The sequence below is a fragment of the Pan paniscus genome, chromosome 4, assembly GCF_029289425.2.
Source record: "Pan paniscus chromosome 4, NHGRI_mPanPan1-v2.0_pri, whole genome shotgun sequence".
Lineage (NCBI taxonomy): Eukaryota > Metazoa > Chordata > Mammalia > Primates > Hominidae > Pan > Pan paniscus.
In genome coordinates, this window is record NC_073253.2 from 122,417,611 (window position 1) to 122,489,699 (window position 72,089).

The 72,089-nt window shown below is 39.6% G+C and overlaps 2 pseudogenes; both read right to left on the bottom strand.

The window, feature by feature from the left end:
* Nucleotides 1-21,949: 21,949 nt before the first annotated feature.
* On the bottom strand, nucleotides 21,950-27,987 carry LOC100967733 (small ribosomal subunit protein uS5m-like; annotated as a pseudogene).
* Nucleotides 27,988-54,409: 26,422 nt separating this feature from the next.
* Nucleotides 54,410-63,903, bottom strand: LOC100979095 (RNA-binding protein 15-like; annotated as a pseudogene).
* Between the last annotated feature and the right edge of the window lie 8,186 nt (nucleotides 63,904-72,089).

Genomic DNA, 72,089 nt, shown 5'->3' on the forward strand with positions numbered 1-72,089 from the left:
TGTCCCTAAGAATTGTGGCTCTGCAGAAACCTTGAATCCTCAGAGCCTACAGGGGTGGCCCACCCCTCCCTGGTCACACTAGCACTTGCCCCCATCTCCTCTCCTGGCTGTTAGATCCACAACTTGGGTTAAATCCAAGCATAATCTGGCTGGAGATATATGAGACCTAATAAGGGAGAAAAGAGATTATACCCTGAAGGAGCTGCAAATATTGCCTGTCCTGTACCAGCAGGATTCACAGGAATATCACTGGGATTGGATTCTGTGGGGCCTTCATTAAGGGAACCAGGCAAAGGATTGTTTAAACCAGAATTCATTGACTGGGGGGATCTTTCTCAGGACATGAAATATAACACGCTGGCAAGGATCCTAGGAGATGGGGCGGAATTGCTGCTGGGGTGACTCCTAGAAATCGGCAGGAAGCAATGGCCCACGAGAAGAAAAGTGAAAATAGCAGAGTTTTTCCGACAGCTAGTAGAGGAAGAAATAAAAAGCCTTAGGAAAATGGGCCAGATGGAATGAATATATTATGTGAGACCATAAGACCTACTGGAGAATTATGTTCCATGGGAAGGTCTAGAGGGCACACCACTCACCATGGCAATCAGGAATGTGCCAGTGAGATGGCACCAGCTTTGCTAAGCCCAGTGGAGAGCCTCCACGGCAGGTCAGGGTAGATGGTAGGGCAGGTGGGTCCCAGGGCAGGGCTCATTAACAATCATGGTAATAATCCCTTCTCCGACCTCAAGAGAGGTCAGATGTTGGTATCTAACTGCCTGAAGCTGGGAGGTCATAATAACTATAATGATTAGCAAGGTTAGAGGTGCAGTCAAGGGGGCTTGACATGCATTCGGTTGTGAAGACAGTTAATAAAGCAGGGTATCTTTAGGGACAGAATAGACAGGCAGCCAATAAAGGCGCTGCTGAACGTCTTTAATCAGAAGATAAGAATAGAACAGCAGGAGCATGAAGGTGATTCTCCAATAAAAAAGTTCTTCCTCTGTTCTTGGATCTTAGCCAGTTTTCAAAACTAGAGCTCACTGACTGAAGAGTGGCTGGACCCCCAGGAAGAAGGACCTTGCAATACTGCAGCCAGAATATGCTGCGATGTCTCTTCTAATCCTTCTTCAAAAAGACCCATGGCCATTTACTTGGGTGACTGTACACTGGGGAAAGAGGAATACTTAGACATTTTGAGGTCTATGTATATAAGGTGTAAATTGACACCCGGAGCTCCAAAGCATCATTGTAGCCCCCTTTGTTAGAGTGGAGGCAAGTGAGACAGAAAATATAGTCCTGTTTAATGTCTGGCTTCCAGCTGGCTTATGGGTCTGCAGTCATGCCCAGTGGTTATTTCTCTGGTGTCTGAGTACATTACCAGAACTGATATACTTACCAGTGGAGTAACTCCCACATCGGATCCTTGGCTATGGGATAAGCACTATCATGGTGGGAAAGGTTAAGTAGAAGCCTTTAAAACTCCCACTCCTCCATGGCCAAGAGTGTAAATCAAAACTAATTTCACATCCTGGGGAAGGGTGGAGATTAGTACCACCACTAAAGACCTAAATACTGCAGGGGTGATACTCTCAATCATCTCTATTTAATTCACCAATCTGGGTCCTACTCAACCTGGATGGATCCTGCAGAAAGACTGCAGACTAGCACAGATTCAATCAAATAGTAGCCCCAGTTGCTGCTGTTATTTTGGTCATGTTTTTATGACTGGAGGAGATTAATAAATCCTCAGCTACATGGTATATGGCCATTGACTTGGTGAAATATTTTCTATTGCAACCAGAAAAGGGGATCAGAAATAGTTCAGATTGTGGGATGGACATTATTTATCTAGAGTTTTGCCCCAAGGCTATGTTACGTCTCCTACTCTTTACCATAGTATAATCTGAAGACATCCGGACCACCTGACCATTCTGCAGATTGTTACATTGATCTTATATTGATGACATCATGTTGATTTGGCAGGACAAGCAATAGGTTGCTAGTATGTTGGAAGCCTTTGTTAAGAACATATTTTTCAGAGATAGGAAAATAAACCTTATGAAGATTCAGGTACCTACAATTTAAGTAAAGTTTTTTGGAAGTCTGATGGTCAGGGGTATGCCAGGATATCCCCTCTAAAGTAAAAGACAAGTGATTGCATTGTATATCCTCTACAATAAAGAAAGAAATATAGCAACCAAATGGGTTCCAGAGGCAGCACATTTCATAGGACTCCTGCTCTGGCCCATGTATTGGGCTAGGGGATCCAAGCTGCTTGTATCACAGCTCTACTGCTAGGGCCGTATGATATAGCCGCTGGAGTTGGAGGTGTTGGTAGTAGGAAAAGATTCAGCATGGGATTTATGGCAAGACCCAGAGGGAGAATCACGAAGAAGGGCCCTGGAATTCTGTAGCAAGGCTATGCCATCTCAGTAGAAAATTACACAGTTATTTTGAGAATGGTTCTGGCTTCTATGGTTTGAATGTATCTCAAAGTTTACGCATTAGAAACCTAGTCCCCAGTGCAACAGCATTGAGAGGTGGGTCCTTTATGAGGTGATGGTCATGAGGGCTATGCCCTCATAATGTCATTATATCAGGAGTGGGTTTACTTTGCAGGAGTGGGTTTTTACAAAAGGATGAGTTCAGCACCTTTCGCTCTTTTGCACAAGTCTTTGCTCTTTTGCCCTTCCACTTTCCACCATGGGATGCAGCAAGAAGGTCCTTGCCAGGTTGTAGTCCTCTCAACCTTGGACTTCCCAGCCTTCCAAACTGTAAGAAATAAATCTCTGTTCTTTATAAATTACCCAGTCTCAGATATTCTGTTATAGCAGCATGAAATGAACTAAGACATTGGCATATTACAGTGTCCTGATTGAAATAGGATACTTGACTACATGGTACCAAGTGACCATGTATTATGAAGTCACGGGGAACCAGCAACAATGCCTCTTAAGATGGAAATTGTGCACCTAAGATTCAACCCATGCAGAACTAAAATGGCATGAATCAGCTGTATGAGCAGGTGGTCCAGATCTGCTGTCACCTATCATAATTGCACCAGCATCCCTGTCCCAGCTCACATTTATGGTCGTATGAGAGGATCTTATATATTTCATCTCAAAGAGGATGAAAAGCCTTAAACTTGATTTACAGATGGGCTGGCTCAATAAATTAGTGCAAGCCAAAAAAAAAAAAAAAAAAAAAAAAAAAAAAGACAGTTCCTGCATTATATCCAGTCAAAAGGGTGGCTTTGAAAGACAGTAATGAATGGAGATCCTCCTAATGGGTGAAGCTGTAAGTGGTGCATCCGGTCATTCACTACATGTGGAAGAAGAGTGGCCACAGCTGGTCAGGGGCAAAAAAGACAAACAACTGGGAGATTAGAGACAAAGAAGCCTGGGGTAGAGGCATGTGGATGGACATATGGGATGGGCCTCAAGTGTGAAGACTTTTATATCACACATTAATGCACACCAGAAAGCACTCACCACAGAAAAGTCCTGAAAACCAAATAGACAAAATTACTCAACCAATTAATGCCATCGTTGGCCATCATGAAAGTGGCTCAATGGGCACATGAGTGGAATGACTATGGTGGCAGAGAAATAGGCCGCACATGGGCCCAAAAGTAGGGCTTCCAGTTACCAAGACTTACCTAGCCACTACATTGTTTGAATGCCCAATCTGTCAGAACATAGATGAATGCTGAACAACCGACATGACACCATTCCTCAAGGAGACCGCTAGTTGGGGCAAGTTTGCTACACTGGACCCCTTCTATCCTGGAGCTATCAGTGGTTTGTCTTCTCAGGATCAGATATTTATTCTACCTGTTCCTGGTATGAGTTTGCTTTTCCTTCCCTCAGGGTCTTAGCCAGCAACACTATCCAGGGGCTTCTACAATGCTTGATCCACAGGCATGGAATTCTACACAACATAGCATCTGTCCTTTACCTTCACAGTAAAGGAATTGAAGGATTGGGCATATGACACTGGGATCCAATGGAAATATCAGAAATTGCACCATATAGAAGGAATTGCTTTTGTAGAGCTTAGAAACTGAAGGGCCACATGAAGTGCTGCTTTGGAGGCAAAATTTTCCAAGGAAGAAATGCCATAGTTCCAGAAGTATTACATGCACCAAATTAGATAGCTTTATATGAGGCCATGTCCCCAGTAGCAAGAATACATGGATCCTGAAACCAAGGTGTATTAGTCTGTTCTCATACTGCTGTGAAGACATACCCAAGACTGGGTAATTTATAAAGAAAAAGAGGTTTAGTGGACTCACAGTTCCACGTGGCTGGGGAGGCCTCACAATCATGATGGAAGGTGAAGGAGGAGCAAAGGCATGACTTACATGGTGGCAGGCAAGAGTGTGTGTGCAGGAGAACTGCCCTTTATAAAACTGTCAGATCTCTTGAGACTTATTAACTATCATGGGAATAGCATGGGAAAAACCCACCCCCATGATTTAATTACCTCCCAATGGGCCCCTCTCATGACACGTGGAGATTATGGGAGCTACAATTCAAGATGAGATTTGGATGGGAACACAGCCAAACCATATCATTCTGCCTCTGGCCCCTCCCAAATCTCATCTCCTGACTTTTCAAAACACAATCATGCCCTTCCAAAGTCTCCCAAAGTATTAGCTAATTCTAGCATTAACTCAAAAGTCCAAGTCCAAAGTCTCATCAGAGACAAGGCAAATCTCTTCCGCTTATGAGACTGTAAAATCAAAAAGCAAGTTAATTACTTCCTGGATACAATGGGGGTACAGGCATTGGGTAAATACACCCTTTCCAAATGAATAAATTGGCCAAAACAAAGAGGTTACAGGCCTCATGCAAATCTGAAATCCAATAGAGCAGTCATTAAACCTTAAAGTTCCAAAATGATCTCCTTTGACTCCATTTCTCACATCCAGGTCACGCTGATGCAAGAGGTCGGCTCCCATGGCCTTGGGCAGCTCTGCCCCTGTGGTTTTGCAGGGTATAGCCTCCCTTCTGGCTGCTTTCATGGCTGGCGTTGAGTGTCTGTGGCTTTTCCAGGTGCACAGTGTAAGCTGTCAGTGGATCTACCATTCTGGGGTCTGGAGGATGGTGGCTGGTTTCTTATAGCTCCACTAGGCAGTGATCCAGTGGGGACTCTGTGTAGGGGCTCCAACCCCACATTTCCCTTCCGCACTGCCCTAGCAGAAGTTCTCCATGAGGAATCTGCCCCTGCAGCAAACTTCTGCCCAGACATCCAGGCATTTCCATATATGATCTGAAATCTAGGCAGAGGTTCCCAAACCTCATTTCTTGTCTTCTATGCACCCACAGGACCAATACCATGTGAAAGCTACCAAGGCTTGGAGCTTGCATCCTCTGGAACAATGGCCTAAGCTATACCTTGGCCCCTTTAAGTCACAGCTGAAGCAGCTGGGATGCAGGGTACCAAGTCCTGAAGCTACACACAGTAGTAGGGACCTGCAGCTGGCCCAGGAAACCATTTTTCCCTCCTAGGCCTTGGGGCCTGTGATGGAGGGACTGCTGTGAAGGTTTCTGACATGTCCTAGAGATATTTTCCCCCATTGTCTTGGTGATTAACATTTGGCTCCTTGTTACTTATGCAAATTTCTGCAGCTGGCTTGAATTTCTCTCCAGAAAATGGGGTTTTCTTTTCTATAGCATCGTCAGTCTCCAAATTTTTCAAATTTTTATGCTCTGGTTCCTCTTGAATGCTTTGCCACCAGAAATTTCTTCTGCCAGACACCCTAAATCATCTCTCTGGAGTTCAAAGTTCCTCAGATCTCTAGAGCAGTGGCAAAATGCTGCCAGTTTCTTTGCATAGCAAGAATGACCTTAACTCCAGTTCCCAAAAAGTTCCTCATCTCCATCTGAGACCACCTCAGCCTGGACTTTATTGTCTATATCATATCAAGATTTTGGTCAAAGCTAAGCCATTCAACAAGTCTCTAGGAGGTTCCAAACTTCCCCACATCTTCTTGCCTTCTGAACTGTCCAAGCCCAGAAGTTTCAAATGTTCCCACGTTTTCCTATCTTCTTCTGAGCCCTTCAAACTGTTCCAATCTCTGCCTGTTACTCAGTTCCAAAGTCATGTCCACATTTTCAGGTATCCTTATAGTAGCACCTGGTACCTATTTACTGTATTAGTCTATTCTCATACTGTTATGAAGAAATACCATAGACTGGGTAATTTATAAAGAAAAGAGGTTTAATGGACTCATAGTTCCATATGGCTGGGGAGGCCTCACAATCATGGTGGAAGGTGAAGAAGGAGCAAAGGCATGCCTTATATGGCAGCAGGCAACAGCGCATGTGCAGCGGAACTGCCCTTTAGAAAACCATCAGATCTCACAGACTTATTTGCTATCATGAGAACAGCATGGGAAAAACCCACCTCCATGATTGAATTACCTCCCATGGGGTCCTTCCCACAACACCCACACCATGTGGGGATTATGGAAGGTACAATTCAAGATAAGATTTGAGTGGGGACACAGCCAAACCATATCACAAGGAGTTGAAGCAGGAATGTTCCCAGTTACCATCACACTCAGTACTCGCCTTGGGAAACATTGCTTTTCATCCCTACAACTCTGGGTTTTGCAAGGTTAGAGGTTCTGGTCCACAAAGGGGGCATACTCTTGCCAGGGGACACAGCTGGGATCCCATTGAACTACAAGCTATCATTGTTCTTGGCCCTTTGGACTCTCTGTGTTTAGAAACCAGGAGACAAAGCAGAAGTCACTATTTTGGCAGGGGTAATTGTCCCTAATCAGATGGAGGTAGGGCTACTTTTTTTTTTTTTTTTTTTTTTGAGATGGAGTCTCATTCTGTCTCCCAGGCTGGAGTGCAGTGGCGCGATCTCGGCTCACTGCAAGCTCCGCCTCCCGGGTTTTATGCCATTCTCCTGCCTCAGCCTCCCGAGTAGCTGGGACTACAGGCATGCACCACGTACGCCCGGCTAATTTTTTTTGTATTTTAGTAGAGACGAGGTTTCACCGTGTTAGCCAGGATGGTCTCGAACTCCTGACCTTGTGATCCGACTGCCTCGGCCTCCCAAAGTGCTGGGATTACAGGTATGAGCCACCACACCCGGCCTAGGGCTACTTTTATATGTGGGGGAGGGAGGAAAACATGTGGAACCCAGACTATATACTTAGACACCTCTTGGTACTTCCTTACCCAATTATAAATGTAAACAAATATGTGCAGCTGCTCTGGCCTGAGAAGAGTATTACTACCAGCGGCTCAGAGCCCTCAGGAATAAACATTTGGGTCCTACATTCAGATAAGCCACCTAGACCTACAGAGGTGATAGCTGAGAGTGAGGGGAAGTTAGAATGAGAGTGGAGAAGGGACATGGTGATTACTAGTTGTAGCCCCAAGGACAAATGCAGCAATGACAGGGGTAGTTCTCCCCATTAACCTCCTTCTTCTAAGTTTCCCCTCAGGGAAAGAGGTTCATGAACCATGGAGGGCTGCTCCAATATAGGGAATTGTCACAGTATCATTCTTATTTTTCATTGTTTGTTTTCACAGAGTTTTATTTCCATCTTATAGTTGCTAGCAGTTTTCTACATTTTTTTCAGAGCTTTTGCATATAATTCAGCTATTTTTACCTGCCTTAAAACTTTTAAGCCACTGATTAAGCATATAAATGTTCAGAAGCATATATAATTATCAAAAATAATGTAGCTTATTAAATCCAAAAAAGGTGACTTGTTTAACCTTACACATTATAGAAATTATAAGCCTAATTTAAAAATGATTAAGTAAATAATCAGAAACTAATACCATTTTAAAAAATAGTCACTACCTGTCTTATGCTGTCAGTATCGACACATAAATAGTGGGTGTAATTTTCAGGTGGTTGCTGTGTGCTTTCTTATTCTTCAATTAGCATGAAACTCACACCCAGATGAAACTGGATAGAATTTGTTATATATAGTTTACAATTTATGTTTGTACAGCTTCTTAAAAACTATTTTTCCATCGTCTCAGCCCAAAATCTCCTTAAACCGATAGGCAACTTCAGCAAAGTCTCAGGATACAAAATCAATGTGCAAAAATCACAAGCATTCTTATACACCAATAACAGGCAAACAGAGAGCCAAATCATGAGTGAACTCCCATTCACAATTGCTTCAAAGAGAATAAAATACCTAGGAATCCAACTTACAAGGGACGTGAAGGACCTCTTCAAGGAGAACTACAAACCACTGCTCAAGGAAATAAAAGAGGATACAAAGAAATGGAAGAACATTTCATGCTCATGGGTAGGAAGAATCAATATTGTGAAAATGGCCATACTGCCCAAGGTAATTTATAGATTCAATGCCATCCCCATCAAGCTACCAATGACTTTCTTCACAGAATTAGAAAAAACTACTTTAAAGTTCATATGGAACCAAAAAAGAGCCCGCATCGCCAAGTCAATCCTAAGCCAAAAGAACAAAGCTGGAGGCATCATGCTACCTGACTTCAAACTATACTACAAGCCTACAGTGACCAAAACAGCATAGTACTGGCACCAAAACAGAGACATAGATCAATGGAACAGAACAGAACCCTCAGAAATAATGCCACATATCTACAACTATCTGATCTTTGACAACCCTGACAAAAACAAGAAATGGGGAAAGGATTCCCTATTTAATAAATGGTGCTGGGAAAACTGGCTAGCCATATGTAGAAAGCTGAAACTGGATCCCTTCCTTACACCTTATACAAAAATTAATTCAAGATGGATTAAAGACTTACATGTTAGACCTAAAACCATAAAAACTCTAGAAGAAAACCTAGGCATTACCATTCAGGATATAGGCATGGGCAAGGACTTCATGTCTAAAACACCAAAAGCAATGGCAACAAAAGCCAAAATTGACAAATGGGATCTAATTAAACTAAAGAGCTTCTGCACAGCAAAAGAAACTACCATCAGAGTGAACAGGCAACCTACAGAACGGGAGAAAATTTTTGCAATCTACTCATCTGACAAAGGGCTAATATCCAGAATCTACAATGAATTCAAACAAATTTACAAGAAAAAAACAAACAACCCCTTCAAAAAGTGGGCAAAGGATATGAACAGACACTTCTCAAAAGAAGACATTTATGCAGCCAAAAAACACATGAAAAAATGCTCATCATCACTGGCCATCAGAGAAATGCAAATCAAAACCACAATGAGATACCATCTCACACCAGTTAGAATGGCGATCATTAAAAAATCAGGAAACAACAGGTGCTGGAAAGGATGTGGAGAAATAGGAACACTTTTACACTGTTGGTGGGACTGTAAACTAGTTCAACCATGGTGGAAGTTGGTGTGGCGATTCCTCAGGGATCTAGAACTAGAAATACCATTTGACCCAGCCATCCCATTACTGGGTATATACCCAAAGGACTATAAATCATGCTGCTATAAAGACACATGCACACGTATGTTTATAGCGGCACTATTCACAATAGCAAAGACTTGGAACCAACCCAAATGTCCAACAATGATAGACTGGATTAAGCAAATGTGGCACATATACACCATGGAATACTATGCAGCCATAAAAAAGGATGAGTTCATGTCCTTTGTAGGGACATGGATGAAGCTGGAAACCATTCTCAGCAAACTATTGCAAGGACAAAAAACCAAACACCACATGTTCTCACTCATAGGTGGGAAGTGAACAATGAGAACACATGGACACAGAAAGGGGAACATCACACACCAGGGCCTGTTGTGGGGTGGGGGGAGGGGGGAGGGATTGCATTAGGAGATATACCTAATGTTAAATGACCAGTTAATGGGTGCAGCACACCAACATGGCACATGTATACATATGTAACAAACCTGCACATTGTGCACATGTACCCTACAACTTAAAGTATAATAATAAAAAAACCCTGTTTTTCCTTATATCATTTGAGATGCACTGAAAACTCTGAGTTAATTAAGACAGGTGTCATTTTTTTCCCTGCCAAAAATTGAAGCTCAAAGACACTTGGTGATTTGTTTTAATCACACACTATGAATGTTAAGTAGTTTTGGCTTATGAACCCTGCATCATCTGACTCCAAATTTTGTTCTTCTCCTAATGCTTTAAGTGGCCTCCCCTTCAAAGTAACAACCATGAAGATCTTCAGGAAAAACACATAATGAAGTCATGACAAGAAGGGTCAGTTTTTTAATTTACAAGTTTCAGTGATTATCCATACCATTCAGAAAACTGTACCAACGCCCTTGACGTTTTTCCAGGGTAAGCAGCTTGCATTAGATGTTCCACTATGTTGAGGTTTCCTATTATTAAAAATTATCTTTAATTATCTAAAAGGTAAACAAATGCAATGGAGAATATGAAAAGAAGCAAATAACATTAACTTTCAACTCAACATTCCAAATGAAATGATTTTCCACTCACCTTTGGGCTCATATTTTATGATATGCAGCAGACCAGTGTTCAGCTTCATGCTGTTTTTCTGAAGCTCCTTTATTTATTTTTCATTAATCTGTCTCCCTTGTGTGCCTGGTGCTCAGTAATCTGCTCATCTCTAGCATGATCTATACTATAATCCATTGCTTCTCCCTCTATGCATTTTAATGAAATAATTTTTGCCTCCTTTACATAACTGCTGTCCTGATTTCATACTGCAACATAACCATTTATTGTCACATCATTGAAAGCAAATCTTTAAAGGAATACCTCAAAACAGAATAGATCACAGAATTTTTATTTATTCCTTTTTTTTTTTTTTTTAAAGGGCTTTGTAAACTCAGCAGTGTTTTCATCATTTAATTTTAAGTAGGTGCTCAGGTTTGGACATAGATATTCCCTGGACAGCAATCCAAGTGGGAAACACATTAGTAGTCAGAATCCTTTGTCCCCTTCATGCTCCATCACTTGGCTGGGTGTTATGAACCCCTACCCTGCCTTTGCCCTGGCTATCCCGGGATGGTTTGTGTAGCCGAAGAACTATAGAAGAACCATGAACGATGCACGAAGTGCTTGCTTGTTGTTGCTGTTTTGTTTCCGTGTTCCTGCTAGCTTTGTCTTGCTCCTCTGGTTCCTGGCCATTGGCATGGACTTGGACCTACTCCTCTGCACTGCCCACCAGTATCTGCACATTCCAGGCCTGTGTTTGCCTGCTTGGCTTCTGACCCTTTCTCCCTGTGTGAGATCTGATTGACTGCCTTGCTCTGACCCTGGCATCCTGGATAATGTCCTCCTCTTGGCTGTTCTCAGATTACCGCTCGTTGTGGACTTCTGCTTCCACCTTTGCCACAGCTTGCACCCATTGTTGGTCTTTTCCTTCATTTTCAATCTTGCATTAGACTTTTGGGTCCTTCATTCATTCAACAACCAACTATTAAGTGCCTCATGTATGTAGTTGATACAAAGATAAATAAGACATAGGCTCTGCCCTTATAGAATTTACTGACTAGAAGATAAATAGACCCCCAAAAGGGATGGATCCGAATTTTGAGGGACCTGTGGCTTGTACAAATTTGGGGCCCTCATTAAGAAAAAAATTGCAATATTATATATATTTAGCTAAGAGCCTTGGAAGGGGTCTATGCAAGTGAAGACCCTAAATCTTCATTAGTTTCACAGTGAATTCACCTGTGTGCACAAACAAATTTTAAAAGGAAATAACAGGTAGAATGGAGATAGTTCTGGGGTAGAAATATGCAGGGATTATTATGAGGACACCCAGGAAAGGCAACTAACCCACTTTGGGTGTGAGCAATGGTTTCCTGGAGGAGGTTTCCCCTGATCATTTCTAAAGCCTGAGTGCTATTAAACTAGATGAAAAAGAGGGGAAAGGAGGAGGTGGGCAGAGTGTTCCAAGCAGAGCACCCAGCGTGTAAATGAAGACCACAACAGTAAGTCCTGGGTACTGCCAGCAGCTCCATTTTCCTGGAGCATAAAGGACATAACAGAATGGAATGGTGAGACTGGATACAAAAAGTTGGGATTAAGGCACTGAGAGTCTTTGTGGCACAGTAAGGATCTTGAATGTTACCTGTTGCTTAAATGTTCATCTCAGATAAAGCACCCTGGCAGGAAAATATGCAAGTATGGCAATCAGTTCAGAGATGTGGCAGTTGTTTAGGCAAGAGGTGACAGAGTTATGAACTAAAGACATAATCTTAGGAGTAAAGAGAAGAGATGAATCAAGAAATATGTAGATTAAATGTCAGGTTGATGAAGAGTAGAGAGGATCCTCTAGGCTTTCTAGCTTGGGTGAAAGAGTGGATGGTAGAAACATTAGATGAAAAATGGGGCAGGGAAGGAAGATGGTTTGAGAGAAGACCACGTATTTAAGCAACTCAATGGAAGTGCGTTTTTTAGGAAAGTGGTATCTGAGTCAAGCTGGGGGAGAAATCTGGGTGAGAGGTGCACATTAAAGAAGAATCAGCACAAAAGTAGTAGTTGAAAACCAGGAAAGGAGTAAGCTAACTCAGGGAGGTGTAGAGAGAAAGGAGTGCAGGAACCAAGATGGGAATCTGGAAAAGCAGCTTGGGAAGGCATCAGAGCAAACCAGAGGGAGGCATGAGGAAGCCAGGGGAGTACAGTGTCACAGCCCTCAAAAGAGTAAAAGGATTCAACATGCCAAATGCTACAGCCTTGCAATTAAATGACTGAAGAATGTTCATTGGGTTTGTCAATAGGATTTAATTGGAGATGAGGATGAGGGTACTTGGAGAGCACTGATGGGAATAGACCAGGTGTCAATAGGTTGAGGATTATATGGGAGGTGAGGAAGTGGTGACAATGACTATGGGATGCTGTAAGGAAATTTTTGGGTGAGAAAGGTTTGAAAGCTATTGGGCTTGAGTGATCGGAATCTAAGAGATCATTTCATTTCATTTCTTTTTCTTTTTTTAAAGGTGAGAGATGCTTGAGCATTGTAATAGGCTGAGTGTTCAAATGTTCAGAAGGTAAGATGGGAGGTGGGCTGGACCCAGGTCCTATTAACTATGACATTGGCTGCCTGTTGTCCCTGGGAACTTGAACTCCTGATCCTTTTGCTCCCTCTAGAAGATTAAATTTACCCCTTTCTACGACGACTAGTACAGATCTGGCTGGTTGATCTTAATAATCTTTAATGTTTTCTGTCTACTCTGAGGTTCGCTGATTGATTTATTGATGGCCCAAAGAAACATAAGTGCATTTTTTGGTCTAGCATAGTATATTGAGTCAGGCTGCCATGGAATAAGAACAGAGGAAAGAATGAAATATGGTGGAAAGGAATTATCCTTACCCTGTGACATCCCTCTCCATTCTGTAATGAGCATTTCCTTGCTGACTTGCCCTGGTAGAGAGCTATTTGCTTCAAAGGGAATAGCATTATTTTTGGGTAGAAAAAGATCAGGTAATGGTAAGTTTGTTATTATTTCTGGAAGCCTGTGATTTAGGACATTATTAAAACTGCCGGTAGCCATTCTAGAGGTAAGGGAGATCAAAAGCTATGTCCCAGAGGCCATCTCAAAACTGTGAAACTCAGTTCCCTGCTTGCTAGCATCTGAGAGTAGAGAAATTAGGCTCTGACAATAAATATAAAAATGGCTTATAAACCAGAACAGGCTCTACAAATGTCAGTTATTTCCACCCTTTCTGAAAGACTATTTGCAGAAATATTTGCCTGAAGACCCCGTAGTACACAAAATGAAGGAAGAGTAATTCAAAGGCAATTGTATTCCTCTTTAAAGCATATGTTTTACTGCAGCATGGGAAACTAAACCTCATTTTCTGCTTAATGCCCACTTGACAGACTTAGTGGAATAAAAAGTCACCCACCATCTCTCATGTACTGCATAAGTGTGTGCTGAAGCAGGCTTGTTATTGAGTAACCACAACACAAAATGAAAAGCACTTTGTCACCATGCCTCCTCAACTGCTGTGTGAATGCTAAACCTCCAATAAAACCTGTGAGCACTAAGCACAATTAGTATTAGTGTTAGAAAGACTTTCACCCATTTGGGGGAGAAAATATGCACTACATAGTTACAATCAGGAGAATGACTAGCCATGTGCAAACAAAAAGCAAAAACGGTAGGATTCATAGTGGGTAACATTCACCATTAGTGCTCAGGGATACACTGAAATGAAAACAGGCACATTAAAAGAAAAAAAGAAGCAGCAAAACAGAAACATCGTCTGTATGATCTGACAAGAGAAAACCTTTCCCTCCCACCAGACCCAATCACACATATCTTACTTATTGATACTTGAATATATATGAAGATGACTTTATTTCTCTAGTTCAAGGCTTTGCTCCTGGTTAAAACACAAATTCCTGGGAAAGTAATATTGTTTGAATCTGTGTCCCCACCAAATTTCACATTGAATGATGGATTTCTCATGAGTGGTATCCTGTTGGTACTGTCCTCATGATCGTGATAGAGTTCTCACAAGATCTGATTGTTTATAAGTGTATAGCACCTTCTCTCTCTCTCTCTCTCTCTCTGTCTCTCTGTCTCGTTGCTCCAGCCACGTGACATGCCTTCTCCCCCTTCACCTTCTGCCATGATTATGTTTCCTAAGGCCTCCCCAGAAGCTGGGTAGATGCCGGCATCATGCTTCCTGTACACCCTATGGAACCAAAAGCCAATTAAACCTTTTTCTTTATAAATTACCCAGTCTCTCTCTCTCTCTCTCTCTATATATATATATGGTTTTTTTTTTTTTTTTTTTTTGAGACAGAGTCTTGCTCTTGTCACCCAGGCTGGAGTGCAGTGGTGCCACGTCAGCTCAATGCAACCTCCATCTCCCAGGTTCAAGTGATTCTCATGCCTCAGCCTCCCGGGTAGCTGGGATTACAGGCGCCTGCCATCACGCCCAGCTAATTTTTGTATTTAGTAGAGACAGGGTTTCACCATGTTGGCCAGGTTGGTCTCGAACTCCTGATCTCAGGTGATCCACCCACCTTGGCCTCAGCCTCCCAAAGTGCTGGGATTACAGGCATGAGCCACCACGCCCAGCCAGGTATATCTTTGTAGCAATGTGAGAACGGCCTAATACAGAAAGGGAGCGTTTAAAATTTCTCATCATTTATTGCTTCATTGCTCAGTGTCTGGCTCTATTTTGAAGCAGGAAGATGGCTTCTAAGTGGAGTGGAGGGAGAATGGAGATGCAAGAGGCAGCCCATGCTCTCTCCACAGTCTGCTTAGGGCCAGAGAGCCCAGGGTGTTGCAGCAGACCCACCCAATACCCATCCTTCTCTGTGGTGTCAAAGTCTCAATTTTCATTCTAGGTAGACATGTATCCAGTGAAGGACCACATTTCCAAATATTCCCCCATCTCACTTCTTGCAGCTAGGGGTGGCTAATAAGATACAGGCAGAAGTGGTTTAGCAGAACTTCCGGGAATACTCCTAAAAAGGAAACAGGCCCCCAGGAGGCATGTTGCTTGCCTCCCCACCTCTTTTCTCCTTCTTTCTGCCAAGAATGCACATGTGATGGCCTGCAAAGGGCTGATGCTCCAGCAACCAACTTGTAAGTGTGAGGATAAGGGCCAGTACTGTTGAAACAGAGAGCTGAAAGGAGCCTGGATTCCTGGTGACAGTATGGAGCTCTTATGCCAGCCCTGAACTGCTCACCATTGGATTTACCACATGACAAAGAAATAAATCTATCTTAGTTAAGTCACTCTTTGTTTAGGTCTCACTACTCAAAGTTGAACTAAATTTCTAACTGACACAGATGTATATGCACTTGTGTAGTAAACACAAAAGCAAATAAAATAAAAACCCAAAATAAAATAAAAAGCAAAATTTAAAAACCCTGGCCAAAGTTCTGTATCTGGCTCTGGATCCCACAACTGAAGATGGATTTGGACAACTTGTTAAGCTTTCAGAGCAGATCCCTGCTACACACACACTCATCACACACCACACACATGCATTATCTTGTCCAAATAGATTTATGAAGCATGTGATTGCCTGTAGTATTCTACTGAGTTTCATGATAGGAATATTTCTTGTTTTCAAGTAGTTCACAATGCATGATAGATCACACAGATGCAGGCACAACAAAATATTTGAAAAACAATAACTACAAACACAAGTTAAAAAGACTAGGAATATTTGGATAGAATATAAAAAGTGATATAGAATGTCTATCCAAAAAGATTATTGTACAAAGAATTTTGACCTGGTAGTTCACATATCATGTGAGAACAAAACAAGCGAGAGTGCTCCTGAAATAGAAAGGATTTTACAGCGGAATGGACTTTCAGAGAAGGATTTACTGAGAAATCAATGCAGCTGACCCTTCAGGGCCCTGCATCTGCATGGCCACTTCCAACATCCCAGGAAACATGCTAGACGTATGTTCACAGGTTCTTCTATTTTTGTAAAATTCATGTTATAATTAACACATTTTCATCACTATCAGTTTTGATCACTGCTTCTTTCCAGCCCAACTTTATCTGTGTCATACTTCCCTTGTGTTGGGTGGGGGCAGAAAAAGTAGGGGCATCTCTGGGATCCAAGTAAGAGGAAATTGAACTGAGAATGCCTTTAGTTTGCATCTAGTGGACTATAGTTACGAGCGTCACAACCGCTTCTGTGTGTAGTGAAACTGTTCCCAGCCATTTGGTGAGGAAATATATTCCAGGAATCTTCTTTTGTCCACCGTGGCATCATGACCTGAAGGTGTGGGTCCAGAAACACTGCCCTACAGCATCCCATGCCTGAAGTATCTGAGCAGTAACAGAGGACCAGGTTGGAAATGTAGAAAGCCAGAAGTTACTCTGAAATGTTCTTTCAATGATCTGATGTGCAATATTTTGTATTTTAAAAATGCAGTAAAACACACATTAAAGTTTATCGTCTGAACCATTTTTAAGTGTACAGTTTAGTGGCATTAATTGCATTCACACTGTTGTGCAACCATCATTACCATGGATCCACAGAAGTCTTTTCATCTTGTGAAACTGATACTCTGTACCTATTAAATATGCTTGCCACAAAAAGACAAATATTCATATGATTCCATTTTTGTGAGGTTCCTACAGTAATCAGATTTATAGAGACAAGAAGTAGAATGGAGGTTTTCCATTCCCCTTTCTTCCTGTCCCTGGCAACCACCATTTTACTTTTTGTCTCTATGAATTTGATTACTCTAGGAACCTCACATAAGTGGAATCATATAATATGTGTCTTTTTTGTGACAAGCATATTTCACTTGGCATAATGTCATGAAGGTTCAGCCATGGTGTCTCATGTGTCAGCATTTCCTTCCTTTTTAAAGCTGAATAATATTCTATTATATGTATATCCCACATTTTCTTTATTCATTCGTCTGTTGATGGACATTTTGGCTTGCTTCCACTTCCCGGCTATTAAAAAAATGCTGCTACAGACATGGGTGTCCATATATCTCTTTGAGTCACTGCTTTCAGTTTTTTGGTGTACTTTATGTTTAAAATTTTAAGTGGAGGATTCGTTTCTCATTGATGTCTAGTTAAAATGGAAGTTCTTGAGTCTTAGGAATATCTTTTATGATGCAGTATATGCAATTATAAACACACCACATATATGGTCTTTTCCTTTTTTCACGGGACTTACACAAAATAGAATTAGACTTTCTGTATTTGGAGGCACAAACCTATGGCAATACTACGAAACAGTAATGATGTCCATGTGTGAAGTCATGTTTTATTCATCCCAACTGTCAAAAAACATTCTGATCAACTATACTAGAGGAAAGACTGACTTATTTTTCTATTTTCTCTACAGAAAATGTTATAAAATCATTCATAAGAAGAGGCGATCAAATAATATGTCACCAATGAATGTGGAAAACAAGTATGAGACAGTAGTGTCAAGCAGTTAATGCACAAAACATATTCTGTTTTTTTTTCTGGATTTTGTGGTGTTTGTAGTCTTTGTTAGCTTTTAAAAATGTGCAATTTGTTCCTTTTTCTGGAGAACGGGCTCTCGCTATATTGCCCAGGCAGGTCTCGAACTCCTGGGCTCAAGCTATCCTCCCACCTCTTGCCTCCCTGAGAGCTGGGATTACAGGTGTGAGCACTGCGCCCGGCCAAAAATGTGCAATTTGTTATGGCTTCTTATGCTGAATGTATACTTCCATTCTTACCTATTTCTGTATGTGTAATGTTGTGTTGATTTATTAAAGAGGGACCCAAATCGTATATGTTTTGGGCCCACAAAATCTGGATCCTCCCCTTTGGGGAGGAGCCTCAGTTGCCTTGGCTCAGGGGATCTCAGTTTTCTTCAGCTCCTTCCCACTAGATATCCTGGTCCCCCAAATTTCTTGTGTTTATGTGTGTCCTGCGCATTGCATGCGGGCTTTTCCCATGGGGTACTTAGGCTGAGACTGAACAAAGTCTAGCACTGATAGGCATCATTCCACTGGGCACTCTGTCAGAGGTGCTGGCTGCAGTCAAAGTGGAGTCTCTTGGGGCAACCAACAGGAGCTAGCAGAGAGGGTTCTGGCAAAGGTTTGGGAGGTTCATGCCTAACTCAAGGCTGGGCACTTGGTGGGTAATGAGCCATGAGCTTCTTTGAACTTACAGTTAGCTTTCAGTTCTTGGGTAAATTCCACAGGATAGGGTTAGAGGCTTCTTCACCAACCCCTCTCTCCCTACCCCTGGTCAAAGACCCTGATTTCTTCTTCGTCTGGAGGAAATCCCCCTCTTTTTTTGAGTATTCATCACAGATGCTCCTTCTCTTCTGAATATCTTTTCTCTTACTCTTTAAAAATAGACCCTGGATTATTTATCAGGCCAATTATCTAATCCCTCCTTCCTGGGGTGGCGAGAGAGGCTGTTAATCTTAAAGTCCTCCCAGAAGAATAAGAGAAACATTATATTCTAAGTACTTTAAAGCAGCAAAGCAAGAGAAGAAAAGCCACAGTTGCTATATTGAAATAGTCTCACTCATTCATATCCTGACACATAAATAACAAGGATTAAAAAAATTTGGAGGTGGAAGTGAGCTTAGAGGTGCTATAGTCCACCCCAATACTTTCACAGATGAAGAAAGTGAAATCTGTAGAGGGTAAATGATGCTGCCAAGGTCAAATCCTGTGAACCACAGAACCAGGCCCATCCAGATCTCTTAGACTGCGGTCCAGTGTGTTATTTTCTCTGATATATTCAGGTAGGATGTGGTGATGAAGTTTTAGATAGAGTTGTCAAATGCCATATAATACTAGTTTATGAAAATAGATTTAGAAACTTTTTGCTGGAGGTTTAAAAAAATTGAATAAGTTCTCATTTATTTGAGTTGGCTTTAGTATGGCCCATCTGAAGTTTTCAAAAAAGACTATATAACTTTACAAAATCTCTTTAGCCTTAAGAGTACATGATTTTCATTCATCCGTCTTCTTTTGCAAGTATTTCTTAAGGCGCCTCCTATAAGCAGAATGCTATGTTATGCACACAGAATAAAATAATGGGACAAACAACAGAATGTAAAACAGGGTCCAAGCCCTGGGAGCTTAATATCCAGTTGGGGAGCAAATGCTGCCCTCCCCCATATATAAACACACACACATATTTAATAATAGTACATAGCAATATAGGTTACCTCTCAAAATTATGATACAGAGAGTTGAACACCATTCCATCTGTGTAGGCAAAAATGTTCATTGGACCAGAGCTCTTTAAATAGAGACGTGTACTGAAGTGTCTTACAGATAATTACAAGTCATAGCCATTATTTTGAGTGTTTTCTGAGATAGGGCACACTCCCCATCTCAATCATGTTAGGTTTCCTTTCCAAAGCATCTCCTTGATTAGATAGGGCCTGCAAACAGGGAAGCTAACTCAAGGAGATGGCTTGGGAGGATGCCAATGCCCCAGCAATGAATGAAAGGAAAGAATCGGTATAAATGTCTTGAAACCAGTTGCATTCCCCAGAATTCACCCCCTGCTTTTGTGGGTGTGTGTAAGTGTGTGTGTTGGGGGGTGTTAATTAGCATTCTAGTCTGCAATCTTCAAAGCGCCAATGCAATCGGAATAATTTTAAAATGTTCACTTCCTTCCCCTTATTCCCTTCCTTGCCCTTTCACCCATTCAAGCCTCTAGGTGATTCTGGTCTCCCCACTATAAGATTCTCATAGCTGGGGGTATATGTGTGTGCCTGCAGGGTCAAAGGGTAGAGATAAAGGAAGTTGATGTGAGAAGAGTGCTTGGTGCATTCCAGAGAGAGGAATGAGCACTGCTTTTGGAGCAGAGTCCTGGGTAGGTGGTAGAAACTCCTAAGAAAGGGAGTGGTTTGAGACCAAAGGGGTCCTATAACTTAGAAAGCAGAGTCCTGGGGAGGTTGAAAGACTGCAAAGAGAGAATGTCTGCACAGAGTCAAGACTTACAGAGTGTGGACAGCTTTGTAGGCTCCCATAGGTTCCCATATCTTAATTGAGCAGAGAACCTGCAAAGTGATTATGATGCCTGCATGGAAGTAGGAGATGGGGTCAGCTGATGGGATTGGGGAATGTCTTAGCCATGCCTGCAGGGGCTGCAAACAAAAACCAGATACCTCCCTTCCCAAAACTTGGCATGACATTGACCTTCTGAAACTCAGACACAACCCTAGGAAAGGGTGAAAGTCTTTAACTTAGAAGAGAAGAGCTTCCTGCCATCTGGGAGGAATAGGCCTTCTGAATAGAAGAAGGGTTTTGCTACAGAAGAATGGAATTTTATTTTCAGCACCCCTCAATTCATTCATTGGGATTCATATGCACTATGCCAATTTATTTTCCTCCCTAAAATATGTCTTAAACAATTACTCTTGTCTTTGTTTGAACCATTGAAGTTTCACAGGCAGGATTCAGATACAAATTTGTACAATCTTCCTAAAACTCTGTGGCTTCCTATGGTTCCAAACCAATTTTTCCGGTATCTGTGCAGACTTTAGAAACTTCAGTCTAAAAATCTGATCTGACACTTGGAAGAAATACAACCTTTAGCAAAACCCACCAGGGCCATCCTTCAAATGGCTTGGCCTCTCTGCTGGAAATATTTCTGGACAGGTTGTTATGAGGCTTATATGTTGGGACTCAGCTGGAATTTACAAAATGCAAAACTGGAATTGATCAATGTGGTGTTACCTATACTCTTATGCACTGAAAATCAAACCATCTTAGCAGAATGCAGAAAATGAGGAAGTAGAACATGCCCTAAGCCAAAGCACACCAGCAGCCTATTTGTTGGAGGCAGGAGGGTAAAGCGGGAGTGAGTGATCAGAGGCCATGTACTATAAAATCACCTAAAACTTTATGGTTGGGGGCTTCCAGAAGGCTGACAAGGAGGGGAAGGCCACTTCCTTGAGAGTGCAGATTAAATGCTTCACAGGCCAGGTAAGAAAAGTTAGAGAGGTTATTGAGTCTCCATCAGCATTTAAACAGGTATTTGGAAAGAAAGATCAGTGTTTCTACCCCAGTTAAAGTCTTGCCTACTGACTAGAGTCATTTTTTGAAAATTGAGGTAAAACCAGCATAACATAAAATTAACCATTTAAAAATGTACAATTCAGTGGCATTTAGTATATTCATGATGTTGTGTAAACACCACCTATGTCAGGTTTCAAAGCATTTTCATCACCCCAAAAGAAAACCCCGTACCCATTAAACAGTTATTCTCCAGTCCCCTTCATCCTGGTTCCTGACAGCCACCAATCTGCTTTCTATTTCTATAGATTGACTTTTTTTCTGGGTAGTCATATAAATGTATTCATGCAATATGTGACCTTTTGTCTGGCTTCTTTCATTTAGCATAATGTTTTCAAGTTTCACTCACGTCGTAGCATTTGAGTAGTTCTCATTTGATACACTACTTTGGAGGGACACAGAAAAAGTAAAACTTAATTATATGTTTTAATCACAGCTTTAGAAAGAGGAGACCTAGGGTCCAGTTCATTTCCCCACATAGACCTCTTCTCCTAGATTCTTTATCCTCATTTGAAGTGGACATTGGTTGTTTTGCCTGTCCAGTTTCCAAGTCCCTGGTAATAGCTCATGATTTATGTGAGTCACAGCTCCTCTCTTACTCAGTTCAAGTGATGCTGACCTGACTTCCTTAATTCTTCAGTGGGTAGGTACTGACTTCAGATCTGTCCAATAAGGGCTTCCATCTGTTTGGCCACCATTCAAGAATGGAACACACGCCAGTTGCAGAGGTTCCTCATAGAACTACAGAAATGTGCTCCCTTTCTTTTGTACTTGAAGCTGAATGGTGTGAGCCTGCCAGGGGTCTCCATGTGGAGAGCCAAGCCAACACCAAAGAAAACAGAGGGAAAAGAAGGCATGAGAGCATTGAATCCTGGGACATTATTGAGTCACTTTGTCCAGACATCTTTAATTAGCAATATGTTTAAATAGTTACAAGCCTTTCCTTCTTTTCTTGTGACAGTTTGAGTTGAATTTCTATCATTTGCAACCTGTCACTGTAAGGCACAAACATGACCACACTCATCTAGGGCTGAAGCAACGTGAATAAGGAGGACATTGTCTCCTGGTGCCCAGGAAATGCCTTAGAGCTCTTCCCCGGAAGTGAGGACTCTGATACTCTATACTTTTCTGGTTTGTCTGGTTGTGCTTTTTTTTTTTTTTTTTTTTTTTTTTTTGTGCCTACGTTGGATAACAATCTTTAATGAACAATAGAGCATCAAAAAATACATGAGGCAAAAACTGCAGGGAGAAATAGATGAATGCACTATTATAGGTTAGAGACATCAACAACCCTCTCAGAAACGGACAGATCTAGCAGGAGGAACATCAGTAAGGACACAGTTGAAAGCAACACCACCATCAACCAACTGGTTATAATGGACACATTTAGACCATTTACACTTTAGGTGATTATGAATATGGCTGGGTTTAAATCTACTATCTTGCGTCTTGTTTTCTATTTATTTTACTTGTTCCTTGTTCCCCTTTTCCTTTTTCTGCCTTCTTTTAGAATGCAATGTTAAAACTTAATAAAAAAAATTTTAAGATTGCATTTTTATCCTCTTTGTTGGCTTAATAGCTGTAACTGTGTTACTTCAGTGATTCCTTTAGGGTGAATTTTTAGTGCACATCTAAACCAGTCTACCTTCATATGATACTACATGACTTCAAATATGTAAGAACCACATGACTACATATTTCCATTTCTCCCCTCTCTGCCTTTGGGCTATTATCATATATTTTACTTCTACATGTTGAAAACCACAGTATGTTATTATTATTTTTGCTTTAAATAGTCAATTAGGTTTTAAAGATATCTAAATAAAAGGATATATGAAATTCTTTATGCATATAATGATAACCTACATAGTTATCATTTCTAGTGTTCATTTCTTTGCATAGAAGCAGGTTTCCATCTGTTACTATCTTTCTTCTGCTTGAAGAATGTCCTTTAACAACTTTTGTAAGGCAGGTCTGCTGATTAATTCTTTCGGATTTTATGTCTGGAAAACCCTCCATTTTGCCTTCATTTTTGAAACATATTTTCATTAGGCAAATAATTCCAGCTTGGTAATGTCTCTCTTTCCATACTTTAAAGATGTGGTTCCCTGTCTCTTACCTTGCATTGTTTCCAACAAGAAAGCTGCTATCATCTTTACCTTTGTCCTCTGTACCTAATCTGTCTTCTCTTTCTCTCTCTTTCTCACTTCTAGAATTTCCTCTTTATTACTAGTTGAAATTTGATTGATACAGTTCATTGTATCTTTTGGGTCTCAGTAGTTGTCATCAATTCAGCTATTGTTTCTTCAATTTTTTTTATACCTCCCTTTTCCAGGGACTCCAATTACGTATATATTTGGCTCCCAAAGTTGTCCCATATTTCTCTAATGCCTAATTTCTCCTACCATCTCTTCTTCAGTCTTTTTCCTGTTTATTTTTAAGTTGCTGTCTTCAAATCCTTTCATATCGTCTTCTGTGATGTCCAATCTGCTGTTAACCCCATCCAGTGTTTTTCATCAGATATTGTAGTTTTCATCTCTGGAGGTTCAATTTGGTTTTTTTGTATCTTCCATGCCTCTACTTAGTATATTTTTCTCTCTAGCTTTTTGAACATATGGAATACAGCCATAATACCTGCTTTAATGTCCTTGTCTACTGATTGTCATTGTGCCATTCCTGGGTCAGTTTTGATGGACTGATTTTTCCCTTCATTATGAGCTTTATTGTCATGCTTCTTTGCATGCCTAGTGATTTATTAGATGACAAGTATTGCATATTTTACCTTATTGGGTATATTTTTTGTATTCCTATATTCTTAAGCTTTGTTCTGGAACACAATTAAGTTACTTGGAAAAAGTTGTGTTTCAGTTTGGTCTTGTTTTTAAGCTTTGTAAGTTGGGACCGGGGTAGTTTTTATATAGAGTTAATTTTTCTACTACTAGGGCATCTTAGTTCTCTTCCAATGCCACCTAGAAATAAGCACTATTTTCAGCTCCAAACACTGTTCCCTCTAATTCTTTTGGGTGAGTTTCCTCACAGGCATGCACTGTTAGTGTGTAACTGAATATTTGATGAAAACTCTCTGCAGATCTTAGTTCTCCTGCTGTGCAACTCTTTCCTCAAAGGCATTCTCCCTTGTGAACTCCAGCCACCTCGACTGCCCAACTACACCTCAACTCCAGAAGACTGCCAGGTCCTGATGGGGTAGCCCTTCCTGGAGCCATGGACTTTCTCCAGATAGTAAGTACAGATAATTTTGTTTCCCCTCTCCACAGGATCATTGTCCTTTGTTGCTTAAAGCTCATTGTCTTGATATTTATTAGGTATTTAAGGAAAGAAGATAAACTAACAAGACAGGTAACTTTTAGGAAATAACTACCTTACTCTAGCAAAATACCAAAGAAAAAAAAAAAGGATCCCCACCTGGATAATGTCACAGGCTGAGAACTTTCACCATCCAGCCTAACACAGCCTTCTCCCTATCCCATGGTGTCATTAGGATGCTCCTCCTACTTCCAGCAGAAAGGCATCAGTGGAGGTCTCGGGTAGAGCCACATTAGGGAACCTGGATCTCCATCCTTACCAGGCAGTAACGAGGCCGTGGCCCATCCCACACCAGCACCGTCAAAAGAAGCATGCTGAGGGATTTAAATAACTCCCAGAGTTTCATAACATAACAGTGAAGATGTCCAGGATACAGCCAAAGTCACTCATCATAACAAGAACCAAGAAATTGTAAACTTGAATGAGAAAAAACATCAAGGGATGTCAACACTAAGATGACACAGATATTGAAACTTTATAACAATAATTTTTTTTTTTTGGAGACAAGTTCTCACTCTGCTGCCCAGGCTGGAGTGGTGTGAACAAGGCTCACTGCAGCCTCAACCTCCTGTGATCAAATGATCCTCCCACTTCAGCCCCCTATGTAGCTGGCACTGCAGGTGCACACCATCATGCCTGGCTAACTTTTAAATTTACTTTTATTTTTTGTAGAGATGAGGTCTCACTTTGTTGCCCAGGCTGGTCTCAAACTCCTGGGCTGAAGCAATCCTCTTGCCTCATCCTCAGAAAGTGCTGGGATTACAGGCATGAGCCACCACACCAAACCGATGACAAGGATTTTAAAGCAGCCACCATAAAAATGCTTCAGTGAGTAATTATAAACACTCTTGAAGGCATTAAAAAAAAGTCTCAGCAAATAGGAAACCTCAGCAAAGAAATAGGGGATATAAAAAAGAAATCAAATGGAAATTTTAACTGAAATATATGATGATAGACAAAGTGAAAGTACTGCATGGATGGTTCAAGAGCAGAATGGAAACAAAATAGAAAATAACCAGTTATCCTGAAGATAAAACAATACACATTACTTAAACTGAGCAACAGAGAGAAAACACTGAAAAAAAATAAACAGAGCCTCAGGGACTCACAGGATGATAATAAAAGATTTAACATTTGTTTCATCAGTGTCCCAGAAAGAGGATGTGGGTGGGGCAGAAAAATTATGCCAAGAAATAAAAAAAAATATATTCCACAGAATGGGTAAAAAGTTTTGTAAAACAGGTATCTGATAGAGGGCTTATACCTAGAAACTACAAGGAACTCAATAACAAAAAAAAACTTTTTAAATGGGCAAAAGCTCTGAATAGACATTTCTACAAAAAACATGTACAAATGGCCAATAAGCACATGAGAAGATGTTCAACATCATCAGCCATCAGGGAAATACAAGTCAAAATTACAATGGTGTACAATTAATCACCATTTAACATTCCCAATAGTAGCCTACAAGCTTCCATTTCCACTGTGGAAAACAGTTTGGCCGTTCCTCAGGGTAGTCAAGTTACTTAACTGCTCTGTAAAATGAAGTTAATCACATTCACTTTGGACGAATGAGTTCATATATATTAGCTATAATTATTATAGCAATTATTATTGTGCATATTATTACTGATTGGGTCAGATTATTAGCCCTGTATCCCTAATTCATTTACTTTTGCTACTTTGGATGAATATTTAAAGTAGTCTTGAACTGAGATATGTATGTGAAGGTCCTATCACATTGGCATATACCATGTGCTCAATAAACAAAAGCTATAATTATTCATTTCTAAACAATTTAAAGATTAAACTTTCCTCAAAACAAAACAAAACAAAAAACCAAGGCAACACCCCAAGCTGTGAGGAGCTGAGTCTCTCCTAGGTGCAGGGCAGCACAGGCACTGGCTGCACAAGGCCAGAGAGGTTAGGTGGCGGCTCTCTTTAAACCAGACCACAGAGAGCGTTTCTCTCCCTGGGCAGTCTTCACATCTTTCCAGTCCAGTCTGATGTCTGGAACCTCATCATTTGTCTCCGGATCTTTACTTAAGGCCCCCCGGGAGGAGGTAACCAGGATAGGCAGAGGGCCACATTCCTCCTGGATTTCCACAACATGGAGGCCCTTCTTAACAGCCAGCTGTTGATGGGTTTTCTGTCTGGAGAGGCCAAGGAAGAGGCCCCAGGTGAGGTTGGGCATATTGACGGACCCAGAGACCTTGGCATACATGTCTTTGATGCAAATGATACTGCAGATGGTGATGATGGCCCTGTGGCAGTGGAGGCCGTAACCTTTGGGTTGTTTCTTCATCTTGATATGTGTCCTTTTAAATCTTAATGAAATATCATGGCAAATTGTATGGTCTTCATACAATATTCATATCGTTCTACATAATGCACATAGTGAACTGCTCTGTTCTTTGCTTTCCTAAAAGCGTCCACCCGTTCAGTGGTTTTCCCAACAGCAAAACCTGCAGCTCCTTTTCCGTTCCCCACAGCCACCAGGACACGGACCGATTTCTTTCTTCCCTCTTTCCGCTGTCATATTGAAAACATTTCTTACTTCAAGTATCCTGGTATCAAAATCCTCATATGTTTCTCCATTGGAACCAGGGTCAGTGGGGCCATGACTGATGCCTCTCCATGAGTTTCCACTCCTTCCTCACTCCCATTTAATCTTCATCTTCCTCTTTAGGTCCCACTCTTCTCTCTGCTGGATCATGTCCGCCTCCACCTTCTCCTGCTCTTCCTTGCTTCTTTGGGCAATGGTCTGCTTTGCTTCATTTTTCATAAGAGGGACATTCAGATCAGGCCACAGAAAACCATAACGCCCTTCACCAATGATCTGACCCCTGTTCAGATCCTTTCCTTTCTTTTTTTCAGTTCTTTTGCCTCTTCCTTTTCTTGCTCCGGCACCAGTCTCTGCTAAAGCACCTTTCCACAGCTCTCATCTACAGTCAATTTAGTGAAGAAACTGTACGGTCTATACTGCTGGCCCATCAGATGATTGGGAGAAGAAATACAGCATAGTGTCTGCAACGTACGGCTCAAGCTGGCATAAGTACGGATGTCTCTGGTTCCCAGTGATGACAAAGGGCCATTGCTGAGAGCAGTCTCCCATGCCAAAATGGAAGCTGTTGGTAAGGTGTTTAGGGAAAGCTGCTTCCCCAATAAATGACCCGCTGTCCCGCTGCACAGCGCAGAGAGGCGGCCCACAGCGCGCACCGCCGTCACCATGCTGGAGCCCAAGCAGCGCCTCCTGGTTGTGCTTTAAACCTATTACTCTTTTAGAGTAGTGGTGGCGAAGTAAACATTTGGAGTTTTGATATTTGCCTACTTATTTATATCTTTAATCTTAAATATTTTTAGTATAAGTTTATATAAAAGGAGAAACAACTCTAAACTTCTTTCTCTTTGGTTTTGTGACCTTAGATCCTTGATAGGAATACTCTTTTTAGTTCAATAGATTGAAAGATAAAATTTCATTCATTAGCATAGAAAACAATGTGGGTCGTTTTACCAATAAAAAACTTTGAGGAATAATATTTTGTGTCCTCAAGGTCTCTCTGGTTCACATTGTCATAAGAATTACAAAAACAAAAAACTTTTAAAAATTCCAGTTTTTTTGGGTCTATCTTTTTAGGTTCTAATGTTTCACACTAATTCAGATGGAGACTTTTCCTATTCCCTAAAGACATTCTCCTCTCTAACAATAAGACTCAAGGTTTTAAGATGAACTCTCAACTATAATTTGGTAAAAAGAAACCAGAAAAGAAGTTTCTGTCATTTTGGGCTGGATGAAAGAAAAATCCCTCCATTTTCTCTTTTGCTTTAAATGAAAGGAAGATAAATTATAGAAAAGTAGTCTCAAGGATATACTATTTTAGCTAAGGATTTCTTTTATTAACATAGGGATTCACTTTGCCTTTGGGTCTTTTGCAAACAGCATTGGAAGTGAAATAGCTTTATAAAAAGTTACCTTAGCCTATAGAGGTTAATGAATTAATTCTGTAAAAAATTTAGACTTTGTATATTTTTAAAACCCTAAATAATCTAGTCAGATATTGTTATGGGTTGAACTGTGCCCTCCCAAAAGATATGTTGAAGACCTAACCCATAATACCTCAGAATGTGAACTTATTTAGCAATAAGGTTGTTACAAATATAATTAGTTAGGATGAGGTCATACCGGAGTAGGGCAGGCCCTTAATCCAATATGACTGGTGTCTTTATGAGAAGACAGCCATATGAAGACACGGAGACACACATTGAGAATGCAATGTGATAATGAAGGCAGAAGAAAGAATTATGCTGCTACAAGCCAAGAACACCAAAGATTGCCAGCAAACACCAGAAGCTATGAAGGACTTCCCTGCAGCTTTCAGAAGGAGCACGGACCTGCTGACATCTTTATTTCAGACTTTTGGTGTCCAGAACTGTGAGGTGATGCATTTCTGTTGTTTTAAGCCACCCAGTTTGTAGTACTTTGTTATCAAAGTCCTAGGAAACTAATATAGCTTCTAATAATAATTATCATTTTTTATAATCTTAGAAAAAGAAAATATACCATAAATCAGATCCTACCTATGTAAATATCTGGAGACCTCAGAAGGTCATTAGGCAATGCTGTGACCCATGATCTTTAAAAAAAATCTGACAATTTTGTGTTATAACGTAGAAGACTATGCTTTGGATAGAGCTCAAAGTATCCTGAACACATGATGGGAATCATGTGGTATCCTGCACAACTGCTGTATTCTTGCCCTGGACACAGTTGCTTCTTGAGCCCAGAGGTTCTCAAACTCATGTATAAAAACCCTCTCAGTAGAATCTCTGCATTTCCTTTCTACTTTCCTTTTCTTCCGACTTTCCCTTGCCTCATTAAAACAACAACAACATATGAACAGACACTTCTCAAAAGAAGACATTTATGCAGCCAAAAAACACATGAAAAAATGCTCATCATCACTGGCCATCAGAGAAATGCAAATCAAAGCCACAATGAGATACCATCTCACACCAGTTAGAATGGCAATCATTAAAAAGTCAGGAAACAACAGGTGCTGGACAGGATGTGGAGAAATAGGAACACTTTTACACTGTTGGTGGGACTGTAAACTAGTTCAACCATTGTGGAAGTCAGTGTGGCAATTCCTTAGGGATCTAGAACTAGAAATAGCATTTGACCCAGCCATCCCATTACTGGGTATACACCCAAAGGATTATAAAACATGCTGCTATAAAGACACATGCACATGTATGTTTATTGCGGCACTATTCACAATAGCAAAGACTTGGAACCAACCCAGATGTCCAACAATGATAGACCAGATTAAGAAAATGTGGCACATATACACATGGAATACTATGCAGCCATAAAAAAGGATGAGTTCATGTCCTTTGTAGGGACATGGATGAAGCTGGAAACCATCATTCTCAGCAAACTATCACAAGGACAAAAAACCAAACACCGCGTGTTCTCACTCATAGGTGGGAATTGAACAATGAGAACACATGGACACAGGAAGGGGAACATCACACACTGGGGACTGTTGTGGGGTGGGGGGAGGGGGGAGGGATAGCATTAGGAGATATACCTAATGCTAAATGACAAGTTAATGGGTGCAGCACACCAACATGGCACATGTATACATATGTAATAAACCTGCATGTTGTGCACATGTACCCTAAAACTTAAAGTATAATAATAATAAAATAAAATAAAAAAAGAAAATGTGGCATATATACACCATGGAATACTATGCAACCATAAAAAAGGATGAGTTCGTGTCCTTTATAGGGACATGGATGGAGCTGGAAACCAACATTCTCAGCAAACTATCACAAGGACAAAAAAGCAAACACCGCATGTTCTCACTCATAGGTGGAAATTGAACAATGAGAACACTTGGACACAGGAAGGGGAACATCACACACTGGGGCCTGTCGTGGGTGGGGGGAGGGGGGAGGGATAGCATTAGGAGATATACCTAACGTAAATGACGAGTTAATGGGTGCAGCACACCAACATAGCACATGTATACATATGTAACAAACTTGCATGTTGTGCACATGTACCCTAGAACTTAAAGTATAATAATAATAAAAAAAAACCCAACCAGGATGTAGATGGGTCACCAATGATATAACTGATTTGTTGTCTTATTTCATCTATTTTATCCACCCCCCAGCTTTATTGAGGTAAAATAAAAAATACAATTTATACACATATATATACAAGATGTGAATGTGGTAACTTGAGATATATACACATTGTGAAATGATTACTATAATAGAGTAAATTAACACATCCATCACCCTAACAATTATGATTGTGTGTGTGTATTTCTGGTAAGAATGCTTGAGATCTCTTAGCAAATTTCCAGTAAACAACAGAGTATTACTAACTGTAGTCACGAGGCTGTACATGAGATCCCCAGAACTTATTCAGCTTATAGCGGAATGATTGTACCCTTTGACCAACATCTCCCTGGGCAACTGCCATTCTACTCTCTGTTTCTATGAGTTTAACTAGTTTAGATTCCACATTGTATTAGGCTGATCTCACACTGCTATAAAGAAATACCTGAGACTAGGTAATTTATAAAGAAAAGAGGTTTAATTGGCTCACGGTTCTGCAGGCTGTACAAGAAGCATAGCGGCTTCTGCTTTTGGGGAGGCCTCAGGAAGCTTTTACTCATGGCAGAAGGCAAAGCAGGAGCAGGCACAGGAGAGAGAGAGGGGAGGTACTACACACTTTTAAACAACCAGATCTCACAAGAACTCACTACTAGAACAGCACCAAGGGGATGGTGCTAAACTATTCTTGAAGGATCTACGCCCATAATCCAGTCACCTCCCACCAGGCTACACCTCCAACACTGGGGATTACAGTTCGACATAAAATTTGGGCAGGGACAGAGATCCAAACCATATCACACATATAAGTGAGTCTATGCTGTATATATCTTTATGTGTCTAGTTTATTTTGCTTAGCATAATGTTCTCTAGGTTCATTTATGTTGTCACAAATGGCAGAATTTTCTTTTTTATGGCTGAATAATATTCTATTGTGTATATGCACCATGTTTTCTTTTTCTTTCTTTCTTTCTTTCTTTTTTTTTTTTTTTTTTTTTGAGTCAGAGTCTTGCTCTGTCGCCCAGGCTGGAGTGCAGTGGTGTGATCTTGGCTCACTGCATGCTCCACCTCCTGGGTTCATGGCATTCTCCTGCCTCAGCCTCCCATGTAGCTGGGACTATAGGTGCCTGCCACCACACCCGGCTAATTTTTTGTATTTTTAGTAGACACAGGGTTTCATCGTGTTAGCCAAGATGGTCTCGATCTCCTGACCTCATGATTCGCCTGCATCGGCCTCCCGAAGTGCTGGAATTACAGGCGTGAGCCACCATGCCCGGCCTGCACCACATTTTCTTTATTCACTTGTTGATAGACATTCAGATTGTTTCCACATCTTGGCTATTGTGAATGATGCTGCAGTGAACATGAAAGTGCACATATCCCTTCAAGATCATGATTTCATTGCTTTTGGATACAATAACCAGAAGTTGGATTGCTGGATCCATATGGTAGTTTTATTTTTAATTTTTGGAGGAAACTCAATAAATTTGGAGGAGACACCATTTCCATAATGGTGGTACCAATTTATATTCCCACCAATGGTGTACAAGGGTTCCTGTTTATCTACATTCTTGCCAACATTTGTTATTTTCATCTTTTTGGTAATAACCATTCTAACTGGAGTGAGATTAGATCTCATTGTGGTTTTGATCTGCATTTCCCGAATAATTAGTGATGTTGAGGATTTTTTTTTAATATACCTGTTGTTCATTTGTATATCTTCTTTTGAAAACTATCTGTTTAGGTCCTTTGACCATTTTTAAATCGAGTATTTAAGTTTTTTTTTTGCTATCAAGCTTTATGAATTCCTTAAATATTTTGGATATTAACCCCATATCAGCTGTATGGTTTGCAAATATTTTCTCCCAACAACAGATTTGTTTTTAGTGTGATAAATCCATATTTTTGCCCAACCTATGAAATAATTCAAACATGCAAGAATCCAGACTGGCAGCCACTTGGAAAATGTTGCCAGCCTCCAGCTCTTTCTGGGCAGCACCTTGAGAATTGCTGTGATAATTACCTAGTGGTGGTTCTTAACTCTGGTTGCACATTAAAATCACCTGGGAAACTTTTAAAGCCTTCTCACTCCAGACCAATTAAATACAAAATTCTAGGGATAGGGCCTAGGCACCAGTGATTTTTTTTTTTTTTTTTTAAAGATCTTCAGGTGATTCTAACATACAGCCAGGGTTTAGAACCAGCGGCTTACTGTCATGTTGGGTTACTGTTGGAGTCCGAATGCCCTAATAACAAGAAGCAGAGGTGAGCACCCGCTCTGCTCCTCACAGCCCTCTGCTTTTTGTCTGATTGGAGTTATATAAAGCCCAAGTGGAACTAAGACTAAGCCTGGTAATTGTCATGGCAATGCCCTAGATTTTCCTATCAAATGCAATCTTATTTAGGGTGGGAGACACAGAAGTGACTCTTGTGAAGTTAAAATACTTCTGCCCCTATTTAGAATATTCAACATTAAATTTGACAGAGTTTTCCCATGAAATTTCAAATACCAAAACTTTTAAAAACAGCAGATCTCACCTGAACCACAAAAGTTTATCATTAATTGTAAAGTGTGCTTGATCACAGAGAATTATCCAGGCAATCAGCATCATGCATAGCCTTTAATGCCTCTGTCTGCGGAGCATGAGTTCTGCATATTGATCACAAATCTGAAAATTTCTCTGCTTATGCCTCATCACTCCTGTCTTTGATTGAGTATAACATAAATGGAATTTGAAAATCATGGAGCTGGGGGGGACCTGTGGAAATTATTTTGTCTAGTGCTTTGCCTTTACAATTGTATGTCTAATCTACTAACACAGTCAGGCTACCAAGGTCCCTTGTTAAATTCATGAATGCCCTAGCATGGACAACTGCAACATCCTTCTAACTGGCTCTGTCTTCCTGTCCCCCTTTTCTCCATGTTACAATCAGAGTAATCTTTCTAAATACAAATCAGGTCATTCTCATCTTTGCTTAATATTCTTTGATGACTCCCCATTTACCTCAGGTCCAAATTTAAACTCCTTAGCCTCACCTACGATCTGTGAACTGATCTAACCTTATCTCCCTCTGTAGATTAATCTCCTAGAGCTCTCTTTTCTCACTCTAAATTGCAGTTATAACGGGATTCTAAATGTGCTCAATGTAGTTCTCCAAATGTGTCCTCTATGCCACCATACATTTGCACATTTCCCTCTAGGATGTTCCAGAATCTAGAAGATTGGGTGCACTGTACTTATGTCCTGAATAAGAAGCCTTAGTATTTTGTTTTTTGAATAAGAGTTTCACAGTTACATAACAAGAACAAGGTCAAATGGATTGAGAATAGAACTCTCTGGGTTTGGTGGTGGTAGTGTTGGTATTTCAATGGCCATAATGGAAGAGAGAATGTTCTCTTTATCTCTATCTATCTACCTATCAGTCATATCTATGTAATCTATCATCTCTATGTATTATATCTGTCTGTCATGTATATCTAGCTACCAATCAACTAATAGTTGTATCTCACATATAGAGATTTAGATTAATCACACTCCTCAGTTTATGGTATATTATTACTGCTGGTCCACACAAAGCTGCTATTTAGTTTTTTTAAAACTCTATTAAAACTTCTATGGACATTCCTCACTCCTATTTTTCTCCTCCCACATAAGAAACTATTCCAATGTATTTAATGAGGATCTTTTTATTTGTATGTATTCTTTGGTGTACACATATTTTAAATTTTCTTTTAATGGTACTGTGTTCTATATCTCATTCTATATCTTTCTTTTTCAGTATTTTTAATATACATGTTGCTATATGCACATCAGAACTGTGGCTTTTTAACTTCTGCAACAATCATACTTCACCTATCCACATTCACTTCCTCTACACCAGGTAATGAACACCCAGATGGACCCTGACTCTCTGTCCCTACAAGCAACATTGAAATGTACATTTTCTCAGATGTCCCTTTCTAGATGTGAGAGACTATATTTGGGATAGGTACTAAGGAATGGGTCCTAGTTATGTGAACACCCAATCTGACCAAATGGTGCTATAGAGGTACCAAATTGTGATATAGAATGTAGGCCTATTTCCGTGTCCTCCAGAAGTGCATGATATCCCCACCTCTCCACTAACACTTGGCATTTCCCAGCTTCCTAATATCTGCACATATTACAAGAGTAAAGTGATGCCTCATTTGTTTTCTTTTTGTTTTTTTAAGTAGATTTAATTTTTAGAGCAGTTTTAGATTCACAGTAAAATTGAGCAGAAGGTACAGAAAGTTCTCATAGCTTCCCCCCACCCTTCACCACTCTCTCCCATAATCAACATCTGGCACCAGAGTAGTATATTTGTTATAACAGATGAACCTACATCTACACATCATTATTACCTAAAGTCGGCAGTTTTCATTAGGGTTTCCTCTTGGTGTTGCATCTTCTATAAGTTCTGACAAATGTATGATGAGATGTATTCACCATTATAGTAACATATGCAATAGTGTCACTGCTTTAAAATTTCTCTGCGGAGACAGGCACGGTGGCTCACACCTGTAATCCCAGCACTTTGGGAGGTTGAGGTGGGTGGATCACCTGAGGTCAGGAATTTGAGACCAGCCTGACCAACACGGAGAAACCCCATCTCTACTAAAAATACAAAATTAGCTGGGTGTGGTGGTGCATGCCTGTAATCCCAGCTACTCGGGAGGCTGAGGCAGGAGAATCGCTTGAACCCTGGAGGTAGAGGTTGCAGTGAGCCAAGATCGCGTCATTGCACTCTAGCCTGGGCAACAATAGAGGAACTCCATCTCAGAAAAAAAAAATTCTCTGTGGTTGGCCAATTCACCCCTTTCTTCCTCCTTATCCTCTGGCAACCACTGATCTTTTTGCTGTTTTCATAGTTTTGTTTTTTCCAAAATGTTATATGGTTGGAATCATACAGTATATATCCTTTTCAGATTGGCTTCTTTTACTCAGTAACATGCATTTGAGGTTCCTCCATTAACTTTCATGGTTTGATAGCTAATTTCTTTTTAGTACTGAATAATGTTCCTTTAGTTAGATGTTGTCTTTGTCCATTTTGTGTTGGTAAAACAGAATACCTGAGAATGTATAAAGAAAAGAGGTTTATTTAGCTCACAGTTCTTCAGGCTGAGAAGTTCAAGGGCACTAAACTGGCTTCTGGTGAGGACTTCTATGTCACATCATAACACGGTGGAAAAGTTCAAAGAGGAAGGGGTCACACACAAAGAGAGAGAATCAAGGGGCTTCCTAATTTTATAACAACCCACTCTTGAGGGAACTAAAATATTCCTGGAGAAGTAACCCAGTCTCACCAGAATGAGAACTCACTCACTACTGTGAGAATGGCACTAAGTCATTCACGAAGGATTTTCCCTGTGACCCATACACTTCCCACTAGGCCCCACCTCCCAAAACCACCACATTGGGGATCAAATTTCAACATGAGTTTTGATGGGGACAAACAAATAATATCCAAACCATAACAGATCTATCACAGTTTCTTTATCCATTTACCTACTGAAGGATGTCATGTTTGCTTCTAAGTTTTGGCAATTATGAACAATATTTGGCAGTTATGAACAATTATACACTATAAACATATGTGTATGGGTTTTTTTTGTGGATATAAATTTTCAACTCATTTGGATAAATAACAAGGAACATGATTGCTGCGTTGTATGGTAAGAGTATGTTTAGTTTTTTAAGAAACAGCCAAATTGTCATCCAAAGAGGCTGTACCATTTTGTGTTCTTGATGGCAGTTCCTGTTCTTCCATCTTCACCAGCATTTGGTATTGTCAGTGTTCTGAATTTTGGCCATTTTTATGGGCACATAGTGGTATCTCAATATTGTTTGAATTTGTGTTTCCTTAATGATGTATGATGTGAAATATATTTTCCTATGATCATTTGCCATCTGTATATGTTCTTTGGCGAGATGTCCAGGTCTTTTGCCCATTTTTATTTTTAATTAATTAATTAATTAATTTTTGAGACAGGGTCTCACTCTGTTGCCCAGGCTGAATTGCAGTGGCGTGATCATGGCTCATTGCAACCTCTGTCTTCTGGGTTCAAGTGACTGTCCCGCCTCAGCCTCAAGAGTAGCTGGGACTACAGGTGTAAGCCACCATGTCCTGCTTATTTTTGTATTTTTAGTAGAAATGGGGTTTCACCACATTGGCCAGGCTGGTCTTGAACTCCTGACCTCAAGTGATCTGCCCACCTCAGCTTCCCAAAGCGCTGGGATTACAGGCATAAGCCACCGTACCCAGCCCCATTTTTAAATCAAGTTGCTTATTTTCTTTCTTTCTTTTTTGTGTTTTGAGACAGGAACTTGCTCTGTCATGCAGTGGCATGATCATGGGTCACTGCAGCCTTGACCTTCTGGACTTAAGCCATCCTCCTGCTTTGGCCTTCCAAAGTGCTGGGATTACAAGTGTGAGCCACTGTGCCTGGCTGGTTATTTTCTTATTGTTTAGCTTTCTTATGGCTTCTTTTTGGTTATATTCTTTCTTTTTTTTAAATTTCCAACTTTTATTTTAAGTTCAGGGTACATGTGCAGCATGTACAGGTTTGTTACATAGGTAAACATGTGCCATGGGGGTTTGCTGCACAGATCATCCCATCACCCAGGTATTAAGCGCAGCATCCATTAGTTATTCTTCCTGATCCTCTCCCTCCTCCCACTGCCCACCTTCCAACAGGCTCCAGTGTGTGTTGTTTTCCTCTATGTGTTCTCATCATTCAGCTCCCACTTATAAGTGAGAACATATGGTATTTGTTTTACTGCTCCTGTGTTAGTTTGCTAAGGATAATGGCCTTCAGCTCCATCCATGTCCCTGCAAGGGACATGATCTTGCTCCTTTTTATGGCTGCATAGTATTCCATGGTGTATATGTACCACATTTTCTTTATTCAGTCTATCATTGATGGCCTTTTAGGTTGATTCCATGTCTTTGCTATTGCGAATAATGCTGCAATGAATATACATGTGTACATCTTTAAAATAAAATGATTTATATTCCTTTGGGTATATAACTGGTAATGGGATTGTGCAGTTGAATGATATTTCTGCCCCTAGGTCTTTAAGGAATTGCCACACTGTCTTCCACAATGGTTGAACTAATTTACACTCACACCAATAGTGTAAAGGTGTTCCTTTTTCTCCATAACCTTGCCAGCATCTGTTGTTTTTTGACTTTTTAATAGTAGCCATTCTGACTGGTGTGAGATGGTATCTCATTGTGGTTTTCATTTGCATTTCTCTAATGATCAGTGATAGTGAGCTTTTTTACATATGTTTGTTAGCCACATGTATGTCTTGAGAAGTGTCTATTCATGTCCTTTGCTCACTTTTTAATGAAGTCTTGTTTTTTTCTTGTAAATTTGTTTAAGTTCCCTATAGATGCTGGATATTAGACCTTTGTCAGATGCACAGATTGTAAACATTTTCTCCCATTCTGTAGGTTGTATGTTTAGTCTGTTAGTAGTTTCTTTTGCTGTGCAGAAGCTCTTAAGTTTAATTAAATCACATTTGTCAATTTTTCCTTTTGTTGCAATTGCTTTCAGTGTCTTTGTCATGAAATCTTTGCCTGTGCTTATGTCTTAAATGGTATTGCCTAGGTTTTCTTCTAGGGTTTTTACGGTTTTGGGTTTTACATTTATGCCTTTAATCCATCTTGAGTTGATTTTTGTATGTGGTGTAAGGAAGGGGTCCGGTTTCAATTTTCTGCATATGGCTAGCCAGTTCTCCCAGCATCATTTATTAAGAGGGAATCCTTTCCCATTGCTTTTGTCAGGTTTGTCAAAGATCAGATGGTTGTAGGTGTGTGGTCTTATTTCTGGGTTCTCTATTCCATTCCATTGCTCGATGTGTCTGTTCTTGTACTAGTACCATGCTGTTTTGGTTACTGTAGCCGTGTAGCATAGTTTGAAGTTGGTAAGCGTGATGCCTCCAGATTTGTACTTTTTTGATTCTTCCTATCCATGAGCATCAAATGTTTTTCTGTTTGTTTGTGTCATCCCTGATTTCTTTGAGCAGTGTTTTGTAGTTCTCCTTGAAGAGGTCCTTCATTTCCCTTGTTAGCTGTATTCCTATGTATTTTATTCTTTTTGTGGCAATTGTAAATAGGACTTTATTCACAATTTGGTTCTCTGGTTGCCTGTTGTTGATGCATAGGAATGATAGTGATTTTTGTACATTGATTTTGTATCCTGAGAATTTGCTGAAGTTGCTTATCAGCTTAAGAAGCTTTTGGGCTGAGGCCAGGCATGGTGGCTCATGCCTGTAATCCCAGCACTTTGGGAGGCCAAGGCGGGCAGATCATCTGGGATCAGAAGTTCGAGACCAGCCTGGCTAACATAGTGAAACCCTGTGTCTACTAAAAGTACAAAAATTAGCCAGGCTTGGTGGTGTGTGCCTGTAATCACAGCTACCAGGGAGGCTGAGGCAGGAGAATCACTTAAATATGGGAGGCGGAGGTTGCAGTGAGCCAAGATCGTGCCACTACACTTCAGCCTGGGTGACAGAGCAAGATTCCATCTAAAAAAAAAAAAACCAAACAGACAAAAAAAAGAAGCTTTTGGGTTGAGATAATGGGGTTTTCTAGATATAGGATCATGTCATCTTCAAAACAATAGTTTGACTTCCTTTCTTCCTATTTGAATACCCTTTATTTCTTTCTCTTGCCTGATTGCTCTGGCCAGAACTTCCAATACTATGTTGAATAGGAGTGGTGAGAGAGGGCAACCTTGTCTTGTTCCAGTTTTCAAGGAGAATGCTTCCAGCTTTTGCCCACTCAGTGTGACATTGGCTGTGGGTTTGTCACAGGTGACCCTTATTACTTTGAAGTATGTTCCTTCAATACCTAGATTATTGAGAGTTTTTAACATGAAGCAATGTTGAATTTTATCAAAGGCCTTTTCTGCTTCTACTGAGATAATCAGGTGGTTTTTGTCTTTATTTCTGTTTATGTGATGAATCACATTTATTGATTTGCATATGTTGAACCAGCCTTGCATCCCAGGGATGAAGTCTACTTGATCGTGGTAGATAAGCTTTTTGATGTGCTGCAGGATTTGGTTCACCAATATTTTTTGAGGATTTTTGCATTGATATTCATCAAGGATATTGGCCAGAAGTATTCTTTTTTTGTTGTTATCTATACCAGGTTTTGGTATCAGGATGATGCTGGCCTCATGGAATAAGTTAGGGAGGAGTCCCTCCTTTTCAATTTTTTAGAATAGTTTCAGTAGGAATGGTACCAGCTCTTCTTTGTACCTTGAATAGAATTTAGCTGTGAATCCTTCTGGTCCTGGGCTTTTTTTTTGGTTGGTTGGTGGGCTATTTTTTACTGCCTCAATTTCAGAACTCATTATTGATCTATTCAGGGATTCAATGCCTTCCTCTTTCAGTCTTGGGAGAGGGTATGTGTCCAGGAATGTATCCATTTCTTCTATATTTTCTAGTTTCTGTGCATAGAGGTGCTTACAGTATTGATGGTTATGTGTATATCTTTGGGGTCAGTGGTGATATCCCCCTTATCATTTCTGAATGTATTTATTTGAATCTTCTCTCTTTTTTTCTTTATTAGTCTAGCTACTGGTCTTTCTATTTTATTAATTTTTTCAAAAAACCAGCTTCTGGATTTGTTGATTTTTTGAAGGGTTTTTCATTTCTCTATCTCCTTCAGTTCAGCTCTGATCTTGGTTATTTCTTCTCTTCTGCTAGCTTCGAGGTTTATTTGCTCTTGAATCTCTAGCTTTTTTTTTTTCTTTTTTTTTTTTTGAGATAGAGTTTCACTCTTGTTGCCTAGGCTGGTGTGCAACGGCGCGATCTCGGCTCACCGCAACCACTGCCCCCTGGGTTCAAGTGATTCTCCTGCCTCAGCCTCCAGAGTAGCTGGGATTACAGGCCTGTGCCACCACACCTGGCTAATTTTTTTTGTATTTTTAGAAGAGACAGGGTTTCTCCATGTTAGTCAGCCTGGTCTTGAACTCCTCACCTCAGGTGATCCGCCTACCTCGTCCTCCCAAATGGAATTTCACTCTGTTGCCAGGCTGGAGTGCAGTTGCATGATCTCAGCTCACTGCAATCTGTGCTTCCCGGGTTCAAGCCATTCTCCTGCCTCAACCTCCTGAGTAGCTGGGATTACAGGTGTGCACCACCACACCCAGCTAATTTTTGTATTTTTAGTAGAGACAGAGTTTCATCATGTTGGCCAGGATGGTCTCGATCTCCTGACCTTGTGATCTGCCTGCCTCAACCTCCCAAAGTGCTGGGATTACAGGTATGAGCCACTGCATCTGGCCGATTCTCTAGTTCTTTTAGTTGTGGTGTTAGCTTAACTTGAGGTGTTTCTAGCTCTTCAATGTGGGCATTTTAGTGCTATAAATTTCCCTCTTAACACTGCTTTAGCTGCAACTGAGATTCTGGTATGTTGTATCTTTGTTCTTATTAGTTTCAAAGAACTTCTTGATTTCTGTCCTAATTTCATTATTTACCCAAAATTATTCAGGAGCAGGTTGTTCAATTTCCATGTAGTTGTATAGTTTTTAGTGAATTTCTTAATCTTGAGTTCTAATTTGATTGTGCTGTGGTCCAAGAGGCTGTTTGTTATAATTTTAGTTATTTTGCATTTGCTGAGGAGTGTTTTACTTCTGATTATGTGATCAGTTTTAGAGTAAGTGCTGTGTGGCAATAAGAAGAATGTATATTCTGTTGTTTTGGGGTGGAGGGTTCTGTAGATACCTATCAGGTCCACTTGATCCCAAGCTGAGTTCAGATCCTGAATATCTTTATTAATTTTCTGTCTTGATGATCTGTCTCATATAGTCAGTGGGGTGATAAAGCCTCCCACTATTTTGCATGGGAGTCTGTCTCTTTGAAGGTCTATAAGAACTTGCTTTATGAATCTGTGTGCTCCTGTATTGGGTGCATACATATTTAGGATAGTTAGCTCTTCTTGTTGAATTGAACCCTTCACCATTATGTAATGCCCTTCTTTGTCTTTTTTCATCTTTGTTGGCTTAAAGTCTGTTTTGTCAGAAACTGGGATTGCAACTCCTTCCTTTTTCTGTTTTCCATTTGCTTGGTAAATTTTTCTCCACCACTTTATTTTGAGCCTATGTGTGTCTTTGCATGTGAAATGTGTCTCTTGAAGGCAGCATGCCAATGGGTCTTGTTTCTTTATCCAAGTTGCCATTCTGTGTCTTTTAATTGGGGCATTTAGTCCATTTATATTTAAGGTTAGTATTGTTATGTGTGGATTTGATCCTGTCATCATGATGTTAGCTGGCTATTTTGCAGACTTGTTTATGTGGTTGCTTCATAGTGTCACTGGTCTGTGTGCTTCAGTGTGTTTTTGTAGTGGCTGGTAATGGTCTTTCCTTTCTGTATTTAGTGCTTCCTTCTGGAGCTCTTGTAAGGAAGGTCTGGTGGTAAAGAATTCCCTCAACATTTCCTTGTTTGAAAAGGATCTTATTGCTCCTTCCTTATGATACTTAGTTTGGCCAGATATGAAATTGTGGGTTGGAAATTCTTTCTTTAAGAATGTTGAATATTAGCCCCCAATCTCTTCTGGCTTGTAGGGTTTCCACAGAGAGGTCTGCTGTTAGTCTGATGGGCTTCCCTTTGTAGGAGACCTGGCCTCTCTCTCTGGCTGCCCTTAACATTTTTTCTGTCATTTTGACATTGAAGAATCTGATGATTATGTGCCTTGGGGATGATCTTCTCATGGAGTATCTTACTGGGGTTCTCTGCATTTCCTGAATTTAAATGTTGGCCTGTCTTCTAGGTTGGGGAAGTTCTCCTGGATGATATCATGAAGTATGTTTTCCAAACTGGTTCCATTCTCCCTGTCTCTTTCAGGTACCCAAATCAGTCGTAGATTTGGTCTCTTTACATAATCCCGTACTTACTGGAGGTTTTGTTCATTACTTTTCATTCTTTTTTATCTATCCTTTTCTGCTTGTCTTATTTCAGAAAGATAGTCTTCAAACTCTGAGATTCTTTCTTCCACTTGGTCTATTCTGCTATTATTACTTGTGATTGCATTGTGAAGTTCTTGTAGTATGTTTTTCAGCTCTATCAGGTCGGTTGTGTTCCTCTTTAAACTGGATATTTTGGCTGTCAGCTCCTGCATTGTTTTATCACGATTCTTAGCTTCTTTGCATTGGGTTACAATATGCTCCTTTAGCTTAGCAAAGTTTGTTTTTATCCACATTCTGAAGCCTAATTCTGTCATTTCAGTCATCTCAGCCTCAACCCAGTTCTGAGTCCTTGCTAGAGAGGTATTGTGGTCATATGGGGGAAAAGGGGCACACTGGTGTTTTGAGTTTTCATTGTTTTTGCACTGATTCTTTCTTATCTTTGTGGGCTTATCTACCTTTGATCTTTGAAGTTGCTGACTTTTGGATGGGGTTTGTGTGTGTGTTTTGTTGTTGTTGTTTTCTGTTTGTTTTTAACAGTCTGGCTACTCTTCCACAGGGCTGCTGCAGTTTGCTGGGGGTCTGCTCCAGACCCTGGTCATCTTAGTTTTTCCCATACCAGGAGGTATCACCACCAGTGAAGGCTGTGAAACAGTAAAGATGGCAGGTTGCCATTTCCCCTGGAAGCTCCATCCCAGGGGTGTACTGACCTGTTGTCAGCTGGAAGGCACCTGGAGGAGGTGGCTGGGTACTCCAGTTGGGAGGTCTCACCTTGTCAGGAGGAACAGGATCAAGGACCCACTTAAAGAAGCAGTCTGGCTACTTTATGGTAGAGCAGCTGTGCTGTGTTGGGGATCCTTTCAGTCCCTGATCAGTTTGGGCTCTCCAAGGCCCACAGGCTGGACAAGCTGAGATGCCTGAATAGCCAAGGTGGCAACCTGCCCTGTCCCTCTGGGCACTCCAATCCTGGGAGACATTAGAACTGTATAGAACACAGGTGGTGGTGGCTGGAGGCCCTAGCTGGGAGGAGCCGCCCTATGAGGAGGAATAGGTTAGGGTCCTGCTTAAAGAAGTAGTCAGGCCATGCCTGGACAAAATAGCCATGCTGTGCTGGGGAACAGCATCTGCTCCCATTGGCTTGGACTCTCCAAAGCATGCAGGCTGGAATGGCTGAGTACTCCAAACAACCAAGATGGCGGTCCATCCCCATTCCCCTCCCAAACATGCACACACACACACACACACACCCCATCTCAGTGAGAGATCAGAGCTCTGTTTATGGAATACAGGCGGGGTGGCTGGAGTCCCTGGCTAGGAGGTTGGGCCCAGTGAGGAAGAATGGATCAGGGTCCTGCTTCAAGAAGCAGTCTGGCCACATTCTGTTAAAGCAGCTATGCTGTGCTTGTGGTGACCCTTCCTTGTCTGGACCTTTTGGATTTTCCAGAGCTCTTAGGCTGGAAGAGCTGAGTTGGCCAGACAGCAGAGATGGCAGCCCACTCCTCCTCCCGGGGACTCCATCCCTTCTCAGGCAGGCTCCACCCTGTTGCTGGTCGCTGGCTGTAATTCCAAGCTAGTGGGTCTTTATCTTGTGAGGTGCCATGGAAATGGGGCCCGCAGACTGATGTTGCTTGGCCCCCTGGATTCAGCCCCCTTCCTAAGGGTATGCATGACCTCCCACCTTGTCTGAGCTGCAGACACCCTTGCTAGTGATCCCAGGGCTGGAGTATGTAAAGCTCCTGGGTCTCTCTGTGCATGCCTGGGTAGCGGCTATGCCGAAACTTCACAAGGCTCTGTGTGTGGGACCCAAGGCCCTAGTGGGGTGGGCCCATGAGGGGTCCTGATCCATGGGTTGCAAAGATCGTGGGAGAAACATGGTTTCCGGGGGTCACAAAATCACTCACCACTTCCCTTGGCTGGGGGTGGGGGTTCCCTTGGTGCCACAGCCCCACCCTGCTTTACTTCGTTCTCCGTGGGTTGTTTCCCTGATTAGTCCCAGTGTGGGTACCTGGATATTTTGGTTGAAGGTGCCGTATTCACTTGGCCCTTTCGTTCCTCTCTGTGAGTGCCACAGACCTCAGCTGCTTCTAATCGGCCATCTTGGCCTTATCTCCCACTTATTTTCTTATTTTTTATTGTTTAGTTCATTTTAGTTTTAAGAGTTCATTGTATATTTTGAATAACAGGTCCTTATCAGATATGTCTTGCAAATACTTCCTCCTAGTCTGTGGCTTGTCTTTGTAGTCCCTTGACAGTGTCTTTCACAGAACAGAAGTTTTTAATTTTAATGAAGTCCAGTTTCTCAATTATTTATTTCATGAATTGTGCCTTTGGTGTTGTATCTCCTGTATTTCAGGAGTTTTTATAGTGTTGCATTCACATATAGGTTTGTGATCCATTTTGTGTTAATTTTTGTGAAGGGCATAGAAAGCTGTGTCTAGATTCATTTTTTTTGCATGTGATGTCCAGTTGTTCCAGCACCATTTGTGGAAAAATAATATCTCTTCCCCAGTGAATGCTTTTGCTCCTTTGTCAAAAATCAGTTGACTATATTCATGTGAGTCTATTTCTGGGCTCTCTATTCTGTTTCATTGATCCATCTATTCTTTCTTCAATACCACAGTGTCTTGATTACTATTAGATTTATAACAGTAAGTCTTAAAGTTGGGTAATGTCAGTTCAGCAACTTTGTTCTCTTCAATATTGTGTTGGCTATTCTAGGTCTTTTGCCTCCCTATATAAACTTTACAATCAGATTGTCAGACTTGCTGGGATTTTGACTGGTATTGCATTGAATCTATAGATCAAGTTGGGAAGATCTGACTTCATTTTTGTTTAATTTGCATTTCTATGAGTACTCATTAAGTAGAATACCTCTTCATGTGCTTCTTAGTCTTTTGGTTTTCTTTCTTGTAAATTACTTTGCCATGTCCTTTGTCCATTTTATTTTGGGGATCCTATCTTTTTCTAGTTGCTTTGCAGGATTTCTAGTTGCTTTGCAGGATTTCTATTCTGTATATTGGTCCCTCATTAATTTTACATTTTGCAAATATCTTCCCCCAATTTTAGTCTCTTAACTTTATTCATCATTTTGATCATTGACTAGATATCCTTAGTTTTACTTTAATCATATTCATAAATTTCTTACTTTATGGTTTGTATCTTTGGGTTTTGTTTAAAAAGTTTTTTTCTTATAAGTTACAAAGATATTTTCCTACATTTTCTCCTATTAACTTGATAGTTTTATCTTTACATTTAGATTTTTAATACCCCTGGTGACCACTTTTGGTCCAAAAATTACTTTATTTTTCTTCATGTAATGACTCAATTTTCCCAGTACTGACTCCAAAATAATGAATTCTTTCCCATTTGAATTGTGGTGTCACCTAAATTGGAAATAAAATAAGAGTCTCTCTAGGTCTGACTCTGAGCAGATCTGTGTCTGATGCTGAGCATTCTATCTGGTTGCTTTGGTCTATATGCCTGTTCTTGAAGTGCATACCACACTTTTCTTTTTTAACAATGGCTTCATTGTATATCTGATGATGTACTTGTAGAAAAAAACTTGTATGGCAAGTTTTTTTCTTAAGTCTTCTTTTTCATCATTTATCTAAATATTTGTATATATCTGTTCTCCTATAAAATTTTAAAACTGTATTTATCAGTTCCTCAAAAAATGCAACTGGCATTTTGATTAGTATTACATTGAATTTGTGGATCAATTTGGAGATAATTATCATCTTTATAATATTTAGTCATCTCATCCAAGAATATGAATTGTCTTCTTATTTGTTAGGTTATCTTTATATTCTTCATTGTAGTTTCATTTTTTCTCTATAGTAGTCTTGCATAGTCTTGGTTAAATTAATTCCTAATACTATATAGTTTTAAATTGTAAGTGGTAGTTTTTCTTTCAAATTTTCTAATATGACTTTTGTGATTTTGTAAGTTTTAAATTTTTATATTAAGTGTTTATCTGGCATCCATGCTGAACTATCTGAATAGTTATAGTAATCATTTTATTCATTCTCGTGGATTTTTATAGGTAGATGATCACATGTTTACCCAAAATTTTGTCTTATTTCTTTCAATTTTTACACTTTGTACTTATTTTCTTTATATTTTGGTCATGACCTCTAGAGTTACAATAAGCAGTAGTGGTAATCAAGCACATTCCTGTTTTGTTCCCAATCTTAAAAGGAATACACCTAAAGTTTCTCCAGTAAGAATTGTGGTTGGTATTCTGGGAAGATGGCCATATAACTTTGACTCTCTCCATATTGCCTCATAAAAATAGACAGAGGAACAGTAACATCTAAACTAAGGACTCACGACGATATCTAAAATACAGCTAGATGACAAGGTATCGTGATGACCCTCTAAATAGTGGGAGCAAACCACTGTTGTATCCCAGTCCTGTGTATCAGAATTTGAGTAGGACAAAGTGGAGGAATGGCAACTGAATTTCTAATGGTCCTATGAATAGGAAAAGCCTCAAATTGCCATGATGTACTCATTGGAAAGCACAGTGAGGCAAGAAGGGAAGAGAAGCTAAAATTGGGGATGGGAGAGGGTAATGTTCTACAAGGTTCAATTTGTAAGAGAATGCAAGTGTGCTATAATTACAATAAAGTCTGACTATTCTGGAGCTACCTGGGTTTATAAACTCTTAAAATTAATAAACAGAAGTTTCATTTCAAAACAAAACTCCACTCTTAGAAGAAACTGAAGCAAGTACAATATAAATCAAGCTGAACAGAAACAACAGGGACAAAAAGAAAGGGCCCAGGTAAAAGTGAAGGAAGCAGAGAAGGTAAATCTCAGAACATGTAGCCACAAAGATAATACAAAGGTCATTTTAGTTAGAGCACAAAGCACAAAGGTAGTGCTAGCTAGAGGAACAGTCACATCTCATAAAAAATTATAAAAAGAAAAGAATAAGGAGCAGAATAACCTCTCTACAGACAGTGAAAGCATGCCAATAGAGATGAAAATAAATTAAAATTTCTACCTAATATTTAAAATGAAGATACAGAAATTTTAAAAATTACAAAACTTAAACAACAACATAAAGCAGAATGAGAGACACTAAAGATGTGTTCATTGAGAAAAAATGCCTTGAAAAGAGGGATGACTCAATAAAGAATTAGAAATAAAATTTAAAAATCATTATAGAAATAAAGAAGGCAAGTGGATACAACTGATAATGTCTTAAGTAAAAGGTGGAAAGGATGACATTTTTATAAATAAAAAAGACATGAAAAAGGAGAGAATAATGATATAAGAGAAAGAGATAAACATAGAATGTAGGCAAAGGAGATCCAAAATACAAACAAAAGGAGCCCCTGGAGAAGTCAATGAAAGAGAATATATATTAAACACTATGATTGAAGAAAATTTTTCCAAAATAAAAAACAATTTGAAAGCATATATTGAAAAGATCCACTGTGTTCCTGAGAAAATTGACTCAGAACAGCTAAAACCAAGATATAGTCTAGTGAAACGATTGGACTTTATTTTAAAAAGGAACGAAAATAAATCCTTTGGGCATCCAAGACAAAAAAAAGTCATTAATAAGGGGAAAGCCAGATTGTCACCAGACTTTATGATAGTACTGTTTTATGCCAGAAGATACCAGAATAATAAATGTAATAATTTCATGGGGGAAAAAGTGAGCCATGAACTTCAAATAAAAGCAAATTGATCAAAAGTAAAGGCTGCTAAGTGCTATCAGCATACAAGAGAGATCAAGTGGAAAAAAATTAGAAGACCTAAACAACAACAAACAATACATAGCCATGCACCATTTAATGACAGGGATACAGTCTGAGAAAGACATTTTTACGCAATTTTATCATTTTGCCAGCATCATAGAGTATACTTACACAAACCTAGATGGTAGAGCCTACCACATACTCAGGATATATGGTATAGCCTATTGTTCCTAGGCTACAAACATGTTCATGTTCATGTTACGGTACTGCATACTGTAGGCAATTATAATATAATGGTAAGTATTTGTGTATCTAAACATAGAAAAGACACCATAAAATACAGTATTATAATCTTATGGGACCACTATCAAATAGGCTGTCCATTGTTGACCTATATGTCATTATGACCTAAATGTCATGCATGTGGTGCATGAATATAATTCTATAGATGCATTGAACCCTGAACACTGAAAACAGAGACTTCATACTTCATAATCTCTTTAAGTGTTCATGAAACATTCATAAAAACTGACCTTATCTTAAATTACAAAAAACCTTAATAAATTCTAAAGAAAAGAAATGAAACACATTTTCTGAGCTTGATATAACATAATAGAAATAATAAAATATTAAAAGATCTGTTCAATTTGAAAATTTAAAACATGTTCTTAAATGATTTGAGGTTTTAAAGGAAAATGTAATATAAAATTCAAAGTTTTGAAAATCATGAAAATGAAAACATATTAGAGCTATGGGATATGGCTAAAGCAATTATCAGGAAAATATTTACAGCATTAAGTGTCTATTGCAGGAATAATTAAAAAATGAGAATATGAGTTAAATACCAAATGCAAACAGCTAGAAAAAGAACAATGTATTTCAAAATAAAGCAGCAGGAAAATTAATAAAGACAAAAGCAGATATTAATGAGATAAAATTAAAGCAGTGGAATTAACAAATACCCCAAAGTTGTCATTAAAAAAATTACAGGATAGATACTCATTAGTTAATGTAATGGAGGAAAAAAGAAAGGACAAATACATAAAATTAGAAATGACAAGAGAGCAATAAGGATGAAAAGGGAAGTTTTTATAATCATAAAGCCATTTTGCCCAAATCTATTCAAAACAAAGACAAATACTAGGCTGAGCACAGTGGCTCACAAGTGTAACACCAAGTGGGAGGACCACTTGAGGCCAGGAGTTTGAGACCAGCCTAGGCAACATAACGAGACCTTGTTTCTCCAAAAAATAAAAAAAATTAGCTGAATGTGGTGGCGCATGCCTGTAGTCCTAGCTACGTAGGAGGCAGAGATGGGAGGATCACTTGAACCTAAAAGTTTAAGTTACAGTGAGCTATGACCTTGCCACTGCACACTAGCCTGGGTGACAGAGCAAGATCCTGTCTCTAAAATAATATATATATAATATATAAATGTATGTTATATATATTATACATATAAATTAAATATTATATAAATACCAAAGTGAAGTGGATAATTTTTACAGATAAATGTGTTTTCAAAATTGACAGAGACAGAAAGTCTATACTGATCAATATCACAGAAGAAATATAAATATCAAAAAGTAATTAATGAGTTTCCCCATAGTAAAAAGCACCAACCTCAGATGTTTGCATAGAATTCTGCCAAACCTTGAAAATCGTCTAATAATAATACTACTTACATTATTGCTGAGAATAGAAAATTAAACTTCTGAATTTGCTTTATGAATTGAGCATGACATTGATCTCAAAACTTGAGACAGGTTGCACCAATAAAAGAAAAATCAAAACAAACCCCACGCCAGTCTCACTTATGGGTATTGATGCAAAAATCTTAAAAGATCAGCAAAGACAACCCAACAGAATGTTAAAAAAAAATACATCATTACTTAGTGGAATTTATTCCAGGAATATAAAGGTGATTTAATCCAAGGAAATAAGTCAATATAATTCATCATATTAATAAAGATGAGAAAAAAGTTACTATTGTATCCACAGATGGAGAGGAGACATTTAATAATGTTATTAGTTATGTTAAAAAGACTTAAGAAAAGAGATTTATTGGATATTTCCTGTCATAGTTTCCTGAGGCTGCTGGAACAAATTATCATAAAATAGGTGGCTTAAAACAACAAATCTATTTTTTCATAGTTTTGGAGACAAGAGGTTTTTTTTAATAAGAAGCAGTTCAAAATGAGTATCATTGGACCAAAACAAAGGTGTTGGCTGGTCTGCACTGCCTATGGAGGCTCCAGGGGAGAATCTGTTTCTTGCCTCTTCCACCTTTTGGCATTCCTTGGCTTGTGGCTGCATCTCCCCCGTCTATGCCACCATGGTCACATTGCCTTTTTCTTCTTTGCATATGTAAAATCTCCCTCTGTCTTCCTCTCATGTGATTGCATTTAGGGCCCTCTCACATAATCAAGGATAATCTCTCTCTCTCAAAATCCTTAATTTAATCATGTCCGCAAAGCCTTTGCCATATGAGGTAACATTTACAGGTTTTAGGAAATAGGACCTGATATTTGAGGCCACTATTTGCCCTACTACACTTCCTCAATGATAAATATAATTCAGCCCCAAACCTAGCATCTTAATAAGGAGACACTGAAAACTTTCCCACTAAAGTCAGGTTCTAGAAAGGGACCAATTTCTACTCCTCTATGACATTATTTTGAAGCTATTGACCATTGTAATTAGATAAGAGAAAACAACTGGAGGATACAGTAATTGGAAGTGAAGAGATATTTTCAGATGACATGATTATATATCTGGAAAATCCGAAACAATTGATAAAAACTTACCTCAAATTAAAAAAATAGTAACGTAGCAGCTCACAAAATTAACATTTAAAAATCAATTGCTTTTGTAATATAAACAAAACCCATTACAAAATATAATGGAAGAGAATCCTCTCATTTATGATATAACAAAGAAAGTAAGTGCCAAGTTATAAACTCAATTACAAGTATCCAAATCCTATATGAGAAAAATACACTTGAAAATTACAAAAGTTGATTGCAACAAATGAAAAAATGTACCTTGTTCTTGGACAGAAAAACTCAACATCATAAAAAATAACATTCTCACTATTTTAATTTATAAACTTGTTAAATACCCAATAAGAATATAATCAGATTTCATCCCCACAACCCCCAAATAGACAAGTTGATTATAAAATTTACCTGAAAGGACATCAAACAAGAATAGCCAAACACCCTGAAAAAGAAAAGCAATCAAGTGAGAGTGGGAGGAGTTTCTTTTACCAAAAATTAGAATATACCATAAACCCTTTATAATTAACATAATTTGGTATTGACACACAAATAGGCAGACAGACTAATGGGACAAAAAATAGAAAAATGAGAAATAAAGTAGAAGTGCATTTGGAAATTTAGTATACAATAAAGACAGCCTCTCAAATCAGTAAGGAAAAGATACATTTTTTTTTTTTTCATCAACAAATCATCTTTATTTTCTATCCTTCTCCTTATTTCAGAATCCCTGTCTCTGATTTACAATGAACCCTGATTTTACATTTACTTTTGATGGGGAATGTCTAGTACATTTCCCATACATGTCTAGTACATTTCTTTTCCTGCTTATATGGCTTGGTGTCATCTGAGTATAAACCAGTTTGAAGAAAACAGTCCATTGCAGTACTCTTTCCTACTATGTACTCAAGAGGCAAAGTCATAGCTGCGTTGTATATAAGCACCAGACCACATTCTCTAATCTTCTCTGCCCTCCTGCTCAAAGGCAATGAAAACCTCATTGCTAATGGAATAAAAAAGATACATTTTAAAAAACAAGTATTTTAAAAAATATAGGAAGGATTGTGGTTACTTTAGAAAGATTAATACAACTAGGAAAAATTCTGCACAATATGTATCAATGGAATTCAGCTGATCAAACTTAAAATATTATTCTTTGCATTATAGTTCTGAGTAGGTACCATAGGTAATAGTTCTATTGTGTTGTTCACTTTAAACTAGAGTGATAAAGTTTTTTAATAAGTGGAACTGGGATGCTGTGTAGCTGGCGTTGGCCTGGTAAATATTTAATACACATGTATGTGCATATATATATGTGTGTGTATGTATGTATAGTATAAATTTTACTGATAGAAAGGATGTTTAGCAAGCATTTAAAAATAATAATAAAATATACAATTCTTTCTATTATAAATTCTAAGTGATTCATAAATTCTCACAGAATGCTTTTCTTGATTTTTGCTGAACTTTTCTATCCATAACCAATTTATGATTGTAATTGATAAGTTACATGAATGTCACATGAATTGTCACATGAATGTCAGTTGATATTTTCATTTAACATACCATATAGAGTAAAATGACAAAGACATTGAATATTGACTTGTTTATCAAAGATGTGACTTCCTTGCTGCATTGGATAATACCTTTTAAATATTGGGAGATTATTTGCCATTATTTTTGCTATTCACAATGTAACAGCTACAAATATACAAATTAAACAATCTTAATAGTATACTTTATTTTTTATTTCAATAGGTTTTTGGGGAACAAGTAGTGTTTGGTTACATGAATAAGTTATTTAGTGGTGATTTCTGAGATTTTGGTGCACTCATCAATCATCACATATATATATATATGTGATATATATACACACACACACACACACACACACACACACCACAGTTTCTTTTACCCACTTGTTGATTGATAGGCATTTGGGCTGGTTCTATATTTTTGCAATTATGAATTGTGCTGCTATAAACGTGAGTGTGCAAGTATCTTTTTCGAATAATGACTTCTTTTCCTCTGGGTAGATAACCAGTAGTGGGGTTGCTGGATCAAATGGTAGTTCTACAAGGTCTCCAAACTGTTCTCCACACTGTTTCCCATAGTGGTTGTACTAGTTTACATTCCCACCAGCAGTGTAGAAGTGTTCCCTTTTCACCGCATCCACGCCAGCATCTATTATTTTTTTATTATGGCCATTCTTGTGGGAGTAAGGTGTTAGTGCACTGTGGTTTTGATTTGCATATCCCTGATCATTAGTGATGTTGAGCACTTTTTCATATGTTTGTTGGCCATCTGTATATCTTGTTTTGAGAATTGTCTATTCATGTCTTTAGCCCACTTTTTGACGCGATTGTTTGTTTTTTTCTAATTTGTTTGAGTTCCTTGTAGATTCTGGATATTAATCCTTTGTCAGATGTATAGACTGTGAAGATTTTCTCCCACTCTGTGGGTTGTCTGTTTATTCTGCTGATTGTTTCTTTTGCAATGCAAAAACTCTTCAGTTTAATTAAGTCCCACCTATTTATCTTTGTTTTTGTTGCATTTGCTTTTGGGTTCTTGGTCATGAAATCTTTGCCTAAGCCAATGTTTAGAAGTGTTTTTCTGATGTTATTGTCTAGAATTTTTATGGTTTCAGGTCTCAGATTTAAGTTCTTGATCCATCTTGAGTTGATTTTTGTATAAGGTGAGAGATAAGGATCCTGTTTCATTCTCTTACATGTAGCTTGCCAATTATCCCAGCACCAATTGTTGAATCGGGTGTCCTTTCCCCACTTTATGTTTTTGTTTGCTTTCTCAAAGATCAGTTGGCTGTAAGTATTTGGCTTTATTTTGGGTTCTCTAGTCTGTTCCATTGGTCTGTGTGCCTACCTCTTTTTTTCTTCAAAAGAAACAATTTATTTAGAATAAAACAAAAGCAGCTCAACTGTGAGTGCATGTTTGAGAGACAGCTACTCTTAAGCTGTGTGAGCCATCAAAAAGGTTTTTCTTTACTCTTCTAGAAATCTTATGTACATAGCACAAAGCAAACAGGTCATTTTTTTCCCCACTTAAAACACTGGCATTGGCATCACAATGGCAGATACAAAACTTTAAGCTGCCATTTTAGTGAAATGCACAAATACTAAATAGATTACCTTTCTTCCATCAGAGGGCCACGTAAATTGCACATAAGCCACAATTTCTCTTCAAAAAGGTCCATTAGAGCTTTGAATTCCACATCTCCATCTGCTGTTCAACCAGTTTTGCATGGACAATAATCATGACCAGGTAATCTTCTTCAGATTTAGCCAGTGCCTTGGAATCCAGGAATTGGTGGGAGAGCTCACAAGGTGGGAAGGCAAGAAGGATCCCGGCGTTTTCCTTGTCTTTGTTGTGCCCCCCTCACCAGGCTGATCACCCTGGGTACCTGCTTTTGCTTTAAATAGGACACAAGGCTCCTAAGCAGCCTCTTAGTAGAAGTGACAGTGTCTGAGGAAGAGGAGGACCGGCTGTCAGAACTTCCAGGCACAGCCAGAAGAATGGCATAACCATTAGGCCCTGCTACTTTGATGCATCGAGTTACTTCATCCAACTTGGGCTGGTCTAAACAGAGACACTGAGTGATCCTGAGCTGGGCCACTTTGGCCCTCCACAAAAAGACTGCTAGCCACTTGGAGGTCACCCTGCAACAACTGCATGTTGGAATGTTGGAAGGAAAGTTGCTGTTCTTCAGTAGAAGCATGCCCTGCCAGGCCAAACAGAGTTTGGGAGAGGCTGCTGCCACAGGGGCTGTCCCCTCATCCTGTTTCTGGGAAGAGACTTCAGCTTCCAGGAAGCAGTGTTTGTGCTAGGTCCACTCCCATCAGTGTGGTCTTCTTTTTTCAGAAGGTTTTTCCCCTCAGTGGTGCTTCCTATCCACTCAGCTGAGGCAGAGTTTTTATGGTCTCGCTTGTCATCCTGGCTCTTCTCCAAACTACCTCATCCGTCTCTGATTGGAGAGGGCCTTTCCAAGAGAAGACGGGAAGATGGATCATTGTCGCTGTTGTAAGGATCCTGGCTACTGCTCAATTCTGGACTGTGGTCAGAAGAAGGAGCGCAGTGACATTTTTGTGGGCAGTCACTCTCAGGAGACCTATCGAGATGCCGTCCTCCACTCTCCTCAGGCAGCTTTTGCTTACCAGGCTGGTCTCTGCTGCTGGGCAGATCTTGATCACCTCTGTCCCTGTCCAAAGACCAACAACTATCCCGCCTGTGATCCAGGCTATTCAGTGGCTCGTAAGCAGGCACAGCAGTAGCTGCAGTCCCAGTGCCGCCTTCTCCGATTGGGGGTGGGGGTGGCACCCAATCTGAATCAGGATAAAGGTCTCTATCACAATCTCTGTATAGTAAGGGTGGTGTCCTATCCTAAGCACCCCTCAAAGGGTCAAGGGCTTGATGTCCAAAAGCATCTGTCACCAGCTCATAATGAGTCAAGGGCAGAGGCTGCATATATTGTTGCTGGTAACGACGTTTGGTGTCTGCAAAGTCTACTCTAAGGTGGTGATCTGGGCCACCAAGTGGGAAGTCCTGCATATGGGTCCAGGCAGCGTGCACTGCATCCAGGCTTTCATACTGGATATACACCCAACTATCACCTTTCTGTAGTCTGTGGGGTGTATGGTGCCAAGTTGGTCAAACTCTCATGTCAGGGCAGCAAGAGGCATCCAAGGTTTCAGGCCACCCACCCAGAGGCGGGTGGTGTGTGTAGCTTTACCATAACCAATTTTGATAGGATTCCAAATTATAATTTTGCTGAACATTGCTAATTTGGCCCTGTGGGACATATCTAGGTTCTCAAATTTGAGAAAGCCGTAATTACTGCTCTGGCCAAGAAAAGGGCTCTTGATATCTACTTCTGTGATGACTCCAAAGCGATCAAATGCCCTTTCTATGTCACTTTCTGTTACAGTTGTGTCTAGGTTGCCCAAGAAAAGCATCTGGTTAGTTCTATGATGATCCTTGGGTGACATCTCATCCACTTTTCTGAAAGGAGCAGCATCTGCTTCAGCTCCCTCCCTTGGTTTAAGACTGTATGCTGGGGGCACTCTCTCATAGAACAGATAGTCTCCTTTTCTTTCCAGCTCTCCAGGCAATGGTGGCAGAGGTGGAGAGGGTAGGCGGCCAAGAGCCATCTGCTGCAGACCTAGTCTCTGTATCCCAAAGCCGCACCACCAGGGGAAAGTGATCTCTGGCCTCCACCACCTGCAGGGGAGTGCGGGTGACCACCTACAGAGGCTCCCACCACACTGGCTGATGGAGGATAAATATCTTTGTCTAAAGGGGAGCAGCTGTGGTGCCTGCTCCCATGCACAGCTTCTGTCTTCAGAGGCAAGTCAGAGAGCACCAGGCTGCCTCTGCGTGCTTGGCCACCCGCGCGTCCTCTGGCTGTGGGAAGTTCACAAAGACTACCAGCTCATCTCCACTGCCAGAACCAGACAGGTGATTGATTTTGACCCTTACATCCCTGAAGCCTTTGAACTCATGAAACAGGCCATCCTCCACCGCTTCCTCACTCAGCTAGGACAAGAGCTGAAGAGGTGGCCCCAGAGGAAAGCGACTCCACCCCTCCACCCCTCCACCCCAGGAGCTGCTGCGCGACTCGCCCTGCCCAAGTAATTTTTGGTGCTGGGAAGCTATAACTATGCAAGACGCCACTGTAGTTGCCCCCACTAGTGTCATACTCGTGACTGCCACTTCAGCTGCTGGACTTGTCCAGGTGGAGACTCTGTTGCCACCTGCTGCCACTATTGGTCTTTCTACTGCTGCTCTCATTTTTCTACCAGTACCATGCTGTTTTGGTGACTATGGCTTTATAGTATAGTTTGAAGTCAGATAATGTGATGCCTCCAGATTTGTTTCTTTCAGCAGTGTTTTGTAGTTTTCCTTGTAGAGGTCTTTTATCTCCTTTGTTAGGTATATTCCAAAGTGTTATTTATTATTATTATTATTATTTTTTTTTTTTGCAGCTATTGTAAAAGGGGTTGAGTTCTTGATTTGATTCTCAGCTTGGTTGTTGTTGGTGTATAGCAGAGCTACTGATTTGTGTACATTAATTTTGTATCCTGAAACTTTGCTGAATTCATTTATTAGTTCTAGGAGCTTTCTGTTGGAGTCTTTAGGGTTTTCTAGGTATACTATCATATCATCAGCAAACAGCGACAGTTTGACTTCCTCTTCACCAATTTGGATGCCCTTTATTTCTTTCTCTTGTCTAATTGCTCTGGCTAGGACTTCCAGTACTATGTTGAATAGAAGTGGTGAGAGTGGACATCCTTGTCTTGTTCCAGTTCTCAGGGGGAATGCTATCAACTTTTCCCCATTCAGTATTACTTCGGCTGTGGGTTTGTCATAGATAGCTTTTATTACGTTAAGGTATGTCCCTTCTATGCTGATTTTGCTGAGGGTTTTAATCATAAAGGAATGCTAGATTTTGTCAAATGCTTTTTCTGCATTGATTGAGATGATAATGTGATTTTTGGTTTTAATTCTGTTTATGTAGTGTATCACATTTATTGACTTGCCTATGTCAAACTATCTTTGGTATGAAACCCACTTGATCATGGTAGATTATCTTTTTGATATTCTGATGGATTTGGTTAGCTAATAGTTTGTTAAGGATTTTTGCATTTGTATTCATCAGGGATATTGGTCTGTAGCTTTCTTTTTTTGCTATGTCCTTTCCTGATTTTTGTATTAGAGTGATACCGGCTTCATAGAATGACTTAAGGAGGATTCCCTCTTTATCTTGTGGAATAATATCAATAGGATTGGTACAAATTCTTTGAATGTCTGAAAGAATTCAACTGTGAATCCATTTGATCCTGGACTTTTTTTGTTGGAGGTTTTTAAAATTACCATTTCAATCTTGCTGCTTGTTATTGGTTTTAGAATAGAATAGCATTTCTATTTCTTCCTGTTTTAATCTAGGGGGATTGCATATTTCCAGGAATTTACCCATTTCCTCTAGGTTTTCTAGTTTATGTGTGTAAAGCTGTTCATACTAGCCTTGAATAATCTTTTGTATTTCTCCAGTATCAGTAGTAATATCTCCTGTTTCATTTCTAATTGAGCTTATTTGGATCTTCTCTCTTCTTTTCTTGGTTAATCTCACTAGTGGTCTATCAATTTTATTTATCTTTTCTTTTTTTTTTTTTTTTTTGAGATGGAGTCTTGCTCTGTCGCCCAGGCTGGAGTGCAATGGCGCGATCTCGGCTCACTGCAAGCTCTACCTCCCAGGTTCACGCCATTCTCCTGCCTCAGCCTCCTGAGTAGCTGGGACCACAGGAGCCCGACACCACACCTGGCTAAATTTTTTTGTATTTTTAGTAGAGATGGGGTTTCACCGTGTTAGCCAGGATGGTCTTGATCTCCTGACCTCGTGATCCACCCACCTCAGCCTCCCAAAGTGCTGGGATTACAGGCGTAAGCCACTGCACCCGGCCAATTTTATTTATCTTTTCAAAGAACCAGGTTTTTGTTTCATTTATCTTTTGTATTTTTTGGTTTTAATTTCATTTAATTCTGCTCTGATCTTTGTTATTTATTTTCTTCTGCAGGGTTTGGGTTTGGCTCATTCTTGTTTGTTTCTTTCCTTGAGGTGTGACCTTAGATTGTCTATTTGTGCTCTTTCAGACTTTTTGATATAGACATTTAATGCTATGAATTTTCCTCTTAGCAAGGTCTTTGCTGTATTCCAGAGGTTTTGATAGGTTGTGTCACTATTATCATTCAGTTCAAATAATTTTAAAATTTTCATCTTGATTTTATTGTTGACCCAACGATCATTCAGGAGCAGGTTATTTAATTTCCATGTATTTGAGGGTTCCTTTGGAGTTGATTTCCAATTTTATTCCACTGTGGTCTGAGAGAGTACTTGATTTAATTTCAATTTTCTTAAATGTATTAAGACTTGTTTTGTGGCCTATCATATGGTCTAACATGGAGAATGTTCCATGTGCTGATGAATAGAATGTATATTCTGCAGTTGCTGGGCAGAATGTTCTGTAAATATCTGTTAAGTCCATTTGTTCTAGGGTATAGTTTAAATCCATTGTTTCCTTGTTGACTTTCTGTCTTGATGACCTGTCTAGTGCTGTCAGTGGAGTATTGAAGTTACCCACTATTATTATGTTGCTGTCTATCTCATTTCTTAGGCCTAGTAGCAACTGTTTTATAAATTTGGGAGCTCCAGTGTTAGGTGCATATATATTTAGAATTGTGAAACTTTCCTGTTGGATAAGTCCTTTCATCATTATATAATGTCCCTCTTTGTCTTTTTTTAACTGCCATTGCTTTAAAGCTCATTTTGCCTAATATAAGAATAGCTACTCCTGCTTGCTTTTGATGTCCATTTGCATGAAATGTCTATTTCTATCCCTTTACCTTAAGTTTATGTGAGTCCTTATGTGTTAGATGAGTCTCTTAAAGACAGTAGTTACTTGGTTGGTGAATTCTTATCCATTCTGCCATTCTGTATTTTTTAACTGGAGCATTTAGGCCATTTTCATTCAACGTTTAGTAGTGAGATGTGAGGTCCTGTTCTATTCGTGGTGCTATTTGTCGTTTGTTGCCTGAATACCTGTTTTTTTTTTAATTGTGTTTTTGTTTTGTAGGCACTGTGAGATTTATGCTTGAAGGAGGTTCTATTTTAGTGTATTTCAAGGATTTGTTTCAAGATTTAGAGCTCCTTTAGCCATTCTTGTAGCGTTGGCTTGATACTGGTGAATTCTCTCAGCATTTGTTTGTCAGAAAAAGACTGTATCTTTCCTTCATTTATGAAGCTTAGTTCTGCGGGACACAAAACTCTTGGCTGATAATGGTTTTGTTTAAGGAGTCTGAAGATAGGGCCCCAATCTCTTCTAGCTTGTAGGATTTCTGCTGAGAAATCTGCTGTTAATCTGCTAGGTTTTCCTTTAGAGGTTACCTGGTGCTTTGCCTCATACCTCTTAAGATTCTTTCCTTCGCCTTGACTTTAGATAACGTGATGACTATGTGCCTAAGTGATTATCTTTTTGCTATAAATTTCTCAGGTGTTCTTTGAGCTTCTTGTATTTGGATATCTAGATTTCTAGCAAAGTTGGGAAGTTTTCCTCAATTATTCCCTTAAATATATTTTCCAAACTTAGATTTCTCTTCTTCCTCAGGAACACCAATTAATCATAGGTTTGGTCATTTAACATAATCCCAAATTTCTTGGAGGGTTTGTCCATTTTTTAAATTATTTTTTCTTTGTCTTTGTTGGATTGGGTTAATTCAAAAACCTTGTCTTTGAGCTCTGAAGTTCTTTCTTCTGCTTGTCTGATTCTATTGCTGAGACTTTCCAGTTCATTTTGCATTTCTCTAAGTGTGTCCTTGATTTCCAGAAGTTGTGATTGTTTTTTATCTATGCTATGTATTTCACCGAAGGCTAGGAGCTTGTATGCCAAAGAAAGCAAAAGGATCCTTGACAACAGTTATTAACACTATTAGTAATGGATTGAAGGCTGTCAGGAAAGATGCTATGTGTCTATATATTGGTTGAGGGAGGTAATTCTCTCCTTCAGTGTGATGTCTGGGTACTGCTGGCTAATAACCCACATGTGCTCCTCAAACACCCACCTGTAACCTTAGGAAACAGAAATCTAGAACTTGAGCGGTGGCCCTGTGGTGTATTGCATCTTTAATCTCTTGCTGGGCATGCTGCCCAGGTTGGCCACCACTGCCGACACCACCAGGAGAAGTAGCAGAAGCCTCATCTTAATTGAGCCAGCTGCTTCAGCTGCCCTCATACTGAGACTGCCTATCATACACTTTTAAAATTAATCTATGCTGCTAACATTTTCTCTGTTATCTTTTAAAGTCTAGACTAGGGTTTTCTGTAAAGGCCAGATAGGAAATATTTTATGCTTTTTGGTCCATATGGTATCTGTTGCAACTATTCAACTGCCATGAAAGCATAAAAGCAGCCATGGATGATAGTGAACAAAGAGCTGTGGCTGTCTTCCAATAAAACTTTATTTACACAAACAGCTGGCAGGCTGGATTTGGCCTACTGGCCATAGTGATCCTTGTTCTACACAATCAATGAAATAATAAATTAAGCCCTGATTTTAGCATCACTAACTTTTGTGATGTAAATGCTCCCACCATAGCCAATTTCATGCTATCAGTATGGCATCATGAAATAAAGACTTGGGAAAAGATGCATAGCAGCATTCCATGCTTATAGTATTTCCATTGTATGGACACGATAGATATAAATAACCTCAGAAGTCTTGATAGTAGTAAAATGTATCAAAGTAATATGAATGATAAGTTGTGAATATTTATTAGCTTCATTTCTAACATGATTTATTTTATTTTAAGTTGATATAATTTATTTTGTAATAATGGCTATGTTTAACAATCAGCTCACAAAATCCCTGAAAATTTAACAATTGGCGCCTGTGAGCTGTGTGTAGTTACATGGGAATAGAGAATATCAGACCTATTATTTATAGCACATACTGGAATAAATTTCAAATGGCTCTAAGAGATAAATGTAAAAATAAAATGAAATCACACAAGTTCTAGAGAAGGTAGGATGAAGTCCTCTACAATCTGTGAGTTGGGAAAAGTTTCTAAACTATGGCTAAAATCCAGAAGCAATAAGGAAAATGAGATTATATTAGCTTTATAAAATGAATTGAAACTCTTTTTTTTTTTTGCATTTTCTGGAATAATTTATAAAACAGGAATTAGTTTTTGAAAGTTTGATAGAGGCCGGCATGAGGTAGCTCATACCCGTATGTAGTCCCAGCTACTCCAGAGGCTATGGCAGGAAGATCCTTTAATCCCAGAAGTTCAAGATTGCAGTGAGCTACAATCATGCTACTACACTCCAGCCTGGGTGACAGAGCGAGACCCTGTCTCAAAACAACAACAACAACAACAACAAAAACCAAGTTTGATAGAGTTCATTTTGAAAGCATGCCGGCAGGCCTGGAGATCTTTGGTTTGGAGATTTAACTACCAATTAAATTTCCTTAATCCTTGTGAGTCTATTTTAAGTTTCCTTTTTCTTCTTGGGTTAGTTTGGCATTTTATATATTTTCCAGGAATTTATTTATTTTATCTCTTTTGAAACCTGTAATTATTTTCCTATCTTTATTTTTTGATCAGCGTTTTATTTACCTTTGTTGTCTCCTTTTCTCCTTATTCACTTTTATCAAAAGTTTATCTTAGCAATCTTTTCAAAAATAGAGCTTTTTAGTTTTATAAATCTCTTCTACTTAAAAAATGTATTATATTGTTTCCTTTATTATATCTTTTTTCTTCTTTGGGTTTGCTTTGATGTTCTTTTTTATAACTTCTTGAGTTGGATGCTTAGCATACTTTGTTTCAACTTTTAGTGTTTCTTCATAAACATATTTAAAGGTATAAATGTTCTTTCTAAATAATACTTTAGTTATGTACCATATATTTTGTATTTCCAAGTTCATTCAATTCTAGGTATTTACTCATTTTGATTATAATTTCATTTTTAACCTGTGAGTTATTTAGCAATATGTTACCTTCAGAATTTGAGACATTTATAAAAGTTTTGTATTATTAATTTCTTGTATTATCTCATGTTTAGAAGATAAAATCTGCATGAAGTCTGGGTGCAGTGGCTCATGCCTGTAATCCCAGCATTTTGGGAGGCAGAGGAGGGAGGATCCCTAGAGCCCAGGAGTTTGAGACCAGACTGGGCACATAGCAAGACCCTGTGTGTACAAAAAAATTCTTGAAAAATAGTTGGGTGGGGTGATGTGCATCTGTAGTAGTTCTAGCTATTCAGAACACTGAGGTGGTAGGGATGGCTTGAGCCCAGGAGTTAGAGATTGCAATGATCTATGATCATGTCCCTGCACTCCAGCCTGGGTGACAGAGTTAGATCTTGTTTCAATAAAAAATCTGCATAATATTGTCCCTGGGTTTATTGGAACTTTCTGTAAACCTAGTCTACTAGTGTAAATATGTGCATGATTCTAAAAATATGTATGTGCTATTTGTTGCATAAACTATTGTAGCATATATATATATATAAATCATACCATTGGAACATACATATTAAAGATCTGAACAATACAATTAATAATATGAGTCTATTAATTATAATGTTTAGATAAAAATCTGTTTAATTTTTGCTTAGTACTTTTTTTCTCATTAAAATTTGTTTTAATGTGTCTCAAAATTCTGTGAGAGATCTGTGGTCAAGTTGTTTCCATTAAAAAGCACTAATTTTAAAAACTAATAACTTAAAACTGCCACACACACAGACACACACACACCAAAGTGGTCCACAAGACATTTTCCTTTCCTTCTGAAGGTTTTATGATGCATTGCTTTCATTAACCAGTCTTTTACTATTAAACTTAAATGGCCAATTGAAACAAACAGTTCTGAGACCATTCCTTCACCACTGATTAAGACTGCGGTTGCAGGTATTAGGGGTAATATTCATTTGGGCTTTCTGGGCAGACTTGGTGACCTTGCCAACTCCAGCAGCCTTCTTGTCCACTGCTTTGATGACACCCGTGGCAACTGTCTGTCTCATGTCACGAACAGCAAAGCAATGCAGAGGTGGATAGTCTAAGAGGGTCTCAACATACTGCTTAGTAAATTTTTGATAGTTGGGTGTTAAAAAAAAACTCCCAGTGATTTATCTGTTTCTCTACTATACAGTTAGTGTAACCTATTATTAGGTGCACATGTATATTTGCAATGGTTATATCTTCTCACTGTTGTTTTATTTACCCCTCACATTAAATTCTCTTTTGTCAGCCATTATGAATGCAATTCTGGAATTCTTTAGGTTTCTGGGTTTTTTTTTTTTTTTTGTCTTTCACTCTTTCATTTTCAAACTTATTATGTCTTTTGGTTTTAAGAATGTTTGTCATAGAAAACATATTTTTGGATTTCATTTTTACTTCTTAATAACATACAGAGTATTTGTCTTTTCATTTGTGAACTAAAACCATTTATATTTGTTGTAATTTTTATTATATTAGGAATTATTTATTCCATATTTTATATTTTCAATTTACTCCACTTTCATTTGTTTTCTACTGGCTTGAAAATTATATATTCTATTTTGGTTTCATTATGGCTAGCCTGAAGACCCTTACTCATATTTATTTATTCCTGTTAATTTCTTAAATTTATCAATATCTGTATATTCATCCTAACTGGACAATTTAGTGGACTCGTGTATATATATTAGTTATTTTTCATATTTATATATATGAATACATATATATGAACTTGCAGAAATATATCCTAATGGATCTGCTTCTCTGAATGAACCCTATTATACCCAGCTTCAGAAGGAGAGAAAAATAAGAGACGGGAAAAAGTCTAAACCTGGAAACATCACAATAGAATTTAAGAACATCAAAGATAAGGAAAGAATTCAAAAAACTTCCAGAGATAGTGAAGAGATCAGCAATTAGAACAAAAATAAGATTTGAACAGTACACAGAAGATGACAAAAGGGAAAAAAATGTTTTTTAAATATCAAAGGAAAGGTCAGGCGCAGTGGCTCATGTCTGTAATCCCAGCACTTCGGGAGGTGGAGGCAAGTGAATTGCTTGAGCCCAGGAGTTCCAGACCAGCCTGGGCAACATGGCAAAACCCTGTCTCCACAAAAAATATAAAAATTCGCCAGGCATGGTGGTGCATTCCTATAGTACCAGCTACTTTGGAAGCTGAGGTGGGAGGATCACCTTAACCCTGAGGAGGTAGAGGCTGCAGTGAGCCGTGATCGTGCGACTGCACTCCAGCCTGAGTAACAGAGTGGGATCCTGTCTCAAAGGAAAATAAATTTGAACCTAGAATTGTATATCCAGCCAAATTGTCTTTCAACTATGATGGCCTAATATATATGCTTTAGATAAGACCAAGAATGAAGTTTCGCCACAAAAAGATACATACTGAAAACATGTTTGAAGCAATCCTTAATATTTAAGAAATATGGTAAAGGTGATAAAATTCCTCGGTAAAGTTTGTATATCCTCACTAAAGTGAGAAAAAAACCATACCTACAATTTATCCAAAACAACTTATAATTAAAATTTGAGACAATATCAATATGATAGGAATGGTGAATGGGAATATATACATCGCAGGGATTTGACCTAATGAAATTGTAAGAGCTGGTCAAGCAGCCTCTGTAAGAAGATTATCTGTACTTCCAACGCTAGAGCTTTGAAATACAGAGCAGACAGTTGGGAAGGGGAGGTGAAGTAAAGTGGAGGTGAGCAAGAACAAGCTGGAACCCACAAACTGGAGCCCACGAGGACAGACTACAATTTGTATTAGTGATTATTGCCTTTAACTTTGATTGTGCATGTTTGTTTATTGCAGAAACCGGAGTCCTGCATCATAGTTGCCAAGCACACACCTGGCCCAGAGTCAGAGAAGCTTAGTGGGGAAGGTACAACAACTGGAGGCTCCACTGATGCTTCCCACAAAGAACGAGAGCTGGCAGACAAGGGCTAATGCCCAGCAAACCTTTCACAGGGTTCTCTCTTGTGGCCCACCCTAATTAGAAATATACAGGAAAGGGAATTTTAGGAAGCACAGTTCAGTCTAGTCACGTTGACACATTACAAAGCCACTGCTCACAAGTATTTGCACTCTCCTTCCACACTCATCTCCTAGCTTTCTTTTACATTTCCTGTCTCTTCACCCTTTCTTGCTGACCTCTAAGAGAGCTTCTCCATCTGTTCTTCCAACTCACTGCTTTATTCATCACCTTTATCCACTTGGCTATATACCTTATTCATTGTTTTATTTACTTCAACTGTTATATATCCCATCCTTAATATTCAACTTGGTCCTTTTTTATGTTTTCTCATTCTTGCTTCATATTGCTGATTATCAGCCTTAACCTCTTCATATATTTATCATCACTATATTAATTTCTTGGTCCACCTTTTCTCATAATCCTAATTTAGATGGCTTATGTTGTTGAGTTTGTTGTCTTTCTTATGTGATAGTTGTATTCTTTATATGGCTCTTTGATTATGTTGTCTTGAAAACTCTTCCTCTTGGATTATGAGTTACTAGCCACGGCTACGTGTTGGAAAAGGGCTAAATCCCAGCCTGCAGTTTATGTACCTCCAAATGAATTAAAACTTTGGAAACTGCCCAGGGGATAGAACCTCGGGGCCTGAAGAACTGATGGTGATTATCCCAATTTTCCCACCATGGCCAAATCATGTTGAGAGGTGAAGCCACCTGGGCTGCTGGGTCAGGTGGGAACTTGGAGAACTTTTCTGTCTAGCTAAAGGATTGTAAACGCACCAATCAGTGCTCTGTGTCTAGCTAAAGGTTTGTAAATACACTAATCAGCACTCTGTAAAAACGCACCAATCAGCACTCTGTGTCTAGCTAAAGGTTTTTAAACGCACCAATCAGCACTCTGTAAAAACGCACCAATCAGCACTCTGTAAAATGGACCAATCAGCACTCTGTAAAATGGACCAATCAGCAGGACATGGGCGGCACCAAATAAGGGAATAAAAGCTGGCCACCGGAGCCAGCAGCAGCAAACCGCTTAGATACCCTTCCGCGCTGTGGAAGCTTTGTTCTTTTGGTCTTCGCAATAAATCTTGCTGCTGCTCCCTCTTTGGGTCTGCACTACCTTTATGAACTGTAACACTCACTGTGAAGGTCTACAGCTTCACTCCTGAAGCCAGCAAGATCACGAACCCACCAGGAGGAATGAACACCTCTGGATGCGCCACCTTTAAGAGCTGCAACACGGCGAAGGTCTGCAGCTTCATTCTTGAGGTTAGCGAGACCACAAATCCATCAGAAGGAAGAAACTCCGGACACATCTGAGCATCTGAAGGAACAAACTTCGGACACACCATCTTTAAGAACTGTAACAGTCATTGCGAGGGTCCGCGGCTTCATTCTTGAAGTCAGTGAGACCAAGAACTCACTGGAAGGAACCGATTCCGGACAGAATGTCTCTAGTCCATGTTTCATATTTAAACTCTCTAAAAGCAGTCTGCATAGATTTCATTCGCGTTCCCTGGGGGTTTGGAATGGGAGTAGTACAGCAGTGAATGCCCAGGATACTGGTTGGCACACGCCTGCCTTTCATTCCTCCTCCTTCCTGCAGGGCTTTGGTACCGCACTTGTAGCACCCTCCTGACACCTGTAGCTTAGGCTGCTGGTACCAATCTCGGTGGTGATTGGGCAGGCCGTGATGGTCCACGTGGCAGAACAGAAACAGAAACGCTGTTCCCCTTTGATCTCCTTCTAGTAGCTACCTATGGCTGCCTTTCCCCCAGGCTGAATCAATTCTCTCTTTTCCCTCCCCCAACATATAACAATCCTGAGTCTTCAGACTCCCCTGGGGCCTTCTCACAGTGTTTTATTTTATGATTTGTTATTAGTTTCTCAAATATGTTTCCCTCTGGCTTCTATAGTTTCTCTAGGGTTGATTTTCAGAAGCAGCCAGTGGCCAATGTAGTTTTTCATCTTGACAGGATGAAAGAATGGTTTATAGAATGAGCAGGTGTATCATAGAAAGGAAAGAAACAGAGACAGGAGATGGATGAGTCTTAGGGAGGGAAAGGCTATGAAGGTACAGCAAGAGATGCTGTTCTCTACATTTACTTTTTATTTTAATGTGTGTGTGTATGCACACATGCACATGTGTACATATACGTTAAAAGTCAAACAATACTGTCAGGCTTATAATAAAAATTAACAGTCCCAACCCTTCTCTACTCCACAATTCTGCTCCCTTAAGGCAAAAATTTTCAACTTTTATTTTTGCTTTTTTTTTTCTGGTATTTGCTTCCACATTCTAAGTAAATGCCTATGTCATTATTTCTTGATTTTAAAATGTTAGCTATTTTCTTTGGCTTCCTTGCATGGAGAATGAGAAGCTAGCCCAGGTGATCACTGTGTTGGCCTTCCCACAGATTCTCTTCCCTTCCTTACTTCATTTCTTCAATTCCAATATAGTTGAACAATATATGTTCTTCATTCTTCCAGTATAGTTCCAATATAGTTGTTTTCATTATCAGCACTCCATGTTTATACCATTGTGTCCATGTGAATACAGTTCACACCTTAGACATGTAGCACACTAAGATTATATTCCTTTTCTTATATAACATTTTATTTTCTTAGGATTAATACTTGTCTTCCCCCAGCTACCCAAGTTGTTCAGTGAATCACGTGCCTATCTTAATTCTCTGACAGTTGTAGGATACTTTCAATAGAGTTGAACACATCAGGCAATCTCTCCGATTCCTCCTCAACCTCTGTGCGGCCTCTAACTTCCTTCTCTATGCTGGATTCTGTTCACACCTTCCCTTCATCAGGATCTTGGGAATTTCCTTTGCCTGCCTCCTTATGTTAGATTTCCAGTTTCCTAATTTTGTATCTACCTCTTTCTTGATTCATTCTCATGTTTGATGAAGAAACTAGTATCTTCTAATAGCGTCCTAAGAGAGTCTGTAAGAGGTAAAATGTATGTCTATGCTTAGTGGTCAGTTGTTATTCAGGCTGGCTCCAGTTTCCGAACATTGTTTTAGCAGTTTCCCACGTTATAAATTCTGCATTCCTAACAAAGAAGATTTTTCAGGTCATTTTCCAGTTGTGAGATTGCAGACATGTGGTTTTGATTCCACCAGTCAACTGCATCTGTGCCAGATTCAAAATCTGGGTCCAGAACTGAATTATTTGGGAAAAAGCCAGGGTCTGAGGTTGTTACTTTGCTGGTGCAGCTCTGGGCCCGGCAGTACAGCAGGACTCTGGAGTCTAAATGTGCAACCATAGCACCTGATTTGTCAACTTCCTGGTGATGGCAGAGGCCATAGGTTGGAACTGGCACTGGTGGCAGTAGCCTCCTGGTTTCGTGGCTTGTGTGAGCAGCGTTGTGCTGTGGAGCTGGGTGTCACAACTGGAAGCACAATCCATTTCCTTCCCTCAGTCTTGAGCTCTCACTATGTCATAACTAGTCCTTTTGGCTTAAACTGGCTACAGTAATTTCTGCCTTGCTAAACTAACTTGGCCAATATATCCCTTGTATGCCTAAAGATGTCTTTGTCCTTCTGTAAGACATAAGTTTGGTCAGGTATAGAATTCTAATTTCGAAACCATTTTCTTCAAAAATTAGAAAGCATTTCTCCAATGTCTCTGGTTTCTAGCGTTGTTGCTGAGAAGTCCAAAGCCATTCCGTTTTGAGACCATGTATATGATTTGCTTCTTCTCTCTAAAGCTTTTCTGTTTTATCTCAAAGTAGTATTTATTCTTAATTTTTCTGTTTTTATATAATCATACTTTATTTACTTATCATTATTAGTTTTTACAGACAGGGCTTCACTCTGTTGCCCAGGCTGGAGTGCAGTAGCACAATCATAGCTCACTGCAGCCTCAGATTCCTGTATGCAAGAGATCCTCCCACTTCAGCCTCCTGAGTAGCTGGGACTCTGTGCCCAGCTAATTTTTAAAATTTTTGATAGAAATGGAGTCTCGCTTTGTTCTCCAGGCTGGTCTTGAACTCCTAGCTTCAAGTGATCCTCCTGCCTTGGCCTCCCAAAGTGCTGGGATGACAAGTGTAAACCACTGTGCCTGGCAAAAGGTCATATTTTAAAGAGACAAAGAGTTCTGTTGTCTTATGAAAAGCAGCCTTTGTTTCCTCACTTCACCCCTCCCCATTTCCTTATTATCAGAAATGACCACTTTCACCACAATGTATATTAACAACATAATTAAATATATTTTTGTGCATATGAAATTGATGCCAGTAAATCTTTCAATATTATCATATTTGACTGTTACATACATTTTCAAGAAAACATTATATATGAAAGCAGATGACTGCCTTGTGTCTAAATGGACTTTGGGGTGTAGGAGTTATAGATCCTCAAGTAGCAGTTGTTAGTGGGTTTTCCTCCTCTGAAGAGTATTTCACTCATTAGGTGGTAGGATGTGACCCTAGGCTTGGGCCTAAAAATAGAAAGAAGGAGGTGTGGTGGCGCATGCCTGTAATCCCTGCTACTTGCGGGGGTGAGGTGGGAGAATCGCTTGAACCCGGGAGGCAGAGGTCACAGTGAGCCGAGATCATGCCACTGCACTCCAGCCTGGGCAACAGAGGGAGACTCTGTCAAAAAAAAAAAAAAGAAAAGAAAAGAAAAAGAAAAAAGAGAAAGAAGGGGTGGGCAGGTAATTTTGGGACCATGAGGTTTCTGACACCAACATTCCAGGATTTCAGGGTGGGCCTCCTGATCTGGGGAAAAGGCTGTGGAGTGAATCTAAAGAGCTACAACTAGAAGCCCAGTAAGGTTGATGTGGAACTTCTTGGCTGAGCCCACCATTAAGGGATTGGAATTCTAAGGCATGGAAACTGGAAAAACCACTGTAGCCCGGGCAGGGTGTGAATGGGTGGATGCCTCGCCTCACCTGATCACTTAGGACCATATCTAAGCACCAGGAGAAACAGCAGGATCGGTGCAGAAGAAGTCACTTCCAAGCTGCTTAGGCTTCAGATGCCTTTAGTGTGACTGTGCATCGTAGATCAATCAGCTTTTGTAATGCTTGCTAAAATCTCCAACGTTAAGGGAGACCCTTTGGCTCCAAAGTAGCAAAATAGTGAGATAGGAATTAGCAGGACTCCCTTCTCAGGCTACTTAGCATCTCGGAAGTATTCGATGTATGAAAGGTGTAAGGGGTCTAACAGATACACTGATTTCCTGTTAATATGGACACTGGGGGTTGGAACACTGCATTGGGGACCCTCCTGGAATGAGGTTGGCTGTTATTCAAGATACAGGCTGTGAAATAAGATGTACTGGTTACACATATTTTACTGATATTCTCTCTCAATTTCTCTTGACACTAGCAACTCTGGTTACCTGTAATTTAATATTTTTTTCGAGCAGCTGAAGATGACAGGATGGGGGAGAGAAAGGAGTGCAAACAGGGAAGCCTAGATCTGACATGATTTTTCTGTGTCCAAAGCACCCCCTCTCAAGTTGCCGCTGTTGAACCCAAGCTAGTTTCTACAACTCACAAAGATACACTTTAATCCAATTTCTATATTTCTTCCATGCAAAATTATACTTTTGATCAAAGATAGGAAAGAAGAGCCTAATAGCTTAAAGCCGAACATAGAGAACTCTGACCTTAGCTTCTCTGAATAGCAACCAATAAATATAATGACAACAACAACAAACAAGAAAACCCAAATCATAAAACAAAAAAAAACCCCATACAAACAGAAACACTTGATGCATCATTAGATCCACACACTAGGGTGAGCAACACAGTTTCAAAAAACAATGATAAGTCTGATAGGAAACGTGGAGCAGGACGGGCTGCTGGAGCTTTTCTGGAAATGAAAAGAAGCAAATGGCCCAAGCCAGTCCCCATATCTGTGCCTCTTGCTAAATGGCCTGTCTGCTCCATGACAGCTGTTTTCAAGGTCCTGGAAATTGGTTCCCTAGCTTAATCCAAGGTGAATTGGACTCACGGAATCATTCAGTCACACTCAATTCCACCATAGTCATATTTGCACAGATGTTGTGTCAGCTGTCCTGATTCCTTGGGCGATGTGGGGCTGGAGCTATGACTGTGACTAATGAAAGACACATTTGTCCTTTGTAGTGAAAGAGAAAGGGCACTACGGAACAATTCCATGTATTAAATAGAAGGTGTAGGTTGGAAATGAACACACTGATTCCAATAAGATATGGGAGATTATTTAAATTTGAT